A 72,089-nucleotide genomic window follows, 5' to 3' on the forward strand; every position below is an offset into this window, starting at 1 on the left:
ACGAATCTTCGGCAATAGCTTGCGAGACCGAGAAAACTGCGGAGTTGTTGGGTTTCGTAGTAATTTCAAAAAATTTCCTACGCACACGCAAGATCATGTGATGCATAGCAACGAGGGGAGAGTATTGTCTACGTATCCAACACAGACCGACTGCGGAAGCGATGACACGACGTAGAGGAAGTAGTCGTACGTCTTCTCGATCCAACCGATCAAGCACCGAAACTACGGCACCTCCGAGTTCGAGCACACGTTCAGCTCGATGACGATCCCCGGACTCCGATCCAGCAAAGTGTCGGGGAAGAGTTTCGTTAGCACGACGGCGTGGTGACGATCTTGATGAACTACAGCAGCAGGGCTTCACCTAAACTCCGCTACAGTATTATCGAGGAATATGGTGGCAGGGGGCACCGCACACGGCTAAGGAATAGATCACGTGGATCAACTTGTGTCAACTTGTGTGTTTAGAGGTGCCCCTGCCTCCGTATATAAAGGAGCCAAGGGGGGAGGGGGCGCCGGCCAAGAGGGAGAGGCGCAGGAGGAGTCCTACTCCTACCGGGAGTAGGACTCCCCCCCCCCCCAATCCTATTCCAACTAGGATTCCCAAGGGGGAAAGAGGGAGAAGGGTGGCCGGCCACCTCTCCTAGTCCTAATAGGACTAGGGGAAGGGGGGAGGCGTGCAGCCCCCTTGGGCTGCCCCTTTCTCCTTTCCACTAAGGCCCATGATGGCCCATATGGCTCCCGGGGGGTTCCGGTAACCTCCCGGTAACCCGGTAAAATCCCGATTTCACCCGGAACACTTCCGATGTCCAAACATAGGCTTCCAATATATCAATCTTTATGTCTCGACCATTTCGAGACTCCTCGTCATGTCCGTGATCACATCGGGGACTCCGAACAACCTTCGGTACATCAAAATGCATAAACTCATAATATAACTGTCATCGTAACCTTAAGCGTGCGGACCCTACGGGTTCGAGAACAATGTAGACATGATCGAGACACATCTCCGGTCAATAACCAATAGCGGGACCTGGATGCCCATATTGGCTCCTACATATTCTACGAAGATCTTTATCGGTCAGACCGCATAACGACATACATTGTTCCCTTTGTCATCGGTATGTTACTTGCCCGAGATTTGATCGTCGGTATCCAATACCTAGTTCAATCTCGTTACCGGCAAGTCTCTTTACTCGTTCCGTAATACATCATCTCACAACTAACATATTAGTTGCAGTGCTTGCAAGGCTTATGTGATGTGCATTACCGAGAGGGCCCAGAGATACCTCTCCGACAATCGGAGTGACAAATCCTAATCTCGAAATACGCCAACCCAACATCTACCTTTGGAGACACCTGTAATGCTCCTTTATAATCACCCAGTTACGTTGTGACGTTTGGTAGCACCCAAAGTGTTCCTCCGGCAAACGGGAGTTGCATAATCTCATAGTCATAGGAACATGTATAAGTCATGAAGAAAGCAATAGCAACATACTAAACGATCAGGTGCTAAGCTAATGGAATGGGTCATGTCAATCAGATCATTCAACTAATGATGTGACCTCGTTAATCAAATAACAACTCATTGTTCATGGTCAGGAAACATAACCATCTTTGATTAACGAGCTAGTCAAGTAGAGGCATACTAGTGACACTCTGTTTGTCTATGTATTCACACATGTATTATGTTTCCGGTTAATACAATTCTAGCATGAATAATAAACATTTATCATGATATAAGGAAATAAATAATAACTTTATTATTGCCTCTAGGGCATATTTCCTTCAGTCTCCCACTTGCACTAGAGTCAATAATCTAGTTCACATCGCCATGTGATTTAACAGCAATAGTTCACATCACCATGTGATTAACACCCATAGTTCACATCGCTATGTGACCAACACCCAAAGGGTTTACTAGATTTAGTAATCTAGTTCACATCGCTATGTGATTAACACCCAAGGAGTACTAAGGTGTGATCATGTTTTGCTTGTGAGAGAATCTTAGTCAACGGGTCTGCCACATTCAGATCCTCATGTATTTTGCAAATTTCTATGTCAACAATGCTCTGCATGGAGCTACTCTAGCTAATTGCTCCCACTTTCAATATGTATCTAGATCGAGACTTAGAGTCATCTAGATTAGTGTCAAACTTGCATCGGCGTAACCCTTTACGACGAACCTTTTTCCATAATCGAGAAACATATCCTTATTCCACTAAGGACAATTTTGACCGCTCTCCAGTGATCTACTCCTAGATCACTATTGTACTCCCTTGCCAAACTCAGTGGTATGGCATACAATAGATCTGGTATACAGCATGGCATACTTTATAGAACCTATGACTGAGGCATAGGGAATGACTTTCATTCTCTTTCTATTTTCTGCCGTGGTCGGGCTTTGAGTCTTACTCAACTTCACACCTTGTAACACAGGCAAGCACTCCTTCTTTGACTGTTCCATTTTGAACTATTTCAAAATCTTGCCAAGGTATGTACTCATTGAAAATCTTATCAAGCGTCTTGATCTATCTCAATAGATCTTGATGCTCAATATATAAGTAGCTTTTTACTGAGGTCTTTTCTTTTTAAAGAACTCCTTTAAAACACTCCTTTATGCTTTGCAGAATAATTCTACATTATTTCCGATCAACAATATGTCATTCACATATACTTATCAGAAATGTTGTAGTGCTCCCACTCACTTTCTTGTAAATACAGGCTTCACCGCAAGTCTGTATAAAACCATATGCTTTGATCAACTCATCAAAGCGTATATTCCAACTCCGAGATGCTTGCACCAGTCCACAGATGGATCGCTGGAGCTTGCATATTTTGTTAGCACCTTTAGGATTGACAAAACCTTCTGGTTGTATCATATACAACTCTTCTTTAATAAATCCATTAAGGAATGCAGTTTTGTTTATCCATTTGCCGGATTTCATAAAATGCGGCAATTGCTAACATGATTCTGACAGACTTAAGCATAGATACGAGTGAGAAACTCTCATCGTAGTCAACACCTTGAACTTGCCGAAAACCTTTTTGCGACAAGTCGAGCTTTGTAGACAGTAACATTACCATCAGCGTCAGTCTTCTTCTTAAAGATCCATTTATTCTCAATTGCTTGCCGATCATCGGGCAAGTCAACCAAAGTCCATACTTTGTTCTTATACATGGATCCCATCTCAGATTTCATGGCTTCAAGCCACTTTGCGGAATCTGGGCTCACCATCGCTTCTTCATAGTTCGTAGGTTCATCATGATCTAGTAGCATGACTTCCAGAAAAGGATTATCGTACCACTCTGGCGCGGATCTTACTCTGGTTGATCTACGAGGTTCAGTAGTATCTTGTTCTGAAGTTTCATGATCATCATCATTGGCTTCCTCACTAACTGGTGTAGGTGTCACAGAAACAGTTTTCTGTGATGAACTACTTTCCAGTAAGGGAGCAGGTACAGTTACCTCGTCAAGTTCTACTTTCCTCCCACTCACTTCTTTCGAGAGAAACTCCTTCTCTAGAAATGATCCATTCTTAGCAACGAATGTCTTGCCTTCGGATCTGTGATAGAAGGTGTACCCAACAGTTTCCTTTGGGTATCATATGAAGTCATATTTCTCCGATTTGGGTTCGAGCTTATCAGGTTGAAGCTTTTTCACATAAGCATCGCAGCCCCAAACTTTAAGAAACGACAACTTTGGTTTCTTGCCAAACCACAGTTCATAAGGCGTCGTCTCAACGGATTTTGATGGTGCCCTATTTAACGTGAATGCAGCTGTCTATAACCCCAAAACGATAGTGGTAAATCGGTAAGAAACATCATAGGTTGCACCATATCCAATAAAGTACAATTATGACGTTCGGACACACCATTGTGGTGTTCCAGGTGGCATGAGTAGTGAAACTATTTCACATTGTTTTTTAACTGAAGGCCAAACTCGTAACTCAAATACTCTTCTCTATGATCAGATCGTAGAAACTTTATTTTCTTGTTACGATGATTTTTCACTTCACTCTGAAATTCTTTGAACTTTTCAAATGTTTCAGACTTGTGTTTCATTAAGTAGATATACTCATATCTGCTCAAATCATCTGTGAAGATCAGAAAATAATGATACTTGCCACGAGCATCAACACTCATTGGATTGCATACATCGGTATGTATTATTTCCAATAAGTCAGTAGCACGTTCCATTGTTCTGGAGAACGGAGTTTTAGTCATCTTGCCCAAAAGGCACGGTTCGCAAGCATCAAATGATTCATAACCAAGTGATTCCGAAAATCCATCTTTATGGAGTATCTTCATGCGCTTTACACCGATATGACCCAAACGGCAGTGCCACAAATAAGTTGCACTATCATTATTAACTTTGCATCTTTTTGGTTTCAATATTATGAATATGTGTATCACTACGATCGAGATCCAATGAACCATTTTTCATTGGGTGTGTAACCATATTCATGTAAACAGAACAACAGTTTATTCTCTTACTTAAATGAATAACCGTATTGCAATAAACATGATCAAATCATATTCATGCTCAACGCCAACACCAAATAACACTTATTTAGTTTCAACACTAATCCCGAAAGTATAGGGAGTGTGCGATGATGATCATATTAATCTTGGAACTACTTCCAACACTCATCGTCACTTCCCCTTCAACTAGTCTTTGTTTATTCTGCAACTCCCGTTTCGAGTTACTAATCTTAGCAACTGAACTAGTATCAAATACTTAGGGTTTGCTATAAACACTAGTAAAGTACACATCAATAACATGTATATCAAATATACTTATGTTCACTTTGCCATCCTTCTTATCCGCCAATCACTTGGGGTGATTCCGTTTCCGGTGACCAGTCCCTTTGCAGTAGAAGCACTTAGTCTCAGGCTTAGGACCAGACTTGGGCTTCTTTACTTGAGCAGCAACTTGCTTGCCGTTCTTCTTGAAGTTCCCCTTCTTCCCTTTGCCCTTTTCTTGAAACTAGTGGTCTTATCAACCATCAACACTTGATGTTTTTCTTGATTTCTTCCTTCATTGATTTCATCATCACGAAGAGCTTGGGAGTTGTTTCCATTATCCCTTGCATATTATAGTTCATCATGAAGTTCTACTAACTTGGTGATGGTGACTAGAGAATTCTGTCAATCACTATCTTATCTGGAAGATTAACTCCCACTTGATTCAAGCGATTGTAGTACCCAGACAATCTGAGCACATGCTCACTAGTTGAGCGATTCTCCTCCATCTTTTAGCTATAGAACTTGTTGGAGACTTCATATCTCACAACTCGGGTATTTGCTTGAAATATTAACTTCAACTCCTGGAACATCTCATATGGTCCATGACGTTCAAAACGTCTTTGAAGTCCCGATTCTAAGCCGTTAAGCATGGTGCACTTAAACTATCAAGTAGTCATCATATTGAGCTAGCTAAACGTTCATAACGTTTGCATCTGCTCCTGCAATAGGTCTGTCACCTAGCGGTGCATCAAGGACATAATTCTTCTGTGCAGCAATGAGGATAATCCTCAGATCACGGATCCAATCCGCATCATTGCTACTAACATCTTTCAACACAATTTTCTCTAGGAACATATCAAAATAAACACAGGGAAGCAACAACGCGAGCTATTGATCTATAATTTGCAAAATACTACCAGGACTAAGTTCATGATAAATTTAAGTTCAATTAATCATATTACTTAAGAACTCCCACTTAGATAGACATCCCTCTAATCTTCTAAGTGATTACGTGATCCAAATCAACTAAACCATGACCGATCATCACGTGAGATGGAGTAGTTTTCAATGGTGAACATCGTTATGTTGATCATATCTACTATATGATTCACGCTCGACCTTTCGGTCTCCGTGTTCCGAGGCCATATCTGCATATGCTAGGCTCGTCAAGTTTAACCTGAGTATTCTGCGTGTGCAAAACTGGCTTGCACCCGTTGTAGATGGACGTAGAGCTTATCACACCCGATCATCACGTGGTGTCTAGGCACGACGAACTTTGGCAACGGTGCATACTCAGGGAGAACACTTCTTGATAATTTAGTGAGAGATCATCTTATAATGCTACCGTCAATCAAAGCAAGATAAGATGCATAAAAAGATAAACATCACATGCAATCAATATAAGTGATATGATATGGCCATCATCATCTTGTGCTTGTGATCTCCATCTCCGAAGCACCGTCATGATCACCATCGTCACCGGCGCGACACCTTGATCTCCATCGTAGCATCGTTGTCGTCTTGCCAATCTTATGCTTCCACGACTATCACTACCGTTTAGTAATAAAGTAAAGCATTACATCGCGATTGCATTGCATACAATAAAGCGACAACCATATGGCTCCTGCCAGTTGCCGATAACTCGGTTACAAAACATGATCATCTCATACAATAAAATTCAGCATCATGCCTTGACCATATCACATCACAACATGCCCTGCAAAAACAAGTTAGACGTCCTCTACTTTGTTGTTGCATGTTTTACGTGGCTGCTACGGGCTTAAGTAAGAACCAATCTCACCTACGCATCAAAACCATAACGATAGTTTGTCAAATAGACTCCGTTTTAACCTTCGCAAGGACCGGGCGTAGCCATACTTGGTTCAACTAAAGTTGGAGAGACAGTCGCCCGCAAGCCATCTCTGTGCAAAGCACGTCGAGGGAACCGGTCTCGCGTAAGCGTACGCGTAAGGTTGGTCTGGGTCGTCTCGTCCAACAATACCGCCGAACCAAAATATGACATGCTAGTAGGCAGTATGACTTGTATCGTCCACAACTCACTTGTGTTCTACTCGAGCATATAACATCAACATCAATAACCTAGGCTCGGATGCCACTGTTGGGTTTCGTAGTAATTTCAAAAAATTTCCTACGCACACGCAAGATCATGTGATGCATAGCAACGAGGGGAGAGTATTGTCTACGTACCCAACGCAGACCGACTGCGGAAGCGATGACACGACATAGAGGAAGTAGTCGTACGTCTTCTCGATCCAACCGATCAAGCACCGAAACTACGGCACCTCCGAGTTCGAGCACACGTTCAGCTCGATGACGATCCCCGGACTCCGATCCAGCAAAGTGTCGGGGAAGAGTTTCGTCAGCACGACGGCGTGGTGACGATCTTGATGAACTACAGCAGCAGGGCTTCACCTAAACTCCGCTACAGTATTATCGAGGAATATGGTGGCAGGGGGCACCGCACACGGCTAAGGAATAGATCACGTGGATCAACTTGTGTCAACTTGTGTGTTTAGAGGTGCCCCTGCCTCCGTATATAAAGGAGCCAAGGGGGGAGGGGGCGCCGGCCAAGAGGGAGAGGCGTAGGAGGAGTCCTACTCCTACCGGGAGTAGGACTCCCCCCCAATCCTATTCCAACTAGGATTCCCAAGGGGGAAAGAGGGAGAAGGGTGGCCGGCCACCTCTCCTAGTCCTAATAGGACTAGGGGAAGGGGGGAGGCGCGCAGCCCCCTTGGGCTGCCCCTTTCTCCTTTCCACTAAGGCCCATGATGGCCCATATGGCTCCCGGGGGGTTCCGGTAACCTCCCGGTAACCCGGTAAAATCCCGATTTCACCCGGAACACTTCCGATGTCCAAACATAGGCTTCCAATATATCAATCTTTATGTCTCGACCATTTCGAGACTCCTCGTCATGTCCGTGATCACATCCGGGACTCTGAACAACCTTCGGTACATCAAAATGCATAAACTCATAATATAACTGTCATCGTAACCTTAAGCGTGCGGACCCTACGGGTTCGAGAACAATGTAGACATGACCGAGACACGTCTCCGGTCAATAACCAATAGCGGGACCTGGATGCCCATATTGGCTCCTACATATTCTACGAAGATCTTTATCGGTCAGACCGCATAACGACATACATTGTTCCCTTTGTCATCGGTATGTTACTTGCCCGAGATTTGATCGTCGGTATCCAATACCTAGTTCAATCTCGTTACCGGCAAGTCTCTTTACTCGTTCCGTAATACATCATCTCACAACTAACATATTAGTTGCAGTGCTTGCAAGGCTTATGTGATGTGCATTACCGAGAGGGCCCAGAGATACCTCTCCGACAATCGGAGTGACAAATCCTAATCTCGAAATACGCCAACCCAACATCTACCTTTGGAGACACCTGTAATGCTCCTTTATAATCACCCAGTTACGTTGTGACGTTTGGTAGCACCCAAAGTGTTCCTCCGGCAAACGGGAGTTGCATAATCTCATAGTCATAGGAACATGTATAAGTCATGAAGAAAGCAATAGCAACATACTAAACGATCAGGTGCTAAGCTAATGGAATGGGTCATGTCAATCAGATCATTCAACTAATGATGTGACCTCGTTAATCAAATAACAACTCATTGTTCATGGTCAGGAAACATAACCATCTTTGATTAACGAGCTAGTCAAGTAGAGGCATACTAGTGACACTCTGTTTGTCTATGTATTCACACATGTATTATGTTTCCGGTTAATACAATTCTAGCATGAATAATAAACATTTATCATGATATAAGGAAATAAATAATAACTTTATTATTGCCTCTAGGGCATATTTCCTTCAGGAGTTGCTTCATGTTCTTGGGATTCACGGCAATGCCCTTGGCAGAGATGATATGACCAAGATAAAGAACCTCATCGAGCCAAAATTCACACTTGGAGAACTTGGCGTAGAACTGATGTTCCCTGAGCTTATCGAGAACCAAATGCAAGTGCTTGGCTTGATCTTCCTTGTTCTTGGAGAAAACCAGAATGTCGTCGAGATAGACCAAAACGAAGTCATTGGTGTAGGCATTGAAGATGAAGTTCATCATGCGAGAGAACGTCGGAGGAGCGTTGGCAAGGCCAAAAGACATGACAGTGTATTCATAAGAACCAAAGCTTGTTCTGAAAGCTGTCTTGGGAATATCTTGCTCACGGATTCGAATCTGATGATAACCCATGCGGAGATCAAGCTTGGAGAATACTTTGGCACCTTTGAGTTGTTCGAACAGCTCATTGATGTTGGGAAGTGGGTATTTGTTCTTGATGGTCTTCTTGTTCACTGGAGGGTAATCAACACAAAGTCGGTCCGTTCCATCCTTCTTCTTCACAAAAAGAACACCACAACCCCACGAAGAAGAACTAGGCCGGATGAGACCCATTTTCTCTTGAATATCGAGTTGCTTCTTCAGCTCCTTCAACTCTTCAGGTCCGAGCTTGTAAGGACGCTTGCACACAGGTTCCGTGCCAGGCTCAAGATCAATAATGAATTCAACTGGCCGGTGCGGAGGCATTCCTGGAAGCTCTTCTGGAAAGACGTCCTGATATTCGCAAACGACTGGAATTTGTGAGATAGCATCCAGTTCACCCTTCTCATTGAGAGAAAACAGACGGATGGTATCATCACGAGCGGCAAAGACAATTACATCCTCAGACGAATGAGTCAATTGAATCTGCCTGGTAGCACAATCAAGATGTGCCTTGTGCTTAGAAAGCCAATCCATTCCGAGAATAAGATCAATATCTGAGTCACCAAGAGCCGTTGGGGAAGCTAGAAACTTGTAGGCACCCAAAGTGATAGTAACATCCGGAACGATGGAGTTAGCCTGCATGCGCTTACCGGGAGAGACAACTGCTAAAGGACTAGGCAAAACTTGCGAAACCAAATCATGCCTATTTGTAAACGGTCTCGAGATGAAGCAATGCGATGCACCAGTGTCAAAAAGAACTTTTGCAGGAATATCATTAACAGGAAGGTTACCCATGATCACATCTGACGAGTCCTCTGCCTGAGCTGCATTCATCAAGTTGACCTTGGCGGACTTGGGGTTATGCTTGACCACAGCTGTACTTGCCGATCTGACAGGAGGAGGAGGAGGAAGACGCCTCTGGTTGAAACACTTGTTGGCATAGTGACCCTTCTGTTGGCACTTGTCGCACGTGACCTCTGAAAGCGGACGGTGATACGGAGCACTCGATCTTGGAGCTTGAGACGAAGTCTTGTTCTGAAAGCCAGGGTTGGGTGGGTGGGAAGAACCACTGCCACCTTTGCTCTTCTGCTGATACGGCTGACAAAACGGAGGAGGAGGAAGCCAAAACTTCTGCTGCTTGGCCACTTGAGTAGAGGAAGAAGGAGTAACATCTCTGGCTTGCTTCTTGGAAGCATCACACCTCAAATGAGCAGCCTCTTGTTTCAGCACCATGTTGTAGAACTCATTGTATCTCAAGGGCTCGAAGAGAACAAGAGCTAGCTGAATTTCTTCTCTGAGACCACCCCTGAACTGGTATATCATGCTCTTTTCATCAGGTACGTCCTGCTTAGCAAAGCGGGCGAGCTTCTGGAACAACTTGTTGTAGTCATAGACAGACAAAGAGCCTTGCTTCAGATTGCGGAATTCCTCACGCTTGCTTTCAACCACGCTCTGAGGAATATGATGAGCTCGGAAATCTCGACGGAAATCATCCCAAGTGATAACACGTCCACCTCTGGAATCCTTGTACTGCTGGAACCATTCTGCAGCTTGATCTTTGAGTTGGAAGGAAGCGAACTTTACAAAGTCCTCAGGCCTGACGTTACTGCACTCGAAATGCTTGCACAGATCCACAAGCCAATCGTCAGCATCAGTTGCCTCAACACAATTGCTGAAAGTCTTTGGCCCGTTAGCAAGGAACTGGTTGAGTGTAGCAAAGTGATTCTGATTGCTGCCTTGATTCCCTTGGTTGCCTTGATTGCGCTCTTGAAGAATTTGCATGATCAACTGTGTGTTTGCATTGGTTGCGGCCATCACAGCTTGCCATGCCTCTGGAGGAGGTGGAGGTGGTGGCGGATCAGGATTTGGAGTCGTGCACGTTGGAGGAGCCATCCTGAAGAGGTTGACCATCCATTAGCACATTGATAGATAAATATTGAAGCTGAATCCAACGGAATGAGAATTGCAACATATAGTCTTCACATCCGAACAAAATGAACGAATGCATTCCTCTTGAAATGGTCACATATCCATAAATTGAGAAGCCACGTAGAATTAAGGTAGAGAAATAAATCAACAAGGTACGGATCAAGAACGAATAATCGGTAAGAAATCCCAATCTCAAACCAATATCCGTGGAAGAAGAACTAGAGCTACTAGAATTCCCACCTATGAAACTCCCGAACCTTTCCGGTTATGCAATCAGGTGTTGGGGATACAGGGGAAGCATAATATCTCACCCAAACTAGCAAATCCTACATCCAGCTGTATCCATCCTTCAACACATAACCAAGAAACCTTCGGAAACCATCTACCTCAACCTTTGAAAAGCATCCGTTATACAAGTTATGGCGATACTCCCGAACTCCCGCCCCAGTACTGGGTGGCGTCGAGGTTATCTCACCAACGAACTGCATAAAAGAGATTTTCGATGTCGGCGTACTAAACTCAGGTATTTCAGAACTGCAACGATAAAATTATGATGACAACACCTCAGAGATCAACTCCCCGGGACACTTCCACTAAACCCCTGACAGGAGGCACCAAGACAATGTTCTCATCATAAAACCATCGGAACGATTCCAAGATACCCGCGTGATCCTAAAATTTTTTTTAATGAAATTTGAGAAGAGAAGAGTCAAAACTCTACGTCAGGATGCCTTACCAGAGCAATGAGGAGACTGGGAAGTAAAAAGAATTCCTAAACTCTCCGATATATAATTCCTAAATGACTCAAAACATTTTTCTAGACACAACTCGGCCGCTAAAAACGATCAAGCAATGGGGCTCCTAAGGTCGGGGATGGCTCTGATACCAACTTGTAACACCCTCGATGCGACTATAGCTCCCACGTGTCGAGGCACGACTTAGAGACATAATCGCATTAAAGGCATATGTCGCAAGTTAGGCAATCTTCACAACATCCCATGTAATATAAATAATAAAGGGGAGATAACATAGTTGGCTTACACTCGCCACGTCAATCAAGTACACAAATAGCATTACATCATCCAAACACTCATGGCCCGACTACGGCGCCCAAAATAGAAGAGAACCCAACATGCGACAACGGTCCCGTTCACCCCCAACTGGGCACCACTACTGATCATCGGGAAAGGAAACATAGTAACGTTGAGAGTCTTCGTCGAACTCCCACTTGAGCTCATACGCGTCTCCTGGAGCGGAATCATCAGGCCCTGCATCTGGTGTAATAGTAATCTGTGAGCCACAGGGACTCAGCAATCTCGCACCCTCGCGATCAAGACTATTTAAGCTTATAGGTATGACAAGATAAAATATGTGGAGCTGCAGCAAGCGACTAGCAAGTATGGTGGCTAGCTTATACGCAAAAGAGAGCGAGAAGAGGAGGCACAGCGCGAGCGAGAAACTGGAGAACCACCTGCGCAAACATTACTCCAACACCGTGTCCACTTCCCGGACTCCGCCGAGAAGAGGCCATCACGGTAACACACTCAGTTGATTCATTTTAATTAAATTAAGGTTCAAGTTATCTACAACCGGACATTAACAAATTCCCATCTGCCCATAACCGCGGGCACGGCTTTCGAAAGTTCAAATCCCTGCAGGGGAGTCCCAACTTAGCCCATGACAAGCTCTCACGGTCAACGAAGGAATAGACCTCCTCCCAAGATGTTCTGATCAGACTCGGTATCTCGGTAATTCAAGACACTTCGACAGGTTAAAACAAGACCAGCAACACCGCCCGAATGTGCCGACAAATCCCGATAGGAGCTGCACATATCTCTTTCTCAGGGCACACTTAGATTGTCCTAGGTACGGGTAGGCCAGCCCAGAGTTGCCCCTGGTGGCCACCGGTAGCTGACAGGTGGACCAACACTCAGAGGAGCACTGGCCCGGGGGGGTTAAAATAAGATGACCCTTGAGTCTGCAAAACCCAAGGGAAAGAAAAAGGCTAGGTGGCGAATGGTAAAACCAATGTTGGGCATTGCTGGAAAAGCTTTAATCAAGGCGAACTATCAAGGGGTTCCCATTATAACCCAACCGCGTAAGGAACGCAAAATCTGGGAACATAACACCGATATGACGGAAACTAGGGCGGCAAGAGTGGAACAAAACACTAGGCGAGAGGCCGAGCCTTCCACCCTTTATCAAGTATATAGATGCATTAAGATAACAAGATAATATAATGATATCCCAACAAGTAAATAAATGTTCCAACAAGGAACGACCTCCAATCTTCACCTGCAACTAGCAACGCTATAAGAGGGGCTGAGCAAAGCAATAACATAGCCAATCAACGGTTTGCTAGGACATGGTGGGTTAGAGGTTTGACATGGCAATTTGGGAGGCTTGAAAGCAAATGGTAGGCATCGTAGCATTGGCATAGCAAAAGAGCGAGCAAACTAGCATAGTAAAGATAGTAGTGATTTCGAGGGTATGATCATCTTGCCTGCACAGTTGTCACAGTTGACTGGATCCTCGAAAGCAAACTCAACGGGCTCCTCGTTAGCAAACTCATCTCCCGGCTCTACCCAAACAAGACAAAGAAGCAACAAGGATACAATCAACCACGTGCAAACTCAAACAACGCAATGCAAAGATGGTATGCTAAGCGAGATGCGATGCGGAATGCAAAATGCAAGATATGACAGGAAATGCATGAACCTGGCCTCAACTTGGAAATCCAAGTGTGCCACTGGAAATATGAGATGAAATCGCTTGAAAACGATATAAAGAACACCAGAATCGGAGTTACGGTTTGGAAATGGCAAGCGATTCAAAATGACACCGGTCTGCGATTTACAGCAAGTAGCCATCTAAATGCAATGAGATGAACATGCTACAGCACCCAAACATGACAACAAAGTACATGGCAGGGATGCACACAAGATGCTTAACAAAAGTCTAGCACTGAGCTACGGCTAAATCATCCATTAACAGGTTCAAACAAGCATGGCAAAAATGCATATGACAAACAGATCTCAGACTTAGTGAAATTAACACTTGTCTGGAATTTCAGATCAGGTAGCAGTCTTCGGAGTACCAAAACTACATGTTACATGACCTGAACATGGCAAAGTAAATCATGGCATGGAGCTACTCAAAGAGCTTAACAAAAATCCCTTAGTGACCTTGAGCCAAAAGGGATCAGAAAATACAATTGCAAGCATGTGAACATAGCAAAAACATAATCAGTTTTCAGACTTAGTGAAAAACTGACACATGCTGAAATATAACTCAAGTAGGCATGTTTACGAGCTCGATGCACTCACTACGGTGCAAGACATGGCAAGACAAGTATACACCCATCAAGAAGGCACAAAATTCAAGCTAGAAATGGCAAGAACAATAGCATAGCATATACTGATCAACTACAACATCATCGGCAAAATTGCAAACAAGTTGACAATCTGCCCAGATTCACAAAGTAGCAAAAGTAGAGCTCGATTGACTCAAGCTAGGGTGCCCCATAATTGCAAACAAGGACACGGATGGACAGAGTACTACAATATTAACAAAACATCCTTACTGATCATCCTCAAAAGAGGCACGGATCACTAGGAAACAACATGATCATATGGCATCATGAGATAAACAGCTCCAGGACTTAGTGAAATTACTAAGTCCCTGAAAACAGAATTAGCAAGTGCACCACTTTGCAAGCTTGCACAAGTCACCACACACATCACAAAAATACATGGGTTGCACCTCTGGAAAGATGACAAAACCCTGAACAAAACACATGTAGAGCATCAGGGCATATCATGCACACATTAATCATGGCAAAAATGACAAAAACCTAAATGGAGTAGCAGATGTGACAATTATCTCAAGTAGCCCTCTTCTAACAGCATTTCGGGCATCAAGATGAACTCAAATGAAAATGATGCAATGGAATGAAATGATGTACTCTCTGAGATGAACATTTTGATATGCTATATGCATGAATCGGGCTACGGATGCAAAGTTACGGGGCTACGAACATGTGCATATGGACTGAGAATTTCAGGACTTAGTAGAAAAAATCACCTCGAGATCTAGGGTTTACTGTTCACGCACACGAACCGAGAACTCCGGCGAGGGTTGACTTGCTCCGGCGAGGTCGCAAAACCGGCGGGGAGGCGAGGGAGAGCCGGACCCGGCCGGATCCGGGCCGGATCTGGCGGCGGACGGCGACGGCGGCCACCGGGGACGCAGGGCGGCGAGCTCGCGGCTTCCCGCGGGCGGCGGCGGCGAGGTAAGCGGCGGGGCGGCGACGGCGGCTTGGCGGCGGCGGCGCACTGGAGTGGGCGGCGGGGCTGGCGCGCGGCGAGGCTGGAGGAGACGGGCGGCGGCGCGGGGAACGGGCCCTCGGGGGCCGGCCTTGGGCTTCCCAGGCCCGGCAGTGGGAGGCGGCGGCGAGTGCCACGTGGCAGAACGCCATTGGTGCAGGGGCGGTGGCGCGGAGTGTCCGCCCCGGGCGGACAATGTCCGGCGGCGCGCGAGGTTTTTTTAGGGTTTCGGGGGTAGAGGAAGATCCGGATTCGGAGGGGTCTTTTTATAGCCATAGAGGGAGCTAGGAGAGTCCAAATGAGGTGCAGTTTTCGGCCACGCAATCGTGATCGAACGCTCTAGATGATGGAGCAGAGCTAGGTGGGTTTTGGGCCAAATTGGAGGGGTGTTGGGCTGCAACACACACGAGGCCTTTTCGGTCCCTCGGTTAACCGTTGGAGTATCAAACGAAGTCCAAATGGTACGAAACTTGACAGGCGGTCTACTGGTAGTAAACCAAGGCCGCTTGGCAAGTCTCGGTCCAATCCGGAAATGTTTAATCCCCACACACGAAAGAAAGCTAGAAATGACCACCGGAGGAGAACGAAGCGCCGGAATGCAAAACGAACAACGAGGAAAATGCTCGAATGCATGAGACGAACACATATGCAAATGCAATGCACATGATGACATGATATGAGATGCACGACAATGACAACAACACACGGAGACAAGGACCCGAACCTGAGAAAATAAATATAACTTAACGCCGAAACGGCAAGAGTGGAGTACAAATTGGGAAAGTTACATCCGGGGTGTTACAATAATATTATCGAGGACTATGGTGGAAGGGGGCACCGCACACGGCTAAGAATATGATCACGTGGATCAACTTGTGTGTCTAGGGGTGCCCTCTTCCTCCGTATATAAAGGATCAAAGGGGGGTGGCCGGCCAGGATAGGGCGCGCCAGGAGGAGTCCTACTCCCTCCGGGAGTAGGATTCCCCCCTTTCCTAGTTGGAATAGGATTCGGGAGGGAGGAAAGAGGAGAGAGAAGGAAGGGGGGCGCCGGCCCCCTCTCCTTGTCCTATTCGGACTAAGGGGAAGGGGCGCGCGGCCCAGCCCTGGCCACCTCTCCTCTCTTCCACTAAGGCCCACTAAGGCCCATATACCTCCCGGGGGGTTCCCGTAACCTCCCGGTAATCCGGTAAAATCCCGATTTCACCCGGAACACTTCCGATATCCAAATATAGGCTTCCAATATATCAATCTTTATGTCTCGACCATTCCGAGACTCCTCGTCATGTCCGTGATCACATCCGGGACTCCAAACAAACTTCGGTACATCAAAATGCATAAACTCATAATATAACTGTCATCAAAACCTTAAGCGTGCGGACCCTACGGGTTCGAGAACAATGTAGACATGACCGAGACACGTCTCCGTTCAATAACCAATAGCGGAACCTGGATGCTCATATTGGCTCCTAGATATTCTACGAAGATCTTTTATCGGTCAGACCGCATAACAACATACGTTGTTCCCTTTGTCATCGGTATGTTACTTGCCCGAGATTCGATCGTCGGTATCTCAATACCTAGTTCAATCTCGTTACCGGCAAGTCTCTTTATTCGTTCCGTAATACATCATCTCACAACTAACTGATTAGTTGCAATGCTTGCAAGGCTTATGTGATGTGCATTACCGAGAGGGCCCAGAGATACCTCTCCGACAATCGGAGTGACAAATCCTAATCTCGAAATACGCCAACCCAACATCTACCTTTGGAGACACCTGTAGAGCTCCTTTATAATCACCCAGTTACGTTGTGACGTTTGGTAGCACACAAAGTGTTCCTCCGGCAAACGGGAGTTGCATAATCTCAGTCATAGGAACATGTATAAGTCATGAAGAAAGCAATAGCAACATACTAAACGATCGGGTGCGAAGCTAATGCAATGGGTCATGTCAATCAGATCATTCACCTAATGATGTGATCATGTTAATCAAATAACAACTCTTTGTCCATGGTTAGGAAACATAACCATCTTTGGTTAACGAGCTAGTCTAGTAGAGGCATACTAGTGACACTCTGTTTGTCTATGTATTCACACATGTATTATGTTTCCGGTTAATACAATTCTAGCATGAATAATAAACATTTATCATGATATAAGGAAATAAATAATAACTTTATTATTGCCTCTAGGGCATATTTCCTTCAGCCGCGCCTTTTCGATATACTCTTGAAGCTTCTCGATGGGTGTGTTCAGCTGCTCGTTGGTCCAAACGCACTTCCCTGTTACAGGGTCCAATTTTCCCCCAACCCCGAAGAACCAAGTCCTGCAATGGTCTGGCCAGCGTCGCGTCTCTGGTTCGATCCCTTTATCAATGAGGTCATTCTCAGCCTTGTCCCACAACAGTCGGGCTTTCAGGTAGCCACCTGACCCTGTGCGATGGTGATTCTTCTTCTTTGCAGCATTTTTCTTATTTGTCGCTGACATCTTCGCTGCTCTCTCAGATTTCTTTTTGGTGAAAAATGCGGGCCACTGATCTTTGATCTTCTCAAATCGGCCGATGAATTCTGGAGTCTTGTCTTGGTCGACAAACAATGATTTCAGCTCATTCTTCCACCTCCTGAATAGCTCAGCCATCTTCTTAAGAGCATAAGCCTTGATCATTGGCTTTTTAACTGGATTCTTTGGATCCTCCTCTGGCGGGAAGGTGAATTTTTCCTGCAGCGCGGTCCACAGTTAAGCTTTCTGCCTATCGCTGACATAAGACACCTGAGAGTCTTTGTCCTTGGGATTCAACCATTGCTCGATGCTGATCGGGATCATGTCCCTAACTAGAACCCCGCACTGAGCATTAAATTTTTGCTTGGTCCGGAGGGGTTCAATCGGTTGGCCAGCGTGATCAATTTTGATGATCGTGTACCTTTCATCCGCGCGCAACTTTCTCTTCGGGCCTCGTCTCGTTACCGAAGTGTTGCTCGATCCGGAGTGCTAGAACAGAAGAAAAAGAAGAGAGTTAATATGTGTACATACCAAAAACAATTAATGCATCAATTAGCTATAGTCAGCACATGCTTAATTAATTAATATATATACCTGGCCGGACTCCGTTTGGTCACGGGAGTCGTCATCACGGTGTCCTTCCCCCTCCATTCGGTCACCGGAGCCGTCATCACAGTGTCACCCGCGGCCGCCAAGCCCGCGCGGCCGTTTATGCCCTCGCCGCTACCTTCCTCTAGGCGCCGGCACTTGCGGGCCTCTTCTTTCTTGGTGGCACTGACACCAGCCATGGTGTCCCGATTGGCCAGCTCTGGTGGCTTCTCCTTAACGCGGCTGTCTTTGGCATGGCCTTGGGACGACGGCAAGCCTACGACAGCAGTAGTAGTAGCAGCAGACCAAGCATGAATTTTGCAATGACCTTTGTGTGCACTATTGTTCTGGAGCTGGTGTACTACCCAAAGCTGTCGTTGCCCGGCTTCTTAATTTGTGGGTTCATCTTGTGGATCGCCAGCAGGGAGCTGACTCCTTCAGGATATGTTGAGCTTGGGAGCACTGACGAGTCGGTGTATGAGGCTGTCATGGGGCCAGTCCGGCATATCCTTAGTGAACGCAAGTCCAGGAAGATTGCTACTTTTCTGTTGATCAATACAGCTTACATGTTTGTTGAGTTTGCCAGTGGTTTCATGAGCAATAGCCTTGGGCTGCTCTCTGACGCTTGCTATATGTTGTTTGATTCTGCTGCTCTGGCAATTGGACTATATGCATCGTACATCGCGAGGCTGCCTGCAAATGGATTGTATAACTATGGAAGGGGCAGGTTCGAGGTGCTATCTGGGTATGTTAATGCAGTGTTCTTGGTACTTGTTGGGGCACTGATTGTGTTGCAGTCGTTCGAGAGGATACTCGAGCCTCGAGAGATATCAACAAGTAGCCTTTTGGCAGTTTCTGTTGGTGGACTTTTCGTAAATATCATTGGATTGGTTTTCTTTCATGAGGAGCACCATCATGCGCATGGCGGTAGCTGCTCTCACTCCCATTCACATTCCCATTCTCGTTCACATGATCATGGTCATGAAGATCACCATCATGATCATGGTCATGAAGATCACCATCACCATCATGACCATGTTCATCAGAGTGCTGATCACGAGAAGACATGTTCTGGTCATCATGGAGACACAAATAAGAGCCATCATCATAATCACCGACATGATAGTAACAATGCAGAGAATCATCATCAACATAACCATAGTTGTAGCCACAAGCATGGTCACAATGGCCATGTGGAACATCACCAGCAGGGTGTAGATCAGGCTCATCAAGATTGTCGCAGCATCAACGGTGAGAAAGGACTTCTAGAGATTCCACTGATAAATGTGCACTCTCATGGTGCAGAATCTCAGTCTTGTAATGGAGAAGTGGAATCGTCAGAAATCGGAAACCATGCCAAGCCAGCAAGCCGGCGTCACATTGACCATAACATGGAAGGTATCTTCTTACATGTCCTAGCTGACACAATGGGAAGCGTCGGTGTTGTGATCTCGACCCTACTAATTAAGTACAAGGGATGGCTAATAGCAGATCCCATTTGCTCTGTATTCATTTCAATAATGATTGTGGCTTCTGTCCTTCCATTGTTGAGAAATTCTGCTGAAATTTTGTTGCAAAGAGTTCAAGGAGCCATGAGAAGGACTTTGAAGCAGCACTGGATGATGTTAAGAAGATTAATGGTGTGATTGGAGTCCATAATGTTCATTTATGGAACTTGACAAACACCGATATTGTAGGCACTTTTCATCTTCATATATCAGCTGAAGCTGACAAGTCTGTTATAAGAGAAAGTGCTTCACGGATATTTCAAGAAGCTGGGGTTCAAGATCTGACTATCCAGATTGAATGTGTCGAAAGATAGCAGTTGTTGGTATAGCGACACTTGTCGGTAGAGTGATAGGATTTTGGCACAGAACAAATATATCTGTAGTGCTCTCCATTCAGGAGCCATCCTTTATGTACTGTTGGAAGGAAATTGCATTGAAATACAGGTTTGCAGCTTAATCATTTTGGTCTGAGCAGCTTAATATTTAGATGCTGTATATTGTCCATGTTGCATATAGACTTCATAAAAGCTTTCCTCCAGCCCTAGGCTACAGTCACATGGTGATAAGCAGTTCAAGCTTAAACAAGCAGATTAATGAAGTAAACAAAGAGCACAATGCCAGCAGAAAAGAAAGGATTACATGACCATATATAACCAGTACAAACTTAAGCAAGCAAATGAATGGAGAAAGCAAATTAAGTAGCAATACAACGAGAAGTGAAGCCTCTAAATCAAAGAGTTACACTGAATAATGCAAGCCCGTGTTGTTGGAGCAGTGCAACAGGAACCTTAGTTCAGCTCAGATATAATTCGGCTGTATCTTCGACATCAAATTGTATCCATTTCATGTGTTCTCTCTTATTCATCACCTGGTATGTGCCTACATAGGTATGTCTTTCTCCGTCATCCCCACTGGCCACCACCACCACTGATTGTAGCAGTGGAAGCAATGAAGGAACATGTGGGATCTAAAATGAAGCATGTCAAGATTAATGAAAAAAAAGCATCAGATGGATGAGTATACGTACTTCAGATCAATCATTTTTGTTTAGCTATCATAGTAAACATCATAATAGTCATCATCATCCTCATCATTGTTGTTTTAATTTGGAGATTGAGATGCCAAAAAGAGCAACAATAGAGTAATTAATGTCAATATATAATTTGGAAGCATGTGCATGTATGTAGGACAGTCGCAGGAGTGTAGAAATATGGAACAGAAAAACAAACACTTAATTCATTCGTTGATGAGTATCATGCGTTATTAGATGATCATATCTAGTTGCGTAATCCTCTGTTTTGCTGTTTACTGGGAGAGCCTATATACACTTCCTATTCTTGCTATGGAATCTGTAAGTTTGGTCCCAACTCTTCTTGCTGCAGGACCTTGTTGCTTGCATCGCCGTGTCTTTTGGCAAGGAGTAAATTATCGTTTGGAGGGGAACAGACTGATGAAAGCATACAGGATAGTATGCAAAAGACATTCCCTTCAGTTCTTGAATCAGAGTGCCGCAGTGAAGAGCAAGATGCTCTTTTGGTTGATGAATTGGTCCGAATAGATTGGGAGGCCACGACCATCAGGTTCCTCTCTTTTGGTCTTGTGATGAATGCTCTATTGGGGTGTTCCCATAGTGATCGATGTGAGTGAATCTTTCAAGTCCTTTTGATCTGCAAAATAGTGCGAATATCGTGGACTGAATATTGTATATGTTAAAGCCATTTGTTAATATATTTTTTCTAAATGTGCTCCACTTTGGTTAATTTCTTGATCATTCTTGTGCCTATAGCTTCAGAGGTTTTTTACCCCCTTTTGCCTTCTTCTACAATTTGGATAACGTTGTGAAATGCCATGATCTAAAACTTGCCATGCGATTTGTCATGCAGGTTCTCGAAGGACATGGAGTTTGACGCTGTTAACACGATGCATATGTGTGCAGACATGCTGAGATGGAGGAAAGAGTTCGGTGTGAGCATGATTCTTGAGGCGATCACGCTGACCTACAGCAATGCTGCAATTGTTGCAATCTTTGCTTAATGTCCAACATTCAACGAGTTCACGTGCACAGGGTTTTGAGTTTGACCGCCCCCTGGCGACACGAGCCTGCCCTCCTCTGCGCCGCCCCTGGTGGCGAACCCCGCCTCTGCTGCTGAGGCTGCCGCTGCATCACTCTCTATCCCTGCTCATCTTTGTGCCTGCCAGTTGGTCGAGGTGGCAGCAGTATGAGATGTTATCGCTGGTCTGTTGCCAATTTACCATGAACCATCTTACTAGCGTAATGTATTTATGCATTTATCCAAGGAATAATGTACCTTCTAGATTTTCTTGTACATTTGTACCATACGTACTTATTTTATTGCTGTGTTGTCAAAATAGATGATCATGTCAAAGCATGAATTCAGTAACTGATATTACAGCTGCAGCCTCATAAGCACAAGTACTGGTGCTCTGTTTTCTAATCTTTGCTTCTTTTTGTGTTTAAATTCCACATGGCTCAGTTTTGTTTCTAACCTTCATGCTTTTTTGCAGTCATATATTTACAGAAATTTTGCACTCATTTGTTATTGCTGATCCGTTGCCAGTTTACCATGTGCCATTATGATCTAGTGTGCCTATATGGCTATATAAGCCTACGTCTGCTAATCAAACTACAAGTGCGATCCTTAGTCGCCTAAGACTTCAGGAGGCTTTGGCTTAGACCAGGTTAGATGATAAGCATAGTAGTGTAAATTCCCTCTTGCAGTGGACATGCTACCAGTTGATTGCATTCTCTTTTCGATGAATATACCACCGTACTGTTACTAATTTCTCGGCTTCCATTTTTTATACAGTGCCACTCAATGGTCATGGTTTTACTCGACAACTTTTATTGTGTTTCAGTACATGCTGTTTTTATCTTTGTTTCACATACTGTGAGCAACAGGCATTCACTGGGTCTACTGGTAGGATATATAAGCAACAAAAATGAACTCAATTACCACTCCAGTTGCCATTGCTCAAGAAAAAGGCAAAAATGAAACACTAAATTGTATTCCCTCCGTACAGAAATATAAGAGTGTTTAGCTAACTATAAAGTAGTGATCTAAACACTCTTATATTTCTTTGGGAAGTACTATTAAAGTTGCCATTGCTGAAGGAGTATTACGTGAGGCAGCAGTGCGAGATGAATCATCCACTAGCTACTACTCCCTCGGTCCCATAACAAGTGCTGCAATTTTATACTAACTTTAGTACAAACGACTTAACAATGAAAACAACACATATAATACTATGTAGAACAGGAGTCATAACATTTCACATACGGGCGCAACATTAAGATTACAACATTACAATTAGAGAACTGAGGATGAGCGCAACATTACAGTTAGAGAACAGAGGACGGCAACATTACAACATTACAGCTAGAGAACCGAGAACGGGCACAACATTTGTCGTACTTGGCAGCGGACTTGTTCTGCCGTGCGGTCATTGCTCAAAGAAGCCACTAGTAGGATGAATCATCCAGTCATCCACTAGTAGGTCACTACAACTCATTACAAAATTCTCAGCAACGACAAGAAGTCTTAACATGAAAACACAGGATAGTAATTATTACATAGAACATGCCAACAGGAGTGGCAACATTAAGCAAAACATTAAGCATACAAGCACAATATCATAAACTGTGTTTTCTCGAGCATACATACAAGTGCATATGAGCGCAACAATGATGCATGATGTTATCTCTAGCATTATATACATAGAAGTGATTGATGCATGCATCCATGCGCTATTTAGGACAAACCATCATCCTCGATGATCAGAAACCCCGTCTCCATCAAGTACTTCATCTCTTCATCATCAGGAAGCCCCTTCTTTAAGAAGATCTTTTCCCCTTCATCGCTACCATCAAGACGATAGCTGCGGTAGATCCAATCTTCTTCCAGATAATCTACCCAGTAAGTCGGCTCACGGCTGCACGCTATGATGCAGTCATTGGTATATGATTCCGAATATGGTTTTTCTTCGCCCCACATCTTCTCAAACTCTAGGCCACGTCCAACGAAACTCCCCTGTGCTGGATGCACAACCCTGCTCCCGGCATACTCACAGTACAGGCAACGGACTTGCTCTGCCACATATGGATGCAGACAAAAATCAAAACGCATCATGCTACTGGATGATGGAAGTGGCAGAAAGCTAGCTACTCGTCTTCCATCAAGGATACTTACTAAACAACGATGTAAACAGAAATAATGCAATGAAGGATTGATGAATGCATGTATTATTTGGGTAAAATTGTAGACCCGGAAGGTCAGCGAGAATATCCTGTTGATCGATGATACCCCACACGTTGTTGTTGCGGGAATTTTTTTACAATATATGTTTCAACGATATATGGTTTTATGGAAAATGAATATTTGGAGTAATAACATGCAAACTAAAACTGAAAATGCATAATATAATGGAAATTCTCATGCATGTTTTGCATGTTGAGCTATGCATGTTGCATGCTGAGTTGGCATGCTTCTTGTTGAGAGAAATAGATTAGTGGGGGCTAGCTATTTTAGATATGAAAGTTTTAAAGCAGTATTCCAACGATGGTCAACTGAAATGGGGATTGCCCTAGGCCAGCTGTTTGCAACTTAAATATACTTATCCAGGAAGAACGGGTGTACTGTCGGAGACATCCACCACTATTGCAAGGGGTGACAGACAGGTAACACATATTGTAAATTTAATAATTGAATAGCAGAGATTTATATATCTGATTGATGAAAAATGCCAAGTCGCAAGGGAAAATGACAGCATACCAGTGCCTGGAGATGGTACTCCAACAGGGCAGCACCAGCCCATCTCCTGAGTCTGAGAGCCATCATTGCGGCATTCAGCAAAGAATAGCGTTGGTGGTGCACCGGCAGATTGGGTAGCGAGGAAGTTGATATGGGAGTAATGATATATGCGAGTGAAAGGACCCGTGTACACAGGGCCATCAACATACTTATTGACACCGCAGATAAGATGCAACTCATACTTGGGTACCTGAACAAGAACAATTAAGACAGAGAATGTTAATCTGAAACACGTACAGATTGTTTTGCAGCGAGAACAAATCCAAATTATGCTAGAAGAAACCAACCCCAGGTTGCCGGCTGTATACGTCAATTAAAGATTTCACCATTCCAACGACTGCAGCATGCTCGTTCCAGAAGTCATTCATGAGTCGATCCATCCTTCCATACGTCAGCTGGTTTACCGCCTCGATATTTGTTTCTGGGTGCTCGGTTTGTTCCAACTCGCTGATGGAATAGAACAGACATTCGGCAAGATGGTCGGCGTCCACGTGGGAGAGCTTGCCGCCATCCTTGAGATAGTGCGAGGCCATCCGCAGCATTGGATTAGACGGTCGGAGAAGCTCTGCCTGGTCATGAGTTTTGGGGTGAAATGCAGCAGCTGCAGCTGCAGCATAAGCTTGTTCGACACTGGAAGATATCATAGCATCATCATTGTTATCATCATCAAGGTGGTTAGGATCAGCGATTCGGAGATCGGCCCCAGACGCCTGCAGTCGTTGCATGGCTTGGTCCGGCGAGAGGTGTCCGGCGCAGCGGGTGCACAGGAAGGAGAGAAGGCCATAGAAGGATCTGACTGCAATTCGAAGAAGGCCTCCTGTGCTGATTGCCTCTAGGTCAACCTTCTTGGTTAGAGGGTAGGCTCGGCTGTACCAGATTGTATTGAGGATGATGTTGGAGACAGGGTCCAGTGGACCGTAGCAGTGGCCGGCCTGGAGCAGGCTGTGGTGGTATTGAGAGTGCAGCTTCTCCTTGGGCAGCAGGGCTAGTGCCTGCAGGTAGTATCCATGGATGGTGGTGAGCAGCATTCGCCTCATAGTGGACCGCTCAGGAAATCCCATCACCTCCCCCAAGAGGTCAGGACTGAGCTTGAGTAGACGACAAGAGGCAAGATCCCATGATTTTTCGAGGGTGAAAACTGATGGCTGATGTTTCTTGAGCAGAATATCTATGATTTCAGTGGACTGGAAACGATCGAAAGTTACACATGGGCCTGATAGCACGGTGGCGACACTCAAGAAAATGTGAAAGCAGCTTCCAAGCTGACGCAAACTGCTTCGGGCACGGGTGTTGGGTGGCAGCTGCAGCACATCTAAGGGCCAGTTCCACGGCGGCGACAGTGGCGTCGGATTTAAACCTGAAACTCTGCTCCATCCCCCGGTGCTGGATGATGAGGCGGGCGGCAACGAGGGGATCCAACTCGGCTTTGTTGAGGTACCACATAGCCTTGGGCTCGGTGAGGTAGGGGAAGAGGGCGGCCAGGAAGGCTACAAGGCCGTTGAGCGACCGCTGGTGCATATCCCCGATCAAATCTATTTTTCTCCGCTTCGGGAAAGATGCTGCGGGGACGGGTTCATTGTCAAGGTCATCCACGCTCATGGCGCCGGCGATGGAGACGCCGGCGACGATGTTGGAGATGGGATCTAGGAGTCCGAAGCAGAAGCCAGCGTCGAAGACCCCCTGGAGGAGCTTCACCCGCCCGTAGCAGCTCTCAATCTTGGCAAGGAGGGCCCATGTAAGCTCGTCCCTCTCCTCTTTTCTGACAACTCCTTCGTCCCTGAGGGTCCGCGGCCCGTAGATCTGTGGCTCGCTGATGCTGATGCGGCTGGAGCTGCTGGTGGTCCTGGCGATCGTGGCTGGATCCATGGACTGGAACTAGAACTTGATCCGGGCGTCGGCCTGTAGATCCGTGGCTACTGGTCCTCACGCTAGCAGTGGCGGAATTAGGATTATAAAACAGACGGTCCACCTAAAATAAATTGGCAACAACTATGACATGCCAACGTTCTAAAATTAGTTTTTAGGGAACATGACAGAATTCTAATTAATTTACCAATAGCACATAGAAACAGATCAATATGGTCTTACAGACATACCGAGATTCTCAATTTTGCATAAGATAAGCCTACATAATATATACCTTGACAAATTCGAAGAAGACTATGTGGCACTGTTAATTTGTTAGAGTGGCAAACAATCAGATAGATCATTATTATGTCACTGATCAGGTGCTCATGTACTGGATAGCAAAATTATTTGTATGTGTTCACATGACTGTGTGTTCATGTACTATATAGCAAGTCTGATTTGTTTAGTTAAGGCAATAGACTTGACCCTTTCACCTTATTGATGCGACAACAAAGAGCAAACCCTAAATCAGAAATTGAGGATGGGCAGCGCCGCAGTGAACAATTTACCTCTCAAGTACACAGATAGGGCCAAAGGTTGGCCGCCGGGTAGGTTTACTGCCTTGCTGCCAGCCGAGCGCCGGAGTCGGCGGAGAGCAGATTGGGCGGCGGGCGGCTGCTTGTAGGGTGGCGCGGTGGCGCTGAGCGCCGGGCGGGCGGGGCGGGCGGGGGTAGCTCCTGGGCGTCTAGCGACGAAAAGGCAGGCAGCGAGGGGCGGCGGCGTTCGCCGTGGCAGGCGGTGAACCGGCAAGAAAAGGAGCCGAGAGCGGCCGAGGTCGGGGACGAGCAGGGGAATAGAGAGGAAACGCGCAGGCAGGGTTCGCCCCCGCATTAACTTTGGGCCGGCCCATATGCGGGGCGGTGCTCCCCTGTTATTTTTTCGTTTTAATTTAATTTTAGTTTTATTTGTGTTTTCGTTTCTGTTTTGTTTTTCTTGCTTCTTTAAAAAAAAGTTCGGGATTTGAAAAAAAAGTTCTGAATTTAAAAAACATGTTTGTGAATTTGATAAATATTCCTGGATTTTGAAAAATCATGAATTTTAAAAATATTTTGTGAATTTGGAAAAATGTTCGAAATTTCAAAATATGTTCATGAATTTTAAAAAATATTCTAATTTTTTTAAAAGAAGAATGTTAAAAATCCTCCAGAATTTCAAAAGTTGTTCATTACTTCTGCTAAACCGCATGAAGTTTGGGTCAGTTTGGTTCATGACCGAACAATTACAAGTCGAGGGATGGTGCCAATCCTTGTGCACTACTCCATAATGCGAGTTGAGTTGAAAGGACAAACGAGGAAAGAACAAACAACTTTCTTGGTCGGCTTGGGTCTCGCGTGTGCAAAAGTATTTTTGTGGTTGTATTAACTTAAAGTGAATTTCAATTTTTATCCCCAGTTTCATGTTTGTGGTAGTATTTACCCTATTTAGAATTTTTCATATTCTTACTCAATTTAATCAAACTTGTGCCACAAACAATCCCATTTAACTTTTATCATGTTTTTATCTTACTATGCTGATGTGCATGCCATTCCAACGGTTTAATTTCTTTCTGGGTTTTCTTCTAGTTTACTTACACTGAACCGGACCCGGCCCAACTAGTCGTCTCGTTTATGTTGCACTGGGTATGACATGTCATTAGGAGAGAAAGGGGGAGGCATGGTTACAACATATTCAAAGCAAAGTACTTAAGGGGCAATCATTACTTGCTTATTCTCATATGAAGGGATCTCAGTTCTGGAGGTCTCCCAACGGATCAATCAAGAGATCCGTCTGGGTTGTCCTCCACCGGCAATGGGCATTAGAACATTTTGTTCCGACAGTCATTTGGGCAGGTGGAGACCATAGAGTGGGCTAGTTTGCGGGCTGCCCTCCCGCCGGTGCTCGCGGATTATGCAAAGACTGCCTCATGGCATTTGGAACCTTCAGTTGTTTTCTCGGTCAGCTCGGCCTATCATGCCATGTGCCAAAGATCAATTATTGTGTGGGCCGCGCTGCTATGGAAAGCGCCCTTACCCTTGAAGATCAAGATTTTTGTATGACAATTGTTGAGGGAACGCTTCCCATCTGGGACGGAGGTGATCAAGTGAAACGACCCCGGAATGGTTCTGCCCTCTTTGTGGTGTCTCGGAGACGGGGACTCACATCCTCTTCTCCTACACGACGGAGTTTTGTGGTGCTTTGTTCTTGAGGCTCCCGGACCTGAATGGGAGGCCCTAAATATGGCCGTGTTTCTTCAAACCAGTGCCAACCAGCCCAGGAGGAGGAGCCGTCTCTTCTAGCTGGTGTTTGTGGTGTTAGCGTGGAGCTTGTGGACGACGCAAAATAAGATGATGATTGAGCGGGTCTTTCTTTCGACGGGCCTCTGATTCAATCTTCAAATTCCTTGCCTTTTTGCAACACTGGCACTTGTTGTGTAGGTAGCGAGATTTGCGATCGCCTGGGCCATATGATGGTTGCGTTGACTACTAACACACTGGGTATTTTACTTTACTGTATTTAAACCTTCTTAAATTTGTTAGGACAGCTTTTCAAATTGCCATGGAACCTATACATATAAGGGTCCAACTATGTCACATCTTGCTGGCCTTTTTTGTTGTTTGTTCTCTAGCCTTTTTCTTTATTGTTTGTTGTCGGGTTAAATACACACGGGCTGCCTGGCAACGCCAGCGCTAGCTACACGAGCTAGACCCGGCTCCCAGCCCTCCCACACCGGCCTTGACTTGATTGATACAAGTCTGTGTATACGATGAAAAAGCAGCTCGTATCCTTTACCTTTTTTGCAAAGTGTCCTCCGGCTTGTCCCTAGGTTGACGTCTTTCAGGTCAATTTACCCCATCCGCAAACATGAAAAATGTTTATGATTTTCCTAAATCACAATTTTGAAAAAAATAATCTGGCAACTTAAAAAATATCAATCAATTTAAAAAATGTTCATGAATTCAAAAAATTCACAATGTTTGAGAAATTAAAAAGTATTCACAAATTGAACAAAAATATTCATGAATTAAAATGATTTTCATGAATTTGTTAAAAAAATTGATTTCCTAAAAATATTCATGGACAAAAGAAATGTTCACGAATTGAAAAAAAGGTCATGAATTTTGAAAACTACATTGAAACAAAAAAAATGGTCGAACCCAGTTGCGAGTTGATGTTCGACTTGCAATTGGGTTAAAAAATATCGATGCATGTTACGAGTCAAGTGTGGACCTGCAACTGTGGTAAAGAAAAGGATCAATGGCCGAGTTGCATGTCAATGGTGGACTTGAAACTCGGATGGAAAAAATATATTTGAGCCCAGTTGCGAGTTGATGGTTGACTTGCAACTATAGCAAAAAAAGGGTCAAACCCAATGGTGAGTGGATGATTGATCTACAACTGAGACACAAAAAAGTTAGCCCTAGTTGCGAGTCAATGGTGGACTTGCAACTGAGGCAAAAATAAACGAGCCTAGTTGCGAGTCAAAGGGTGGGTTCGCAACTAGGGCAAAAAATGATCAAGTGCCCAGTTGCATGTCAACGGTGAACCTGCAACTGAAAAAAAAAATTGTCTGCCGAGTTGCGAGTCGATATTGGATATGCGACTGGATAAAAAAGGGTCAAACACAATTGCAAGTCGATGGTGGACTTGTAATTGAGCCAAAAAAATGTTGGGTCTAGTTGTGAGTCATGGATGGACATGCAATTGGGTTAAAAAAAGACCGAAGACCCAATTGCATGTCAATGGTGGACTTGCAACTGAGACGGAAAAAGGGTCGAGCGAAGTTGCGAGTCGATAGTTAACTTGCAACTGCAGCAAAATAAGATCAAGGGGCCTAGTTGTGAATTGATGGTTGTCTTGCTACTGGAATAACACAAGGGAAAATCCATTTGCAAATTGATGGTTGACTTGCAACTGGAACAAAAAATTCAACCACTAATTGCGAGTTGGTGGTAGACTTGCAACCGAGTTGTGTATTTAAAATTTACTTACCATAAAAATGTTTATCAATAGAAAATATGATCAAGTGTCCACTTGAATGTCAAAAAAATGATGGACTTGTGTTGGAAAAAATGGTCGGGCCTAGTTGCGAGTCGATGATTGACTTGCAACTGCAGAAAAAAAAGATCAATGGGACAAGTTGGGAACCGATGATTGTCTTGCAACTAGAATAAAAGCAAGGGTGGACAAGTTACGAGTCTATGGTTGACTTACAACTGAAAAAAAACAAGTCAACCCCTAGTTGCGAGTTGGTGGTGTACTTGCAACTAAGGTGCGTATTCACAAATAGTTCATCAATAAAAATGTTTATCAAAAAAATTGATCAAGTGCCCACTTGCATGTCAACGGTGGACTTGGAACTTGAAAAGAAAATTGTCGGGCCAGTTGTGAGTCGATAGTGGATTTGTAACTGGATAAAAAAAGACCGAACCCAGTTGCAAGTCGATCGTAGACTTGCAATCAAGTAAAACAAATTACTGGGTCCAGTTGCAAGTCTTGAGTGGACTTGTAATTGAGGCAAAAAAGATCAAGCACTAGTTGTATGTCAATGGTGGACTTGCAACTGGGATGGAAAAAGGTCGAGCCCAATTACGAGTCGATGATTGACTTGCAACTGCAGCTAAAAAAGATGAAAGGGGCAATTGTGAATCAATGGTTGTGTTGCAGGTAGAATAAAACAAGGTCAGGCTAGTTGCGAGTTAATGGTTGACTTGCAACTAGAACAAAAAAGTCAACCCTAGATTATGAGTCGGTGGTGGACTTGCACCTGAGGCGTGTTTTCAAAAATTGTTCATCAATAAAAATGTTTATCAAACAAATAAATGACAAAAATATAAATTAATCATGCATTTTTAAAAAATTTAAATTTAATTAACTTTTGAAAAAAATCAAACAACAAAAAATGTTTAATTAACTAAAAAAGATGATGTCCTTATGCAAAAAAGAATACAAAAAAATCTAGTTACACTCTCTCCTCTAGAATGAACCTGCAACAAAATGTACAAGAAGAAAAGGTCCGACAAAAAAAAATGGACGCACAACATGAATGGGCCTATATGTGAACAAACAAATAAGATGACACGGGAATACACCGGCCGACGACACAAGATCAAGAGGTTGCGCGAAAAATTACTACAATAAAATCCAACGGACATCACCTTAGATAAGCCATTGATAAACCTGATCAAGATGAGATTTAGCAAATCCTATTTAAAAAATCATAAATTTCGAACGAACAAATGAAAAAAAAGGAACAAGGAACAAGGAAAAGGAAAAGGAAACAGAAAGAAGAGAATGAGACGAATAGTTCTCCATCGAATGCACATACTGTTCACGTTTTTTTTTGGAACACCGTTCTTCACGTTCTCCCTGTAGCTTATATACATGAAAAAAACAACACAAAACTGAAACAAGGTTGGAAACAGTGACGCGATGGTTAAAGGAGTGGGAGAACGCACAGAAAAACGGGCCAAAAGAAGAGCCCGGACGCAGGGATAGTGGGCCGACAAAACACCTGACACAGTTCTAAAAAAATGGACAACGTGTGCAGGACACATAACGGGCTGAGGAAAAACGCAACGACGTCGCGGACATGGCCAGGAACCGGAATCAACAGCTCGCACGAATAAACAAGCAACAGTAGATCGGACGGTAAGGGACTTAGATGTGACATAGTATTTCACATCTAGATGTGAAATAGCAAAACTGTACATATAAAAGCGTTTAAGAAACATCACCTGACCCACAAAGCTGACGGCTACGATTAAGATAACCCTGATTCGACGCATAACTGCCCTCACCTGTCTGCAGTCGCCCTGAGCGCATTTGTCAGCGCTAGCAGCAGTGTCCACAACTGCTATGATTCCCAAATAATTATGGAATGATCCAGACCGATAATGATACTCTTGAGTAGTAGTACATGTGTTATTAGCTAAAAAAGAGAGCAGCCTGAATCGTGCTACGAGCGACGTCATGATGGATCAGTTGATCACCAGGGCAATCATGGCAGAACAGAGCCGATGCGCTCTGCCGCGAGCAGCACCCCGCTGCCATCTTCAGAACCATCCCCTGAACATCCCTGACACGACAGGCCAAATCCAAAATCGATAATTGAGACGGAGCCAGAAAGCGTCATGCCACATTGCCACTGGCCTCTGCCCACTGTTCAACATGGCCGCTGGTGCGATCCTCTGACGCCGCGGTACCTCGTCGGTGGTGGGGCGCCGCCGCGGTGGTGCCGATCGAACGACGGACCGGGCGTCGCGGGTGGAGCCACCGGCGAGAAAGTACGTGCGTCCTGCTCGACTTTCAGGTCGCGCTTCACGTGCTGGCTCGTCTCATGGATCCCTATCCCCGCCGCGGCCCGTGTCCTCTTCCCCCTGTCCGCGCGTGCACGCATCATGTCGCCATGACGATCGATCCATGGATCCATCGGTCCTCTCGTTGTCCGTCTCGCTTTTGCGCCCAGAGCCCGTGAGCTTTCCCGGCCGATCGGCATCACGCGTCCGGGTCCGGCCCTTCCAGACCTACCTGCTACGGGCAGCAGCTAGATGTGGAGTGGCTTTTGCGGTGGCGTGGAAGCTGCGGTGAGAGCAGACCAGCTCGTCCGTCCGCTCATGGCACCATGATTGGCACTGATTGATCCTCTGATTCCTAATGCGCCGGGGAAGGGGACAGCGTCGTCGTCTACGTACGTACACGCTTTTCTCCCGAAAGCCGGAAAGCGGTCGAGCTACAGTATTTTCGTCGTCTTTTTTGCGAGAGGTTAGTTAATCCACCGCTGAGTTTTGTATGACTTGAACTTTTCTGGGAAGCTTCGGAATCGGAGGATTTTTGCTCAAGCAAGGTAGAGGGTTTTGTGGTAGTACTCCATCCGTTCGAAAAAATTTGTCCCTCAAATGAATGTATCTGCATCCATTTGAGAAATGAGATTGGGACAAGTTTTTTTAGACGGAGGGGGTATATGACTTGACAGTGCAGGGATTCAGGAGTGCGTGACACCGACGCCGCCCGCATTTGGAGCGGCAAAACTAAACTAGTCTGGAAGAGCTCGGGATGCTTTTGCTCCGGGAAAGATCAATCGATCGGGGATGCATACGAATATAGTACGATACGATACGACGCGGTTACACCTACCGCCGGGCGCCGGCCATGCAAAAGTTGCAGTGGCGCAGACAAGAAGCATGCGTCCGTCCGCCGTGGCCGCTCGCTTCCAGAAGAAACCCGAGGCAGGTGCGTGAGGTCAACGTACGGACCCGGCCCCAAAGAAGGAAATCACTACTGGTTGAGTAAAACAATGGAGGAAAACCAATAAGCATAGCCCCTACCACCTGCTCAGAAAACATGGCTCACCTTACGTTGTACTACGTGCCCTCAGCCAGAAATACAGAGTCGTTTGTTCGGTACGGGCATGGCGAGTAAACAAAGAGGCCGGCCGCCTCTGTTCAGTGGTCACGCGGTCCTTTCCGGTCAGTTGATCAGTCAACGACCACACTTACGGAGTACTCCTACAAAATACGCAGTGAGATCGTCACCATCCACAAAATATACGTATAACCAGCCATCTAACCCCCACACGAACCACTACTCCACGCTCTACCGTGACGGTGTCAACGTCGTATCACAAACCACTCGATCTCCACGCAAATATTACGAAAAGTTGGTACGGATTAATACGAGCACAGCCGGCCACTCGACGTACGACAGGTGTCTCGGCATGTACTGTACGTACAGCAGCGTACGGTTCTCGATCCGTATCGCGCGCGTATGACGCAACGGGGCGGCTCTATCGCCCGTGACCAGCAAAAGGCGAGGCGATCGCCGCACCTGACACTATGCCCGAGCAGGGGAGCGGATCGGGCTCGGTCGAGTCGGCATTCATTTCGCGGCTCGTGGAAGTGGTTGGAGCCGCCGAAAAGACCCGACACGCCCGGGGGCCGCCCCGCCAGCGCTGTCCGTCCATCGCCCAATACATGCTCAAACTGTAGCGCCAGCCCTGTAATGCCAGCACCGTGTTTCCATTCTTTTTTCCCTTGCTGCTGCTGCTGCTTCTTCTTCTTCTTCTTCTTCTTTTTATAGCAAACGTATTTGTTCCATACGGGCGGTGCATCAGAGCATCTATAACCCGATATGGCAAATTCGGCACCTCAAACTTCCATGAACGCCACCGAGCACGTCCGTCTCATATTTAATGCTATGCATCCGATATTTCATCCCCTAGATCCATACAAACCGTGCAAAGGATTTTCTACATAGTACATACACAATACTAGCCTGAACTAAGCTTTTGTCACCGAAGATGTCCACGACATCCGTGCCGGGCGTCGAGTAGATGGGTGTGTAGGAGGGCTTCGGCTCCTCTTTTTCCTCATCCATAAACGCGAGCATCTCGTCGACTCTACCGCATGCTCCGCCATCGCTTTTTGCGGAAGACGACACTTGGCCTTCGTCGCCTATTTCGACGGGAGGGAATCGAGGATCGCCTGCAGATCCGCATCTTCACTGCACCCACGTCCTCCTCCTGCCCCGCGTCCTTCCCATTCGTCTTCCCCACCTCCTCCTCCTCCTCCTACTCCTCCTCCTCCTCCCCCTCCTCCTTCTCCGGATCCACCTCGTCCGGAGGTAGCCCAGCGGTGATATGGGTTTCGCGCCTTGCCCAGATCTGCTCAAACAGCTACAGTCAGCACTCCGGCATTAGATACGAGTAGCTCCTTACCCGAAGGCGTGGGGGCATGACTACTACTAGTGACGAATGCGCGAGTGGGAAGTGGCGGTGGCGGCGACGGACAACATGGGAAAATGTGAATGGGTAGGGTTTCGGTGCCGGTGGCCGGCTTAAATAGCCGTCCCAGGGCACTATGCGGCCCACTGGAGTGGCATCACGCGTTGACAAAGGAGACCAGCATCAGATTGCCGGGTTTCGGAGTGTTTCGTGTGGAACTTGACCGTCAGTCCGGACGTTTGAGGCTTATTTAAGATGGCTGGGGTCGGGTTTTTTGACCGGTCATTAACTGGGTCGTCCGCCCGGCTGTATGAGAGAGGTTTGGGGTGCCGGGTTGTAGATGCTCCTATACTATTTCAGCTGGTCATCTTAGCCGATCAAAAATCCTTTTCTGTATATATTTTGTGGTTGTGTAATTGGTACTAGTACTCTGCTACGGGATTGTGTGCTCCTCCACTTCAGGCCAACTCCACCGTATGACCTCAAACGGACGTCCCCTTTGTCCGGATTTCATCCGTTTGAGGTAGCAATGGGTAGCAAAACGGACATGCGTGTCCGGCTCATGTTGGAGGCACCCAGTGCAGCTGACTACCCCAAAATATCTGCCTGCATTTTGGCCCACGTCTGCGCCTCATCCGCCCACAAGCTCGCGCTCTCGCTCTCGCTGCGCCGCATCAGTGCTCGCCGGGGTGTAGCAGCAACACCCGAGCTCGCCCGTGCGCCCGTACCTGCCCACCCGACTGCCCGGTCACGCCACGCTCGCCACACAGATGTCGCAGCTGCTCGCCCCGTGCTTCGCCTGCTCGCCAGCGCGGAGGCTGCAGCAGCAACCGCGCCCGCCCGCAGCCCACGCGCTCCGAGCCTTGCCGGGGCGCTCGCCCACGCGCGAAGTTGCGGCACATGCAGCAGCGACGGCGGCTGGCTAGCTAAGCGGGTCTGCCGTTAGGTCGTCTGGTATGTCCGTTTTATCTTGAACGGACGCATCCGGATAAAATGGGGTCGCGCGGTGGAGTTGGCCTCACTCCGGTTTGGCAGAGGAAGAAGATACCCTGGAGAAGATGGCACAGAAAAACGACGACGCTGCAGCGACCAGCGGATCTCGCTTGTGACCACGTCCACGTACGCACTAGTACGCGCGAATAATCCGCGACCACAGTCATCTGACGTGCGTCGAGCTAACCAGCAGTACAAAATCCCCCCCGGTGACGGCAGCGAAGCGAGCCTCCACAGCAGAGGCACGCGGAGCCGTCGCCGTCGCCGTCGCCTCCCCGTGTCGCTAGCCGGCCATGGAGTAAGTAAGTAAGCAGAGCAGGGAGTAGTATATTACGCCAAGCCAAAGCTTGCCTGCCTCCCCGGCCGCGCTCACCAGCACGACACCGGCCGCGCACGCCAACGCAAGCCAAGGCGGCGGGTGGGCGGGAGCGCGCGCTTTTCTTGCACCGACTTGCGGCGTCGGATGCTCGTGGCCGCGCTGAGGCACATGCTGCGCCGCGTCCTCGCCGGCCTCCGCGCGCTGCACCCGCGCCCGCGCAGACGCCGGCAGGGCGGTGCTGGTGGTGGCGCTGGCGCTGCTGCCGGTGCCGGAGCGGCGACGGTGCCCAAGGCGCGCGTGACCGTGCGCCGGCTGGGCAGCAACGGCGGGAGCAGGAAGGCCGGCACCCCGCGCGGCGGTGCTGATGGGTCGGCGCCGGGGGAGGGACGGCAGCCGGTGACCATCCGCGTGGCGACGTTCAACGCGGCGCTGTTCTCCATGGCGCCCGCGGTGGCCGCAGTCCCTGAAGCGGGAGCGGAGCGCGAGGCCGCGCGCCGGAGCGGCGCCGGCACGGGCACGGGGGCGCGGCCGCGGCCCAAGGGGATCCTGAAGGCGCAGGCGAGCCTGCTGTCGCGGGCGCCGAGCAAGGCGCGCGTGTCCATCAACCTGCAGGACAACGAGATCTCCCTGGACCGGAGCGGGCGGCTGGTCGGCAGCCCGAGGGCCCGGAAGCCGCATCAGGTGATCGCGGGCGGGCTGGACGCGAGCCGGCGGCGGAGCGTGGAGGAGGTGCTGCGGGAGACGGGCGCCGACATCATCGGGCTGCAGAACGTGCGCGCCGAGGAGGAGCGCGGGATGCGGCCGCTGTCGGAGCTGGCGGGCGCGCTGGGCATGCGGTACGTGTTCGCCGAGAGCTGGGCGCCCGAGTACGGCAACGCCGTGCTCTCCCGCTGGCCCATCAAGCGCTGGAAGGCGCTCCGCGTCGCCGACCAGTCCGACTTCAGGTCAGTCAGTCCGTCAGTCGCCCTCCTACGGCGTCGCTCATTTCTGTTCCTGCATCGGATTCGGGGCTGCGGGTCACGTCGTGGTCCGAACGAATGTTCCATCCTCTTCCACTGTAAACGAACGAACGAACCCACAGCCGGCCCGCAGTCAAACGTCGCCAGTGCGCCGCATTAGTGCCCCGTCCTTGCGCCCGACCAGGGCTCGTGTGCCGCTGGCCATGCCAGGCCGGCGACTGTTGCCGGACAGCGGCGCCCGCTCGTCGGCGCCACCGGCGTGCTAGCCTAGCCCGTGTCCTTTTCGACCCAAGCAGCAGCATCTACTACTACCACTAGCTAGCTGCTCGTTTTCGCATGAACGTATGGTAGTTGTGCATTGCATGCGTTGCGTCCCCGGCCGGACCCCGCCCGGTCCGCCGTGCATTATTGCCGGTCGAAAGAAGCCTAAACAATCTCCATGGAAATTCCTGAGTTTCAGACATAACCTTAAAGCTTCTTCTCTTTTTTCTGCTCATTTTAGTATTGTTATTTCTCTCGTGGAAGCTTCTTGTTGCTTAGCCAGGCAGTGTCCCGGCTGACCCGTGTTCCGAGCCAAAAGCGGTACGTAGTAGGCACCGGGCTTCACCTGCCACTAGCGCTTGTCAACCCGAAACCCACGCCCGACAGGCAGCTAGATGCTTAGGGAGTAAGTATGACACATCTTGATCCACAACTTAGCTAAACTGCCTCTTTGTTTAGGGTTATTAGTTTAGTACCAAGCCATGGATTAGGTGAAACAGCTCCCTTGGCGCCTGGCACCACACACGCACACACACTCTTTCTCTCTCTCTGCATTCAGCGTCCACAATCCAAGGGCAAACGGCCGGCTCCCGAGGGTCCATGCTTTTCTCTCTTCTCTTTGGTAGCTTTCCCCGTGACTGATCAACCGGAGTCCATGGTTAGAACGACGGTTAGGGTGCCGCGGCGTCGCCGTCGGCGAACAGTCCGGAGTAGCTGGGCAGGCCCTTTCCGGGCGACGGCGGCTTCAATTCGGATCCACGGACGGACAGCCACCCACGGCCATGCAAGGAGGCCACGACAAGTTATTGCACTGCGTTTTTGTTTTTGTTTTTGTTTTTGTGTCCGTGTGATATCGCGATCACGAAATCTCTAATTATATAATAATAATGGATCGAGAGCCGAACGTGCATAATTCCCCGGCCTCTGTTGCTGTCCGAGCTTGATGGAGCCCCTGTCACCGTTTTTTAATGCTGAATGGTTGTCGGGAAGGAGAAGTGGTGAAAAATTGAAGAGGTGTGATGGCGCGTGCAGGAACGTGCTGAGGGCCACGATCGAGGTGCCGCGGGCCGGGGAGGTGAACTTCCACTGCACGCACCTGGACCACCTCGACGAGAGCTGGCGGATGAAGCAGGTGGACGCCATGCTCCGCTCCGTCGACGGCCCCCACATCCTCGCCGGCGGCCTCAACGCGCTCGACGGCACCGACTACTCCGCCGACAGATGGGCCGACATCGTCAAGGTCTTCAGTCTTCTCCGAATGGTTTCGAAACCTTGGACATTACGAGGCAATTCTAATGATCTTTGGTGTTGCATTTTGCAGTACTACGAGGAGATCGGCAAGCCGACGCCCAAGGTGGAGGTGATGAAGTACCTCAAGGGGAAGCAATACGTGGACGCCAAGGATTTCGCCGGAGAGTGCGAGGCCGTGGTGGTCGTGGCCAAAGGCCAGGGTAAGACTGACTGACATGCCACGTTTTTATAAGGCACTGTTAACAATGTCTGCTGTGTTACTCTGGTACTGAAATTACACTGAACTGAATCTCCAGACGTGCAAGGGACGTGCAAGTACGGCACGAGGGTGGACTACATTCTGGCGTCGCCGAACTCCCCCTACAAGTTCGTGCCGGGTTCCTACACGGTCGTCTCCTCCAAGGGGACGTCGGACCACCACATCGTGAGGGTCGACGTCGCGATAGTGCCGGACACCAGGGACGCGGACGAGCAGGCCGCCGGGGGCCGGAAGCAGAGGGTGGTGAAGATGAGCAAGAAGGGGCCCAGAAAAGGGATATGGGCGGCTAAATGATGATGATACTCTGTGTTATTTGCTGGAGTCCTTCTCTAGTACGTACATTCTTTTTCTTTTTTACCTGTTTTGCCATTGTTGGTAGAGGCGATGTTGGTTGCTTTCAATTCAATTGTGTATACGGCTGGGATGGCTAGTGGTTGAAGTGGGGCTGAAGAATGTGATGTATAAGTAACCAGGAGGTGGAAGGAAGCAATGTATTTTTGGGATGGCTTCCATGCCGCTGTTGCCTGCTGCCTTGCCTTGGCCCTGTTTTCACATTCGGGGTGGCTTCGGGTGGGCAGTCCCTGTTGCCTGAATTACAATTTACAAACCAGAAGTGGATGCAGCACAAAGAGCTGGCAAACTGTGCCGATCGTCTACCGAAATGTACACCAGCCTGAAGAATCTAGAGCAAAAAAATTAAATAAAAACTCCAACTTCAGTACTACAGTCTTTGCTTCACCATTGTTTTGAGGGAACAGTACACGACGAAGCCAACTTTTTACTCTCCGTCCCAAAATATAAAAATGTTTTTAACAGTACATCAGTGTAAAAAAAACGTTTTTATATTATGAAACGGAGGGAGTATCATCGAAGCAGGTGGCACAGCACCTGCTTTGTTTCATAACAAGAGCCGTCTCCATCCTCACCGGTGAGCCATAGCTCCTATACGTTATCCGGATAGGGCCAGTGGACTCATTCTGTTCTTCTGATAAGATAAACAAAACGAGAGAAAAACACAGCAGATGTGCTCTACTGCTGGCTGCGAGGTGTTATGGCTGACGCCGACGGCTCGCAGCTACTGGATCGATACGGCCCACCGTACCGTACCGGCTGATGTACACGGTGCTATGCTACACCCAGCAGAGCAGTACGTACGTACCATGCATGCATGGACGGACAGCAAGGTCCCGACCGTATGTATAATCATGGGTCGATGTATCCCAACCACCGTGAGAACTGTCCAACTGTGGATCACGAACGTGCATGGCCGGGCGCGCGCGTATGTGGCCCTCGCGCCTGAGGGGTGCTGATCACCTGTATTGCCATGCGGACGAGCTGAGGCCTGAGGGTGATGGATGCTGGCTAGTAATTAGATGCAACCGTTGGTCCCGGATGCTGACATGATCCCAGCAACTTAAGTACTCACTCCGTTCCGAATTACTTGTCTTGGATTTATCTAGATACGAATCTTCAGCCTCGAGGGAATATGTTTGACCCCCTCCAACGCATGCCCACCCATGATTTGGGTTCAAGCTCTGTCACAGCCTCGAGGGAAGTAATACAACCCAAATTTATTGATTCGACAAAGGAAAATCGAAGAATATTTACAAGGTTTAGTAATTGAGTTATTGATTCAACCAGACATGAGACAAGTACTTGCTTGCAAGAATTATTAGTAGCAATGACAATATGGTGAATGGAGTGGTTTACGTAACAAAGTAGTTTCACATCAACAAAATACCCGACATTTGCCCAGTGGCGGATCCAAGACCCAGGTCGGGGGGGGGGGGGGGGGGGGGGGGGCTGAGCAATATGATAATTGAGTATCTCATTAATCTTACGTGACTACACTTGCAAACATAAAGCAGTACATAGACATCAACGTTATCAAGATGGTGACTAGGCACAACATTTAAAAGTGGAAGAATTACATACCCATTCTACGCCTCTTTAACTACTACAAAATGCATGTTGCACCAATAATGATTGCTAGGTTCTTACTGAGTTGGTGCTTGAGAGATTGTGAATTGACTCAACATAAAATAAAACACATGCCTTTCACAAATGGAACCAGGGAGTGTAATGCGCTTAATTTTATGAAAATGGCACACTTGCGATGCCGGAGTTTCGTAAGTTATTTTGAGTGTTTAATGAGTCGGGAGAATAGTTTCAGGACCCTCTTTGTAATGGTCTCAGAACATCAAACTTATTATTTTTAGCCTTTCGGCTTTGTAGCTTTGAAGTTTTGTTTGGAGCTCTCATTTTTTGGTTTATTTAAATTGCATAACAGCCATTACAGAGAGGGTAGAAACCCGTACTTCCCAAACCTTAAAAACTTTGGCAACAAAAATGGGCGGTGTTGACAATTTACTTTGAATGATTTTTCAGCTATGTATAGGAAGGTATGGTGGACTCTCTGAAATAATTGGGTTTAGGTAAATGGATGCACAAGAAACATTCCCGCTTAGTACAGGCGTAGACTAGCAATAAGGATTAGGAGCGACCAATCAGGAAGCCTAGACATCATAATTATGCATTCTGAACAATTAAAGCCAGGTGCAGTCTAAGCATAATGTAAATTCTTTTAAATTGATACACGGTGGAGGCTAAATTATGGAATAATTTTGCATGTATGAACATGTGCCAGGTCAATAACCGAGACTTCAAAGGGAAATATTCAATTAGCAAGATTTGTCAAAGCTTAACTCGGTCCAATTGCTATATATTTGCATGATTCTCTAGTTAGAAAAGATTTTAGCATGAGAAAGCACAAATCGTCTGCACCTCAAAATATGCATGCATATCAATATATGATAGTATAAGTAAACCACCTTGGTAAATCACACATGAGTGTTAAGTAAGATCAAGGTTCAAAATACTTCCTCCGTTCCATAATATAAGGTGAATCAACGCACTGCTTTGACTCTTCTTCCGCTGCAAGGACTGCACACCTAGTGGTAAACCTATGATCTGTACCCTAAGCATGTTCCTGGTTGTTCTACTCAGTAGGAAATAAAATGTGTGTTAGCGTTGCATGCGTAAATCAATAGTCGGGACAGAGCTTAGACACGACATAGCACTAATCGCCACCAAGGCAAGCCACCTAGACCTAGCCCTACACCTACTACTAGACCTACATGACACTATTGCGACCTGGCAACCTTTCGCATGCTCACTCACGATGGCTTCGCCGCCGGAGGAGAAGGGAAAAGGCGTCGGGCAGAAAATGGCGACTCTCAAGGAGATGGTTCCGAGATACAAAGGGAAGGTGAGAAATGAGTGGTCCCTCGTTGATGTCTTAAGTGGCGACCTTTTAGCCTAATCTCATGTCTTAAGTAGTGACCTTATAGGTTTTTGTTTTCCTTACATTTTTCTTTCTCTAGCCGTCTTGCGTCATCGACGAGATGGTGGCAGCAATGACACACTGAAATAAGGTCTCTTTGGTCTCTCGGTATCTTGACGAGGGTAGATGTCAGATTTGTTAGTTTTCTTCGGATTTAAACATTTAGTGTGTCAAATCAAGGGGAAGAGTTGTCTGGCTCTTGGTGCTATGATTTCAGCATCTTCTTTCGATTTGTTATGCGGCATGGTTCGATTTCTCCAACCTTCTATGATAGTACTGCAAGATAGCAAGCATGAACTGCATGGGGTGATGCCCTAACCGTTTTTTCGGTGGTTTTTAGATCTTATTTTCTAACGATGAATGACTTTTTCCATTTCTTTAAATTGCAATATATCGAAGAAGTAGAAGAGTTCTTTTCATCACTAACATGAATTATCATCTGAATTCACTTGTATTCATTTTATCCATTTTGAAAGGAAATGACATGTAATTTCATATTAAAATAAGCCCATTCTAGCAATGGGATTCTTTCTTCATTTTTCGGTCTTCAAAGCTTAATATGTCAAGGAAGTTTGCGGGCTTTTCCTTATGGTCGGCTCATTGCAATTTTCAAGCTTCGGCGTACGACGTACAATCAAAAGAAAAATATTATCAATATGATTTTTTGATGTATTTTTTTGCTTATCGTTTTGTGTCCTGTTGTCTTTCCTGGTTACTGTTTTCCTATAATAAAATTTATCATACTGAAGAAGCCCTTCGGTTGTCTTTTTGAAAAAAGGAATATTTATACCAAGAAAAGGGTACAGAATTGAACTTACTTTTGTACTGTGTTAAAAAAATCGAACTTACTTTTTTACATTTGGGCCTTGTCCGCGACCCGCGACGAACCAAAAGCACCACATGCGAACGGCACATGTACGCACAGAAAACTCGACTAAAAAAAAATATGTACGCCCGCGAAACGCAAACACATAGCACACGGCGGGAGAGCGCATACATCGAGATCACCGGCCGGACTAGCTACTGCGACGCCAGCGAGCTCGCGGCAGGCTTCGCCGGAGGGTACCCGATCGAGTGGCGCTTGGAGGGGAAGACGACGAAGACGCCGCTCGCGAGGGCGCCGACCACGACGGGGAGCGCCATGACCACCTGCTTCTGCTGCTCCCTGAGCGCCGGGTAGAAGCACGCCACCGTGTTGGCGTCGGCCAGCAGCGCCACGGCCGCGAACACGACCACCGAGAAGAAGGCGTGCGCGAAGTCCGCCGGGCGCAGCCTGTACTTGAAGAAGTCCCTCGCCCCGGCGTCGTCGTCGTCGCCGCCGCCGAACGGCAGGAGGCCCCTGGGCGTCACGAGGCCGTACCTGACCTTGCCGTCGGCGCCGACGAAGCTGTCAGTGAAGGCCGAGAAGGCGCACGAGAAGGCGCAGAGCACGAGGAGCGCCGCGGTGACCACCCTGTTGGCCACGCTGCACGCGCCGGCGTTGGTCACGATCGGGTTGAGCACCTCGTACACGATCACCGTCGACGTCGGCAGCAGTTTGAGCACGTCGCCGATGCTCCCGAACGTCGAGTCGGCCATGACGCCCACTTTGGTCGCTGTGCTCTCGGCTGCTGCTGCTTTCTTGCTCGACTCGGCTTCTTTGATGCCTTCTTCCATCAGCTGATTTAAGCTATCCCCTGCCCTCCTTCCTTCTCTAATTTACCTATTTTATAGGCCATCTGGGCCTAAAGAAATCCATGGGAGCTTGGAAACTAATCCGGTTGCTTACTCCGGTAGAAATAGTGGTAGCTTGTCTTGGTTGTAAATTGCAATGTGATAGTAACCAAATTGACGTACATGTTGCCCACATTTGCAGGATGATATTAAATTCCTCCAGCCGCGAAGTCCATATGTACGAAATTTTTCTAAGAACCTGACAGCGATGCGTCGCGAAGGGATAGTTTCATGAAGAGTTTTCATGATTGATTAGGTCGGATTGCTTGTTCATGACACCAATCTATAAACCTGCACACATTTTTATATCGCGTGTTGTGAGCTCACTCGTTGCAGATTAATTGTCTCGGGAGTTTCTTGCAGGCAGGGACGAAAGAAATGGTCATCTTAGCCTATCGTCTCGTACTGGTGAGAGACTACAATGCGATCGTGACGCTGCCCCTAGATTGGACGTCCACGTAGGATGCAAGTGTATTCTACTCAGTGGATACGTACTAGCCTACTGGTTGAAATTAAGCCTTCTCAGTTATGAAAGCTGCACTTTCCTTAGAAAATCTGCAGACGTTGACCTCCATGGTCGAGACCAAGAGATTGCTACATGTATGTTGCTTGAGTTTTTGCTGACAGGGGTGGCGAGTGAAGATCCTGGAAAGGATATGTGACCAGCAAGCAAGGTTTGGCAATGTTCAAAGGAACTTCAGAGACTTATGACCCATGTATCAGATAAGTAGAGTGACAATGAGATTTCAGAGGCCATGACGCGTCTAATGAGGACGGGAGCATCGCCCCCCAGTGACAATGATCTCTTCGGTGGCCGGCTTTCGATGAATGAAGGGAGACTTGCCGCTATGAGGTTGCTGGTAAACTGTGGCAGTAGGTCACTGGCTAGTGAGTGGCGGAAGGATGGGCATCAAGCTTTGAAGCCGTACATCGAACAAACCTCATTCGTCTACCCAGTGACGTCCAATCAAATTTGCGAGCATTTTAATGAAATGGTGAACATTCTTCAAATTTGTGAATATTTTTTTATAAATTCTTGAAATGTTTCAAAATTCTGAATATTTTTTTCTGAAACTTGTGAACGTTTTTTGAAGCGGCGAACATTTTTTTGAATAACGAATAAATATTGAAATTGGGGAACAATTTTTGAAATTCCTGAACATATTTTAATTTTGACGACTTTTTTCAAATGCATGACATATTCGAATTCATGAACTTTTGTTTGAATCAATGGACTTTTTTGTAATTCACAAAAACAATAATTTGGTGAATATTTTTTAATAGTAATTCATTAACATTTTTCTAGATCGCGACAAAATGAAAATCACGAACATTTTATGAATACATGAACATTTTTTCCCAAATCATGAACATTTTTTTACTTCCAGAACATTTCTTTTAAAACTTGGAACATTTTTTAAATATGTAAACATTTCTTACAAATCAATACAAAAATAAAATCCATGAACATTTTAGGATTTCTTGAATTTTTTTTTAAAATTGGAACTTTTTTTAAATCTCAAATTGTTTAAAGAATAAGAGAAAACAAAAAAGGAAAAGAAAAAGGTGGGAAAACATAATGAAAAATAAAAGGCGCCCTGCACATGGGCCAGCCTAAAAAGGGCGCGAGGGGGGAATGGGGCTGAGCTGGCTCGTTCGGCCCAAATATTAGTCATCAAGGACAAAAATTGAAAAATATTAATCATCTATTTCAAGAGTTACCCCTAAAAAATCTATTTCAAAAGTTACAAGTTGATGGAGGTTTTTCAAGAGATGGAGGAAGAGGCTCTGCTGCAGTGGTGTGTCAAGGTCATTCAGGGCATTACTTAGGCTCCTCGACAGTGGTGTTCGTTCATATTATAGATCAAGCGACACTAGAATCGCTTGCATGTCGTGAAGCTGTGGCTCTAGCGCTTGATTTATCTTTGAATCAAGTTGTCATCGCTTGTGACTGCAAACCAGTGGTAGTAGATATCAAAGGCAAGGCGGAGAGAAGAAACGGCGCAATAATCAAGGAGATTAATGAAAGATCAAAGGAGTTCACGACCCGTGATTTTATCTTCGATGGTCGAATTTTGAATTTTGATGCTCATATAACTTAGCTAAATTTTCTTCTTCTTTAGTAGTTGGTCGCCATTTGTGGTTGGGAGCTCCCCACTACCCCTCTATAATCCCTATGAACTGTACTCCTAGCTAATATAGTGGGGTTTGCTGCTAAAAATATCTATTTCAAAAATGTTAAATATGTACAAAAAAAATGATATATACAAAAATGTAGGAACACATTTTAAATATTTTTAAAAATGTGAACAGAAAAATAAAAATTAGAAAATGTTGATCGTGTATAATAAATGTTAACCATACATTTCATAAATGTTAAGCATGTATTAAAACATATTCTTGATATATGCGGAAAATGTACAATGTGTATAAAAAAGTAATTTGAAACATAATTTTTCTACATTAATCATGAATTTCAAATATTCATTAAAAAGTATTCCCAATGTATACATAAAATGTACAAAATTGTAGACATGTGCTGAAGATTTTTTTTTTCCTGGGTGAAAATCAAAGAAACGGAAGAAACACATCAGAAACAAAAAAAGAACCCGAGGAAAATGGGCAAAAAACAAAACACCCGAGGAAAATGGGCCGGTCCAACACCTACGCAAGAAAGAACACCCTTCACACAGGAGAAGCTACGCATTCGCCAACGCCTAGCGCATCAAATAGGAGGTCCTCAAACAGGAGCTACCATTTTTTCTATGTTCTAGTTTTTGTTTGTTCTTTTGTTTTTGGTTACCTGCTTTGTTGTTTTCCTTTTGTATTCTTTTCCTTTTTCATCTTTTAAACATTTTAAAGTATACACTATACATATTCTTTTAATACACATCGAGCATTTTCTAATAAATGGTGAACATTTTTAACATATGAAGAGCATTTTTTTAATACCTGGTGAACATCTCTTAAAGCACAAACTAAACATTGTTTACAATGTACTCCCTCCGTCCCGGATTACTTGTCGCAAAAATGGATAAGAATTGATGTATCTAGAACTAGAAATACATCTAGATACTTCCATTTATGTGACAAATAATCCGGGAAGGAGAGGGTATATCTTTGTATTTTAAAAACGTAAAAAAGGGCAACAACAGGTTTTCGGTGAAAAGCTATCTGGAAACAAAAATAAATAAAAGGGGAAAACCGTCCACACCATGCTTCGCCATAATGGGCCTGACAATACACTACCGGGTGTCAAATAGGAAAGGAAGTCTTGTCTGCTTGGTGATAATGGGGAGCAAATATCTAGCGGGTACCCCTTCGGGGGCTCCCACAGATGCCTCTTTTGGGGCTATGGAAGGGCCCCAAGTGGTGCGCCAGTCACCGCGAAGTGTTATTGCTAGACGCACCATTGGGATTTTAGTTTTATTGTTGGCATGCATTTTTATTTATTTGGCTTTCTGGTTTTTCTTGGTCTCCCTACGTTGGAAAAGCACATCTGTCCTTCTTGAAAAAGGGAAAAGTATAGTTGTGCTTAGTTGTAAAAAGGTAAAATCATAGCATGTTTTTCCACGAAAAGCACAGTCAGTGTTGCTCTGAAACGAAAAAAAGCAGAAAATATGCTAAAAAAGCACGACATGTGCTTCCATAGGTGTGTGATACGTCTCCAACGTATCTATTCTTTCTCACATTTTTCCTCTTGTTTTGAACTCTAATTTGCATGATTTGAACGAAACTAACCCCAGACTGACACTGTTTTGAACAGAACTACCATGGTGTTGTTTTCTGTGCAGAAATAAAAGTTCTCAGAATGGAACAAAACTTTTTGAGGAATTTTTATACAATATATAAGAATTTCTGGAGCCAAGACCTACAGGTGAGGGGGCCCTGGGTGGGCACAACCCACCAGGGCGCGCCCCCCTCTCCTGTCGCGCCCAGGTGGGTAGTACCCACCTGGTGGCCCCGTTGATGACCCTCCTGATACTATAAAATCACATATTTTCATAAAAAATCAAGGAGAAAGAATTATCGCGATCCACGAGATGGAGCCGCCGCCAAGCCATGTTCTTCCTCGGGAGGGCAGATCTGGAGTCCGTTTGGGGCTCCAGAGAGGGGGGTCTTCGATCTTCGTCATCACCAACCTATTTTCATCGCCAATTCCATGATGCTCCCCTCTGGGAGTGAGTAATTCCTTCGTAGGCTCGTTGGTCGGTGAGGAGTTGGATGAGATTCATCATGTAATCGAGTTAGTTTTGTTAGGGTCTGATCCCTAGTATCCACTATGTTCTTAGATTGATGTTGCTATGACTTTGCCATGCTTAATGCTTGTCACTTTGGGCCCGGGTGCCATGATTCCAGATCTGAACCATTTATGAAATCAGCACTATATCCATGTTTTAGATCCGATCTTGCAAGTTATAGTCACCTACTACGGTTATGATCCGGCAACCCCAGAGTGACAACAACCGGGCCCACTCCCGGTGATGACCGTAGTTTGAGGAGTTCATGTATTCACTATGTGTTAATGCTTTGTTCCAGTTCTCTATTAAAAGGAGGCCTTAATATCCCTTAGTTTCCAATATGGACCCCGCTGCCACGGGAGGGTAGGACAAAAGATGTCATGCAAGTTCTTTTAATAAAGCACGTATGACTATTTACGGAATACATGCCTACATTATATCGATGAACTGGAGCTAGTGCCATATCGCCCTAGGTTATAACTGTCTCATGATGAATATCATCCAACAAGTCACCGATCCAATGCCTAAGAATTTGTCCTTATTGATTTTGCTAAGTTACTACTGCTATCATCACTGTTACACTTGCTACAAAATATTGCTATCACTATTACTGTTACCGTTGCTACTGTCACTACTATCAAACTATCAAACTACTTTCCTACTGATTACACGCTGCAGATAATTAATCTCCGGGTGTGGTTGAATTGACAACTCAGCTACTAATACCTTCAAATATTCTTTGGCCCCCCTCATGTCGAATCTATAAATTTGGGTTGAATACTCTACCCTCGAAAACTATCGCGATCCCCTATACTTGTGGGTTATCAAGACCTTTTTCTGGCGCCGTTGCCGGGGAGCATAGATATATTTGTTGAGTCACTTGGTATTATTATCATATTATCACTATGAAGAATCTGAAGGATCCAAAGACTGGGATTTATCCCTCTAAGACGAGGGGAGGTAAGGAACTGCCATTCAGTTCTGCTTTAGATTCACCTTCTGTTATGAGTAAACTTGCAACACCACCACATGCTATCAATTCTGATATGTCGCAAGTTATTGATGATGCTACTTCTACTATGAATGATGCTTATGATGATGACCTTGCTTGATAATGATGATGTGCCACTTGGTGATTTTCTCAATGAACAAATTGCTAGAGTAATACAACATGATGTTGTTGAATCTGATGATGAGCTTGAAACTGAAACTCCTGAAACACCTGCTAGAACTAGCCTTCCTAGATATGAATTGCCTAAGATATGGGAAGGTTATGTTATGAGTGAAGAAGCAACTAGAGGCATTCTTGCTTGTAATGATAGAGATGATCTAGACAAATTACTACGCAAGTATAAAGAAAAATCTTTGAATGCTAGAATGAAATGTGATCCTAAGTTTGCTACTTCACCTATCTGTATTGCTGATAAGGATTATGAATTCTCTGTTGACCCAGAGTTAATTACTTTGGTTGAATCTGATCCTTTCCATGGTTATGAAACTGAAACTGTTGTGGCACATCTTACTAAGTTGACTGATATAGCCACCCTTTTTACTCATGATGAGAAAACTCGTTATTACTTTATTCTCAATTATTTCCTTTCTCATTAAAGGGTGATGCTAAAGCTTGGTACAATACTCTTGCTCATGGTTGTGTGCGTAGTCCCCAGGATATGGTTTATTACTTCTCTGAAAAATATTTTCCTGCTCATATGAAACAAGCTGCCTTACAGGAAATATTTAACTTTGTGCAAACTAAAGAAGAGAGTCTCCCACAAGCTTGGGGGAGGCTTTGTCAGTTGCTTAATGCTTTGCCTAATCATCCTCTTAAGAAAAATGAAATACTTGATATCTTCTATAATGGACTAACTGATGCTTCTAGGGACTTCCTAGATAGTTGTGCTGGTTGTGTTTTCAGGGAACGAACTATTGCTCAAGCTGAAGAATTTTTGAATAACATATTGAAAAATTATGATGATTGGACTATTCCTGAACCACCGCCTAAACCCACTCCGAAGAACAGGGGTATATTATATCTTAGTCCCGAAGATATGCAAGAGGCAAAGAAATCTATGATGGAAAAGGGTATTAAAGCTAAGGATGTTAAAAAATTACCTCCTATTGAAGAAATACATGGGCTTAATACACCACCAATGCCTAAGGTGGTAGAGGTAAATTCTCTTATGAAGTTTAATGAAAATGATAATCCTCTCAATATTCATCCTAGTCAATGCCTTTATCAGTTTGAAAACTACATTATAAAACAGGATCACTTCAATGCAAATGTTACGAAACAATTGAAATACGATTCTGATATGATTGCCCGCTTGAGTGACTTGTTATTTATAATATCAAATGATGTTAGAGGTGTTGGAAAACATGCTTCTATGGTTCAAACCGAACTAGAACAAGTTTCTAAATCTCAAAGAGAATTACTTGATGAAATGAATCATAATATGCATGACTTTGCTGTTAGAGTTGCAACTAGAGGAGGTAAAATGACTCAGGAACCACTTTATCCTGAGGGACACCCTAAAAGAATTGAACAAGATTCACAAAGAGCTAACACTAGTGCACCTAGTCCTTCTAGAAAGAAAAAGAAAAGGAAAAATGATAGGACTTTGCACACTTCTAGCGAACCTGAAATAGAAAAACCTCCTGATAATGAAAATGAAGCTTCTATCTCAGATGCTGAAACACAACCTGGTAATGAACACTCACCTAATGATAATGAAAAAGATAATGATGATGTTCATGAAGACTCTCAACCAATCAATGAAAAAGAACAGATAATGATGTTGAGATAGAACCACCTGTTGATCTTGATAACCCACAACCTAAAAATAAAAGATATGAAAAAAGAGACTTTGTGGCTAGGAAACACGGTAAAAAAAGAGAACCGTGGGTTCAAAAACCTATGCCTTTTCCACCCAAGTCAACTAAAAAGAATGATGATGAAGAATTTGAACGCTTTGCTGAAATGCTGAGGCCAGTCTTTTTACGTACTCGCTTGACCGATATCTTGAAAATGCCTCCTTATGCAAAGTATATGAAAGACATCAGACAAATAAGAGAAAAATACCGGAAGCTGAAATCTCCACTATGCTGGCTAATTATACTTTTAAAGATAGAGTACCTAAAAAACTTGGAGATTAGGGAATACCAACTATACCTTGCTCTATCAAAAAGAATTATGTGAAAAATGCTTTGTGTGATTTAGGGGCTGGTGTTAGTGTTATGCCTTTCTCTTTATATAAAAGACTTGACTTGAATAAACTCATACCTACTGAAATATCTTTGCAAATGGCTGACAAATCAACTACCATACCTATCGGTATTTGTGAGGATGTGCCTGTTGTTGTTGTTGTTGTTGCTAATGTTACTATTTTGACTGACTTTGTTATACTTGAGATGCCCGAGGACGACAACATGTCAATTATCCTTGGTAGACCCTTCTAGAATACTGCAGGGGCTATTATTGATTGCAATAAAAGCAAGATCACTTTTCATATTAATAGTAATGAGCATATGGTGTACTTTCCGAAGAAACAATTCCAAGTGAATGGTATTAATGTTATTGAAAAATCTCAGACAATCACTATTGGAAGTTTTCAAATACCTCTACCTACTGTCAAAAAGAAATATGAAATGCTTATTGTTGGGGAAATGCATATCCCCATTGAGGTAACTTAGTGATTTACGAAAGTTCTTCGGTTTCATACTAATCAAAAGTGGTTGTTAATAAGACTTGATCAACCTTATTAATGAATCATTTTTGAACGGTATGAAGTTGATGAATTTAGTAAGCACTACTTTCTGTCCCTACCTTTTATTCTCTGTTTTTATTAGTTAAATAAAATAAAATGTCATGTTTTGTCTATTTTCCGAATTCCCCATGCAATAAAAAAATGACCCAAAAATAAAAGTTCTCAGAATGCCCTGAAAATTTTATATGATTTTTTCATAAATATTCAAGAATTTTTGGTGCAAAAGTAACCAGAGGGGGTTGCACCAGGTGGGCACAACCCACCTGGGCACACCAGCACCCCCTGGCGCACCCTGGGGGGTTGTGGTCCCCACATGGGCCCCCTCACTTATCTCTTCGTCCCACATTGTCACCTACCTCCAGAAAAAAATCACTCTCCCTCTCTCTCCCGTGTTCTTGCTCATTTTGCTGCCAATTTCGATCTCTTTGCTTGAAGCTCCATTTTCGAAACTGTTTCGGGAGATTGTTGCTTGAAAATTGTACGCGGACATGATGAACCTATTTGGAAGGAGTTCTTCGAGGAGACGATCCTCGGGGGCATCCTCTAGTGACAGTTCTACCCGACGGTCTTACGTTGAACCAAGTGAAAGTTCCACGCGAGATGCTGCCACCAAAACATGCTTATGGCCTTGCGATGAGTATATGATGCAGGTGGGCATTAAGGAGGACTTTGAGCAATATGTTCACAATGCCGGTCTCGGTCCCTACCTCTCAGATAAGTGTGAACAACACCATCTTCTCACTGAATCATTTGTCAAAGAATTTAAATATTTTCCACGTGAGTCTAGGTGTCATTTATGCTTTATGATAACCCATACACTATTTCACTAGAGAATTTTGCTTACCATTGCAAACTTCCATTTTGGGGTTCGCTTGATGAGCCAGCAAAGGCTAAGTATGAGACCTTCTTGACTAGCCTTTGTTACAGTGAAAATAGAGGAGTGAGACAAGGAAGAATAAAAAGTGTTCACTTGCCCGCAATCCAGTATCTTGCATTATTTAACAGGAAATCCATAGTAGGCAAGCGAGACTGTAGCATACTTTGTTCGCCAGATTTGAGCCTCATTTACACCGCTCTCACCAGTGAAAGGAATTATAACCTTGGAGCGATTGTTGCACATAGACTTCAGCATAACGCTAAAAGTGGCTGGTTCTATGGTGGAATTTATGCCACATGTTTAGCACGAGGACTGGGTGTTTCACCTTTGCCCTTTGACCCTATCCTACCCACTCGATATTTAGATTTTGATGTCTTGAAGGAGCATAAGATTCTCAAGGGAAGGGCTGATAACTTCACTTATAATTTGTTGTTTAACCAATCACATGTTGTGGACACATATTAGCCCGCGCCTGCTCTCTTTGATTATCATAGCAAGGAAAGATATTTTGTTCTTGAGAACGAGGCCCGAGCTCACAACGCAGCAGTGTTGGCAGCACGACGTGCTGAGGCCTCCGCACCGAGAGCCTCCGTGAGCTACCACGCCGACTACTACCCTCCAGGCTACTGATTCACGACCAACTTAGGCCAAAAGCCTAAGCTTAGGGGAGTACGTGTTCTCACCGACGTTATATTCATGTTCACTTATCATTTCATTTGTCGGTGTTCACACTTTTTCATTGTATCATCCATGCTTAGATTTATTTTTCTTGCTTTCTTCTTGTGTGTTTGAAAAACTTTAGAAAAACCAAAAAAAAATAGTTGTAGTAATTTACTTTCTATGCATGCTTAGTAGTAGTACTAAAAAGAAAATCAAAAAAGATTTCCTTGTTCTTCTTTTGCTTGTTGGGAGCTTTCCCGTGTAAATAGTTTTTCTCGTTTTTGTTTGCTTGTTGAAGAAAAACCTGTTGGGCAACGTAGTAATTTCAAAATTTTCCTACGCACACGCAAGATCATGGTGATGCATAGCAACGAGAGGGGAGAGTGTTGTCTACGTACCCTCGTAGACCGAAACGGAAGCGTTGACACAAGTAGAGGAAGTAGTCGTACGTCTTCCCGATCTGACCGATCCAAGCACCGTTACTCCGGCACCTCCGAGTTCTTGGCACACGTTCAGCTCGATGATGATCCCCGGGCTCCGATCCAGCAAAGCTTCGGGGATGAGTTCCGTCAGCACGACGGCGTGGTGACGATCTTGATGTTCAACCGTCGCAGGGCTTCGCCTAAGCACCGCTACAATATGACCGAGGTGTAATATCATGGAGGGGGGCACCGCACACGGCTAAGGAACGATCACGAAGATCAACTTGTGTGTCCTAGGGTGCCCCCTTGCCCCCGTATATAAAGGAGCCAAGGGGAGGGGCGGCCGGCCAAGGAGGGGCGCGCCAAGGGGGAGTCCTACTCCCACCGAGAGTAGGACTCCCTTCTTTCCAAGTTGGAGAAGGAGAAGGGGGGAAAGAGGAGGAAGAGGGAAAGGAAAGGGGGGGCGCCGCCCCCTTCCCTTGTCCTATTCGGACTAGGAAGGGGAGGGGCGCGCGGCCACCTCTTGCCTCCTTTCCTCTTCTCCCTTAAGGCCCATGTAGGCCCAATAACCCCCCGGGGAGTTCCGGTAACCTCCCGGTACTCCGGTAAAATCCCGATTTCACCCGGAACGATTCCGATATCCAAATATAGGCTTCCAATATATCGATCTTTATGTCTCGACCATTTCGAGACTCCTCGTCATGTCCATGATCACATCCGGGACTCCGAACAAACTTCGGTACATCAAAATGCATAAACTCATAATGAAACTATCATTGTAACGTTAAGCGTGCGGACCCTACGGTTCGAGAACAATGTAGACATGACCGAGACACGTCTCCGATCAATAACCAATAGCGGGACCTGGATGCCCATATTGGCTCCTACATATTCTACGAAGATCTTTATCGGTCAGACCACATAACAACATACGTTGTTCCCTTTGTCATCGGTATGTTACTTGCCCGAGATTCGATCGTCGGTATCTCAATACCTAGTTCAATCTCGTTATCGGCAAGTCTCTTTACTCGTTCCGTAATACATCATCTCACAACTAACTCATTAGTTGCAATGCTTGCAAGGCTTATGTGATGTGCATTACCGAGAGGGCCCAGAGATACCTCTCCGACAATCAGAGTGACAAATCCTAATCTCGAAATATGCCAACCCAACATGTACCTTTGGAGACACCTGTAGAGCTCCTTTATAATCACCCAGTTACGTTGTGACGTTTGGTAGCACACAAAGTGTTCCTCCGGTAAACGGGAGTTGCATAATCTCATAGTCATAGGAACATGTATAAGTCATGAAGAAAGCAATAGCAATATACTAAACGATCGGATGCTAAGCTAATGGAATGGGTCATGTCAATCAGATCATTTACCTAATGATGTGATCCCGTTAATCAAATAACAACTCTTTGTCCATGGTTAGGAAACATAACCATCTTTGATTAACGAGCTAGTCAAGTAGAGGCATACTAGTGACACTCTGTTTGTCTATGTATTCACACATGTATTATGTTTCCGGTTAATACAATTCTAGCATGAATAATAAACATTTATCATGATATAAGGAAATAAATAATAACTTTATTATTGCCTCTAGGGTATATTTCCTTCAGTCTCCCACTTGCACTAGAGTCAATAATCTAGATTACACAGTAATGATTCTAACACCCGTGGAGCTTTGGTGCTGATCATGTTTTGCTCGTGGAAGAGGCTTAGTCAACGGGTCTGCTACATTCAGATCCGTATGTATCTTGCAAATCTCTATGTCTCCCACCTGGACTAGATCCCGGATGGAATTGAAGCGTCTCTTGATGTGCTTGGTTCTCTTGTGAAATCTGGATTCCTTTGCCAAGGCAATTGCACCAGTATTGTCACAAAAGATTTTCATTGGACCCGATGCACTAGGTATGACACCTAGATCGGATATGAACTCCTGAATCCAGACTCCTTCATTTGCTGCTTCCGAAGCAGCTATGTATTCCGCTTCACACGTAGATCCCGCCATGATGCTTTGTTTAGAATTGCACCAACTGACAGCTCCACCGTTTAATGTAAACACGTATCCGGTTTGCGATTTAGAATCGTCCGGATCAGTGTCAAAGCTCACATCAACGTAACCATTTATGATTAGCTCTTTGTCACCTCCATAAACGAGAAACATATCCTTAGTCCTTTTCAGGTATTTCAGGATGTTCTTGACCACTGTCCAGTGATCCACTCCTGGATTACTTTGGTACCTCCCTGCTAGACTTATAGCAAGGCACACAACAGGTCTGGTACACAGCATTGCATACATGATAGAGCCTATGGCTGAAGCATAGGGAACATCTTTCATTTTCTCTCTATCTTCTGCAGTGGTCGGGCATTGAGTCTGACTCAACTTCACACCTTGTAACACAGGCAAGAACCCTTTCTTTGCTTGATCCATTTTGAACTTCTTCAAAATTTTGTCAAGGTATGTGCTTTGTGAAAGTCCAATTAAGCGTCTTGATCTATCTCTATAGATCTTAATGCCTAATATGTAAGCAGCTTCACCGAGGTCTTTCATTGAAAAACTCTTATTCAAGTATTCCTTTATGCTATCCAGAAATTCTATATCATTTCCAATTAGTAATATGTCATCCACATATAATATCAGAAATGCTACAGAGCTCCCACTCACTTTCTTGTAAATACAGGCTTCTCCAAAAGTCTGTATAAAACCAAATGCTTTGATCACACTATCAAAGTGTTTATTCCAACTCCAAGAGGCTTGCACCAGTCCATAAATGGATCGCTGGAGCTTGCACACTTTGTTAGCTCCCTTTGGATCAACAAAACCTTCTGGTTGCATCATATACAACTCTTGTTCCAGAAATCCATTCAGGAATGCAGTTCTGACATCCATCTGCCAAATTTCATAATCATAAAATGCGGCAATTGCTAACATGATTCGGACAGACTTAAGCATCGCTACGGGTGAGAAGGTCTCATCGTAGTCAATCCCTTGAACTTGCCGAAAACCTTTTGCGACAAGTCGAGCTTTGTAGACAGTAATATCACCGTCAGCGTCAGTCTTCTTCTTGAAGATCCATTTATTCCCAATTGCTTGCCGATCATTGGGCAAGTCAACCAAAGTCCATACTTTGTTCTCATACATGGATCCCATCTCAGATTTCATGGCTTCAAGCCATTTTGCGGAATCTGGGCTCACCATCACTTCTTCATAGTTCGTAGGTTCATCATGATCTAATAGCATGACTTCCAGAACAGGATTGCCGTACCACTCTGGCGCGGATCTCACTCTGGTTGATCTACGAGGTTCAGTAGTATCTTGTTCTGAAGTTTCATGATCATTATCATTAGCTTCCTCACTAATTGGTGTAGGTGTCACAGAAACAATTTTCTGTGATGTATTACTTTCCAATAAGGGAGTAGGTACAGTTACCTCGTCAAGTGCTACTTTCCTCCCACTCACTTCTTTCGAGAGAAACTCCTTCTCTAGAAAGTTTCCGAATTTAGCAACAAAAGTCTTGCCTTCGAATCTATGATAGAAGGTGTATCCAATAGTTTCCTTTGGATATCCTATGAAGACACATTTTTCCGATTTGGGTTCGAGCTTATCAGGTTGAAGCTTTTTCACATAAGCATCGCAACCCCAAACTTTCAGAAACAACAACTTTGGTTTCTTGCCAAACCATAGTTCATAAGGCGTCGTCTCAACGGATTTTGATGGTGCCCTATTTAACATGAATGCGGTCGTCTCTAGAGCATATCCCCAAAACGATAGCGGTAAATCAGTAAGAGACATCATAGATCGCACCATATCTAGTAAAGTACGATTATCACGTTCGGACACACCATTACATTGTGGTGTTCCGGGTGGCGTGAGTTGCGAAACTATTCCACATTGTTTCAAATGTACACCAAACTCGTAACTCAAATATTCTCCTCCATGATCAGATCGTAGGAATTTTATTTTCTTGTTACGATGATTTTCAACTTCACTCTAAAATTCTTTGAACTTTTCAAACGTCTCAGACTTGTGTTTCATTAAGTAGATATACCCATATCTGCTTAAGTCATCTGTGAAGGTGAGAAAATAACGATATCCGCCACGAGCCTCAACATTCATCGGACCACATACATCAGTGTGTATGATTTCCAACAAATTTGTTGCTCTCTCCACAGTACCGGAGAACGGTGTTTTTGTCATCTTACCCATAAGGCACGGTTCGCAAGTACCAAGTGATTCATAATCAAGTGGTTCCAAAAGCCCATCAGTATGGAGTTTCTTCATGCGCTTTATACCGATATGACCTAAACGGCAGTGCCACAAATAAGTTGCACTATCATTATCAACTCTGCATCTTTTGGTTTCAACACTATGAATGTGTGTGTCACTACTATCGAGATTTAATAAGAATAGACCACTCTTTAAGGGTGCATGACCATAAAAGATATTACTCATGTAAATAGAACAACCATTATTCTCTAATTTAAATGAATAACCGTCTCGCATCAAACAAGATCCAGATATAATGTTCATGCTTAACGCTGGCACCAAATAACAATTATTTAGGTCTAATATTAATCTCGAAGGTAGATGTAGAGGTAGCGTGCCGACTGCGATCACATCGACTTTGGAACCATTTCCCACGCGCATCGTCACCTCGTCCTTAGCCAATCTTCGCTTAATCCGTAGTCCCTGTTTCGAGTTGTAAATATTAGCAATAGAACCAGTATCAAGTACCCAGGTGCTACTGCGAGCATTAGTAAGGTACACATTAATAACATGTATATCACATATACCTTTGTTCACCTTGCCATCCTTCTTATCTGCCAAATACTTGAGGCAGTTCCGCTTCCAGTGACCAGTCTGCTTGCAGTAGAAGCACTCAGTTTCAGGCTTAGGTCCAGGTTTGGGTTTCTTCTCTTGAGCAGCAACTTGCTTGCTGTTCTTTTTGAAGTTCCCCTTCTTCTTCCCTTTGCCCTTTTTCTTGAAACTAGTGGTCTTGTTGATCATCAACACTTGATGCTCCTTCTTGATTTCTATCTCCGCAGCTTTCAGCATTGCGAAGAGCTCGGGAATAGTCTTATTCATCCCTTGTATATTATAGTTCATCACGAAGCTCTTGTAGCTTGGTGGCAGTGATTGGAGAATTCTGTCAATGACGCAATCATCTGGAAGATTAACTCCCAATTGAATCAAGTGATTACTATACCCAGACATTTTGAGTATATGCTCACTGACAAAACTATTCTCCTCCATCTTGCAGCTATATAATTTATTGGAGACTTCATATCTCTCAATTCGGGCATTTGCTTGAAATATTAACTTCAACTCCTGGAACATCTCATATGCTCCATGACGTTCAAAACGTCGTTGAAGTCCCGATTCTAAGCCGTAAAGCATGGCACACTGAACTATCGAGTAGTCATCAGCTTTGCTCTGCCAGACGTTCATAACATCTGGTGTTGCTCCAGCAGCAGGCCTGGCACCCAACGGTGCTTCCAGGACGTAATTCTTCTGTGCAGCAATGAGGATAATCCTCAAGTTACGGACCCAGTCCGTGTAATTGCTACCATCATCTTTCAACTTAGCTTTTCTCAAGGAACACATTAAAATTCAACGGAACAACAGCACGGGCCATCTATCTACAATCAAACATAAATAAGCAAGATACTATCAGGTACTAAGTTCATGATAAATTTAGGTTCCATTAATCATATTACTTAAAGAACTCCCACTTAGATAGACATCCCTCTAATCCTCTAAGTGATTACGTGATCCAAATCAACTAAACCATGTCCGATCATCACTTGAGATGGAGTAGTTTCATTGGTGAACATCGCTATGTTGATCATATCTACTATATGATTCACGCTCGACCTTTCGGTCTCCGTGTTCCGAGGCCATATCTGTATATGCTTGGCTCGTCAAGTATAACCTGAGTATTCCACGTGTGCAACTGTTTTGCACCCGTTGTATTTGAACATAGAGCCTATCACACCCGATCATCACGTGGGGTCTCAGCACGAAGATCTTTCGCAATGGTGCATACTCAGGGAGAACACTTCTTGATAATTTAGTGAGAGATCATCTTATAATGCTACCGTCAATCAAAGAAAGATAAGATGCATAAAAGATAAACATCACATGCAATCAATATAAGTGATATGATATGGCCATCATCATCTTGTGCTTGTGATCTCTATCTTTGAAGCACCGTCGTGATCACCATCGTCACCGGCGCGACACCTTGATCTCCATCGTAGCATCATTGTCGTCTCGCCAACCTTATGCTTCCACGACTATCGCTACTGCTTAGTGATAAAGTAAAGCATTACAGCGCGATTGCATTGCATACAATAAAGCGACAACCATATGGCTCCTGCCAGTTGCCGATAATTCGGTTACAAAACATGATCATCTCATACAATAAAATTTAGCATCATGACTTGACCATATCACATCACAACATGCCCTGCAAAAATAAGTTAGACATCCTCTACTTTGTTGTTGCAAGTTTTACATGGCTGCTACGGGCTTAAGCAAGAACCAATCTTACCTACGCATCAAAACCACAACGATAGTTTGTCAAGTTGGTGCTGTTTTAACCTTCGCAAGGACCGGGCGTAGCCACACTCGGTTTGACTAGAGTTGGAGAAACTGTCACCCGCTAGCCACCTTTGTGCAAAGCACATCGGGAGAACCGGTCTCGCGTAAGTGTAAGCGTAATGTTGGTCCGGGCCGCTTCATCCAACAATACTGCCGAACCAAAGTATGACATGCTGGTAAGCAGTATGACTTATATCGCCCACAACTCACTTGTGTTCTACTCGTGCATATAACATCAACATATAAAACCTAGGCTCTGATACCACTGTTGGGCAACTAGTAATTTCAAAATTTTCCTACGCACACGCAAGATCATGGTGATGCATAGCAACGAGAGGGGAGAGTGTTGTCTACGTACCCTCGTAGACCGAAACGGAAGCGTTGACACAACATAGAGGAAGTAGTCGTACGTCTTCCCGATCTGACCGATCCAAGCACCGTTACTCCGGCACCTTCGAGTTCTTGGCACATGTTTAGCTCGATGACGATCCACGGGCTCCGATCCAGCAAAGCTTCGGGGATGAGTTCCGTCAGCACGACGGCGTGGTGACGATCTTGATGTTCAACCATCGCAGGGCTTCGCCTAAGCACCGCTACAATATGACCGAGGTGTAATATCGTGGAGGGGGGCACCGCACACGGCTAAGGAACGATCACGAAGATCAACTTGTGTGTCCTAGGGTGCCCCCTTGCCCCCGTATATAAAGGATCCAAGGGGAGGGGAGGCCGGCCAAGGAGGGGCGCGCCAAGGGGGAGTCCTACTCCCACCGGGAGTAGGACTCCCTTCTTTCCTAGTTGGAGAAGGAGCAGGGGGGAAAGAGGAGGAAGAGGGAAAGGAAAGGGGGGGCGCCGCCCCCCTTCCCTTGTCCTATTCATACTAGGAAGGGGAGGCGCGTGCGGCCACCTCTTGCCTCCTTTCCTCTTCTCCCTTAAGGCCCATGTAGGCCCAATAACCCCCCGGGGGGTTCCGGTAACCTCCCGGTACTCCGGTAAAATCCCGATTTCACCCGGAACGATTCCGATATCCAAATATAGGCTTCCAATATATCGATCTTTATGTCTCGACCATTTCGAGACTCCTCGTCATGTCCATGATCACATCCGGGACTCCGAACAAACTTCGGTACATCAAAATGCATAAACTCGTAATGAAACTGTCATCGTAACGTTAAGCGTGCGGACCCTACGGTTCGAGAACAATGTAGACATGACTGAGACACGTCTCCGGTCAATAACCAATAGCGGGACCTGGATGCCCATATTGGCTCCTACATATTCCACGAAGATCTTTATCGGTCAGATCGCATAACAACATACGTTGTTCCCTTTGTCATCGGTATGTTACTTGCCCGAGATTCGATCGTCGGTATCTCAATACCTAGTTCAATCTCGTTATCGGCAAGTCTCTTTACTCGTTCCGTAATACATCATCTCACAACTAACTCATTAGTTGCAATGCTTGCAAGGCTTATGTGATGTGCATTACCGAGAGGGCCTAGAGATACCTCTCCGACAATCGGAGTGACAAATCCTAATCTCGAAATACGCCAACCCAACATGTACCTTTGGAGACACCTGTAGAGCTCCTTTATAATCACCCAGTTACGTTGTGACGTTTGGTAGCACACAAAGTGTTCCTCCGGTAAACGGGAGTTGCATAATCTCATAGTCATAGGAACATGTATAAGTCATGAAGAAAGCAATAGCAATATACTAAACGATCGGATGCTAAGCTAATGGAATGGGTCATGTCAATCAGATCATTCACCTAATGATGTGATCCCGTTAATCAAATAACAACTCTTTGTCCATGGTTAGGAAACATAACCATCTTTGATTAACGAGCTAGTCAAGTAGAGGCATACTAGTGACACTCTGTTTGTCTATGTATTCACACATGTATTATGTTTCCGGTTAATACAATTCTAGCATGAATAATAAACTTTTATCATGATATAAGGAAATAAATAATAACTTTATTATTGCCTCTAGGGCATATTTCCTTCAAAACCAAAAACTCCAAAAATATTTCAGTGTGTTTCTCTGAATTTCTTTTCTTTTTATCCGAGTCTTTCCGAGGAGAAGACCACGATGAAAATGTTGAGTGGCTCTCATATGAATAGCTGTTGAACTAATAAGAGCCCATTTTACCTTGTCTTCTCCTGTTGAATAAAATGTTTTGCAGATTCCAGCTTAGTCCATGGCACTCTTACACTATTATTATTTTCATATCATTCGGTCATGCAAGTGAAAGGCAATAATGATGATATTCGATGAGCTGGTCGTGGCAACGAGAAACTGGTATGAACTCGACTTGTCTTGTCTGTGTAAATATGTTTAACCTAGTGCCCATGATTCAGCCCGTTATGATTAAACATGTTTGCAATGACAATTAGAGATTATAGTTTCTCATGCCATGCATAAGTACCTGGGAGTTAATAATGATTTACATTGGATATCAACATAGCGCTAAAATGATTGTGATGTAGTATGATGATATGGTATCCTCCTCTGAATGTTCGAGTGGCTTGACTTGGTACATGTTCATTCATGTAGTTGAATCAAAACCAACATAGCCTCTACAATGTTTATGTTCATGGTGTTCATATCCTACTCATGCTAGTGTCCAATGTTACTTATGCATAACGCCTGGTCATGATCGTTGTTGCTCTCTAGCTAGCCACTTCCCAATCTTAAAATTGCTAGCCTTCGCCTGTACTACGTGGGTATTCTGCTTGTACATAAAAAACCTGGAACCCAAAGCTATTCCAGATGAGTCCACCATACCTACCTATATACGGTATTACCCTGCCGTCCTAAGTAAATTTGCATGTGCCACCTCTAAAAACTTCTAAAAATTATCTGTTTTGTGTGCCTGGATCATTCATGGAACGACAGGAGGTGGTCGATATCTTTCGTGCTAAGCATGTTACCCTCAGGTAGAGTGTTTATTCACTCGCCATCGCACGAGGAAATGGGCGGAAATAGGGATGCCCAGTACCAAACTGCAAAATACAAAAAGAGTTCATCTCTTACATAATCAAACAAAAACTCCTAATGGAGCCAAAACCTTTAGTTTCCGCTTGGGGACCGCCACTAGCGTGCTTAGCATGGAAGATGTTGATAACTGATGGTCGTGAAGTGAATGAGAAGGGTGCATGTCTCAAAATTTCATTTATCTCTGTTTTAAAAATTGAGCTCTGGCACCTTTGCAAATCATTGCTTCCCTCTGCGAAGGGACTTTCCATTTACTTTTATGTTGTGTCATCGCCTTCTATAAACAAGCGCCAGAAACTGAGTAGAGCACAGCGATCATGATTGATGCATTGTGTACAACTAATGTTGGGTGCATCATGATTGGATCTTTTCTACCATGAATTACAATGTTTAGTCGCTGCTTGAACTTCGGAGGTGCTCTGCATTTATGTTTTGCGGTCTCAAAAAGGACTAGCGAGATACCATTATTTTCATATTATATCATGGTTGTTTTGACAACGTGTTGCTGTTTGAGATATCTTATTATTGCTTGCTAGCTGATTATGTCATTGATATGAATCATTATAATCTTTAAGAGTTATCGTCGACATGGTTAGTTATAATGCTGGCTGAAAACCTAGGTGTTGTTTAAGCTTATTTATGCAAACAAGAGCAAAAGAGTTCGTAAAAGTTTTTCTTTCTCACTTTTAGTTTATCAACTGAATTGCTTGAGGACAAGCAAAGGTTTAATCTCGGGGGAGTTGATACATCTCCAACGTATGTACTTTTTCTCACGCTTTTCCTCTTGTTTTGGACTCTAATTTGCATGATTTGAATGAAACTAACTCCGGACTGACGTTGTTTTCAGCAGAACTACCATGGTGTTGTTTTTTGTGTAGAAATAAAAGTTCTCGGAATGGAACTAAACTTCTTGAGGAATTTGTATACAATATATAAGAATTTCTGGAGCCAAGACCTACCAGAGAGGGGCCCCTGGGTGGGCACAACCCACCAGTGCGCCCCCCTCTCCTGGCGCGCCCAGGTGGGTTGTACCCACCTGGTGGCCCCGCTGATGATCCCCCTGATACTACAAAATCACATATTTCCAGAAAAAATCAAGGAGAAAGAATTATCACGATCCACGAGACGGAGTCGCTGCCAAGCCATGTTCTTCCTCGGGAGGGCAGATCTGGAGTCCGTTTGGGGCTCCGAAGAGGGGGATCTTTGATCTTCGTCATCACCAACCTATCTCCATAGTCAATTCCATGATGCTCCCCACCAGGAGTGAGTAATTCCTTCGTAGGCTCACTAGTCGGTGAGGAGTTGGATGAGATTCATCATGTAATCGAGTTAGTTTTGTTAGGGCCTGATCCCTAGTATCCATTATGTTCTTACATTGATGTTGCTATGACTTTGTCATGCTTAATGCTTGTCACTTTGGGCCCGGGTGCCATGATTTCAGATCTGAACCGTTTATGAATTCATCATTATATCCATGTTTTAGATTTGATCTTGCAAGTTATAGTCACCTACTACGGTTATGATCCGGTAACCCCGGAGTGATAACAACCGGGCCCACTCCCGGTGATGACCGTAGTTTGAGGAGTTCATGTATTCACTATGTGTTAATGCTTTGTTCCAGTTCTCTATTAAAAGAAGGCCTTAATATCCCTTAGTTTCCAATATGGACCCCGTTGCCATGGGAGGGTAGGACAAAAGATGTCTGCAAGTTATTTTAATGAAGCACGTATGACTATTTACGGAATACATGCCTACATTATATCGATGGACTGGAGCTAGTGTCGTATCGCCCTAGGTTATAACTGGCTCATGATGAATATCATCCAACAAGTCACCGATCCAATACCTACGAATTTATCCTTATTGATTTTGCTAAGTTACGACTGCTATCATCACTGTTACACTTGCTACAAAATATTGCTATCACTGTTACTGTTACCGTTGCTACTGCCACTACTATCAAAACTATCAAACTACTTTGCTACTGATTACTCGCTGCAGATAATTAATCTCCAGGTGTGGTTGAATTGACAACTCAGCTGCTAATACCTTCAAATATTCTTTGGCTCCCCTTGTGTCGAATCTATAAATTTGGGTTGAACACTCTACTCTTGGAAACTGTCGCAATCCCCTATACTTGTGGGTTATCAGTGTGCTTCCTAAAACACGTCTTGTGCTCCCGCGAGAAGCAAAAGTGTGCTTCCCAGAAGGAAAAAGCAGAACTATGCTTTTCAAAAAAGTGAAAGAAAAAAAGCATAGCTGTGCTTCTGGGGTATTTTTCTATTTTCTCCCGATTTCGCTTTTTCATTTGTGTTTCCTCGGTTTATCCATGAAAAAAGTCGACGAAACCTATTAACATGGGATCTACTTACAAAGATCTCAACACAAGGAATCCAATGCTAAAAATGGATCGTGGTTTCAATGCACGGTTCAAGAATTAAATGTTTTAAATAAATGATTCTACGAAGAAAAAAAGAAACCCCCATTCGACAAATGACACACATGCAGTGTGGCACTTGTCATCACCAAAGAAGGTGGAGAGTGACCTTTGCAATGTGCCCCCCTTAATTAGTGATCTTTTGTGGGTGTAATTAGTGATTTTGATGGTAATAATAGTGCAGGCAAAGACATCCAACATGGTTTACGAAGAAAACTCGCACACAACCTGCGAGCCCGGGCTATTGCGTACACACTTTGTGAAAGGATCAATATGATTGACTAGAGGGGGTGAATAGGCAACTAACAATTTTTAGCTTTTCTTTACCAAATTAAACTTAGCATAAAAATAGGTTGTCTAGATATGCAACTAGGTGAGCAACCTATATGATGCAACAACAACAAGCACACAAGCAAGAAAGGGATACAACACAATATAAGCTTGCACAAGTAAAGGTAAGAGATAGCCAAGAGTGGATCCGGTGGAGAAGAGGATCTATTACCGAAGTTCCTTCCCTTTGAGAGGAAGTACGTCTCCGTTGGAGCGATGTGGAGGCACAATGCTCCCCAAGAAGCTAGTAGGGCCACCGTATTCTCCTCACGCCCTCACACAATGCGAGATGTCGTGATTCCACTATTCGTGCCCTTGAAGGCGGCGACTGAACCTTTACAAACAAGGTTGGGGCTATCTCCACAACTTAATTGGAGGCTCCCAACGACACCACGAAGCTTCACCACAATGGAATATGGCTCCATGGTGACCTCAACCGTCTAGGGTGCTCAAACACCCAAGAGTAACAAGATCCGCAAGGGATTAGTGGGGGGAATCAAATTTCTCTTGGTGTAAGTGTAGATCAGGGCCTTCTCAACCATGGAGCTTGGGGAGGGAAGAGGTGGTCTTCTTGGGAAGAAGACCCCCTTTATATAGTGGGGGAAACATCCAACCGTTACCCCCTCACTCAGCCCACGCGGTGCGGTACTACTGCACACGACCGCGGTACTACCGTTGGACGGTTTGGTACTACCGCTTGCACGGTAGTGACCAGACGAGGCCATGTTGCACATGACAGCAAGTGGTAGAACCACCGGAGTGGTACTACTACGTCCCCCTGCGGTACTACCACAAGGCAGTGCTCTACCGGCGCTGGAAAAAGCACGAAATTAATAAATTACTTCCGTAACTACTTCCGCTAAGCTTAGGGTTGTGCAAAAATCTGGCACGGTACTATCGCTCCCAGGGAGCGGTACTACCACGTAGGGGTGGAAGTAAAAAAGTACTTCCGCGCCTACTTCCGCATGCGCCAGCGCCAGGGCTGGAGGCAGCGGTACTACCGCTCGCCAGGAGTACTACCGCAAGGTGCAGTACCACCGCTCGCCTGAGCGATACTACTGCACGCCCCTGTGGTACTACTGCTCCTTTGAGCAGTACTACCGCACGCCACAGAAGACTTAGCATTTGGCAGCCTTCATATCGCAAGACATGGATAACTGGAAGGTGCTCTATCGAAGCAAAGGAAAGGCGGTGCAAAGGAACAGATGTGTATGTGTTGATTCCACCCTAACCTTTCCTAAGTGGGCCCCCTCTTAATAGTATGGCTTTCCTATGACTCAAATCCACCGAAAAGAAACATAGAGAACCGATGTCTTTGATAGGCTCTAAGGGGCACCGAATCGTCTTGTGCCTAGACATGAGATATCTAAAATGTTCAAAGAACATGATTAGTCCGCAAATGCACTGCCATCAATCACCAAAACCACTCAGGGAGAAATATGCCCTTACAATCTCCCCCTTTTTGGTGGATTGATGACAATACGAGATTTGCACATAGAGATATAAAATGAGCAAGCAAACCCAAGATCTATAAAATATATACAGGCTCCCCCTAGATGTGTGCATTCTATAGATACGCTTTAGACTGCACAACACACACAGTAGTATCAACACTCCCCTTATATTTTATAGATACGGCAATCCTTGCAGCAAAGTAAGTGACACTAAGCACGGAAGCAAGGTATAGTAACTAAGCATGATGTAAAGGGCACAAGACAAAATAAGCTACTAATCATACTAGACAATAAAGGATAGGATTGAGGCATATGTCTTACACCATATGATAGAATAAGTCTCCTAGTCTCACACGCACAAAACACAAACCAAAGCAACGAAAGTTCAACGAAACGACACGAAAGCAAGGAGACAAAGACTCGCAAATCCTACACTATCTCCCTCTTTGGCATCGAGACACCAAAAAGGCAGAGAGGACACCTAAGACACGGGTGGTAGCTCCCACTGAAGTGATCACCCAACAAGCTCCTCATCTGTCTCAGCAGTAGGAATGGACTCCTCATCTGACTCAGCCCACTGATAGCCTTGCTTCGTCATCCAAGCAGCCTCAGGAGTTATGTTCTTCTCCGACCCGCTCGAGACGTGCTCGCCAAGCTTCTCAAAATTCGCTTATCACGCCGGTGACTCTCCTTCTGAGCAACGTGAGCCTGGTACTGCTCCTTGGCCTGCATGCAGAACAGAGCCTTCATCTTGGCCTTGAGATTCTTAGCCCAAGATGGCTCGGCTGAGGGAGGTGCATACCCCTCAAAACTGTCCTCCGCCTCCTCCTCCTCAATCTCATCATCATCGACATCCATGCGGGCAGCCTCTGCCTTAGCCCGGGTAGTGGTGTTAGCCCACTTGTTCTTTTGGCGCAGCTTAATGGGTTCATGGCGAATCCAGTTGGGAGCATGAAACTCTTCACCCGGAAAGAGTTTCTCCCAAGTCTTCGAAATCAGGAGGTACAGATAAGGGCCGTAGATAGGAAACTTGCAATGGAACACAGCAGACTGAAGCTCACCCCACATGATGTGAGAGACATCAAGTGGTCTAGGTTGTTGAAGACACACTTCCTCACAAGTAAGCATCATGTCCACAAGATAGGAATGCACCTTGTCCTTGTCACCCATGCGAGGAAAGATAGTGTCGCGGAAGATCCAATGCATGATGTCGAGAAACGGGTTTAGCACATAAGACTTCTTGCCATTGGGTAAAGTCTTCTCAACATGGTAGGGTTGAAGCTTGTTCTTGGACGCAGACTCTGGGTTGGTGTGCGGGCGGATACCAACGGGCACATCTAGCCCCTCATCATGAACGTGCAATATATCCATGAACTCCTTCCACTCAGCAGTCATCCTCTTTCCATTAGTCATCCAAGTCAGGGTCCACTTCTCATCTGTCTGGAAGTGGACAGAGGCAAAGAACCGAGCCACAATCTCCAGGCCATAGTCAAGGTGGAACGTGATGATCCCCTCAATATCAAACTGCTCCACCAAGTCCAGAGGCTCTCCAAAATATGCCTGATTCTTCCTCAAATGGACCATGTCAATCCATTGAACTGGTACATAGATGTTCTGCTTGGCCTTGATCACATCTAGGAAGATGAGGTTTTGTTGCTTGGTCCAAAACAAGTCATTGCCCCTGAAGAGTTCCCTAGGCTTGACGTAGGGGTTGAGCTTCCTTCGAATCAGGAACTCTGCTTGAGGCATTTCTTCCATGCTGACAACTGGCTCCTTGATCTTGGTAGTTGTGGTCTTGACGTGGCGTTGTGGGGCATTGGACCCCTCAGGAGCTTCTTGGTTGCGAAGGCGCTTTGAGCTCGTATCATTGCTGGGATTCGAGCGCCTAGCACCGGAACCGGATCCACCACCTATGACACACAACGCAAACACACGAGAGAAGCGAGAAGTATTATTGCAAAGACCAAGGGCAAAAGAAATAAAGAAATAGAAATGAGATTAGGTGTGACAAAACGAAGCAATTTTAGGCCAAACGGTAGTACTGTAACAGGATGCGGAAGTAAAAATTTACTTCTGCTCTGACCGCGGTAGTACAACGCCGGAGTGGCGCGGTAGTGCACTTAGAGCGGAAGTAATTTTTTACATCCGCGCCTCGGGTGGTAGTACCGCTCCAGGGGAATGGTAGTACCGCACAGGGCGGATTCGGCAAAAACAAATATGAGAACATCCGTGAAGATGAATAGGTACTACCGTTGATCAAAACTACCAAGTTGTATTACACCAAATAGCATATCAACTACACAAACACTCTCCAACAATCTCCTCTTGCAAAGATTTAGCCAAAAATCACAAGACCTACTCATGCATCTCCCAAAACCTAGAAGCAACAAAAAGAAGCAAAGAGAGAGGGGCAAGGGGAGATACCGGGGTCCATGGCGAGAGGGCGAGGTGGGGATCGATCCCACTGGTTGAAAAGAGAGGAGAGTGGCCAGAGACGGAGATCCGGCGAGGTCCTCCGGCGCCGTTCTTGAGCAGGAGAGAGAGAGAGAGACGAGGTGAGGGGAAGAGATGAATGGGTATGGGGAGTTGGAACTCCCCCCGCCCTCTCTTAACCCCCACATGGTCTCGACAGCGCGGTAGTACCGCGGATCATCATGGTAGTACCGCCCGGGCAGTAGTACCGCACACTGGGCGGTAGTACTGCTCTTCCAGCGGCAGTAAAACATTATTGCCATGATGGAAGCGGTAATACCATGCCGTGGTCGCAGTTGTGCAGGCACAACAGCCACCCATCTCCAGCAGTAGTACTGTGGCACCCCATGGTAGTACCGCATGCCCAAGAAAGTGCAAGTTTTGACACAAGAGAAACAAAAGGCCTTTGCAACACAAACTTCAAGCAAAAGGATGCACAAAAAGAGCACACAAAGAAACAACTAAACCACGGCACAAGGTCCAAAGACAAACACGGAGAAAGAGAGGACCAAACAACGAACCAAAACCTCTCAAGAAAAGAGGGCGGTGGCCAGAGCCACCTATGTTTGAGTCAATTAGTATGGCACCACGAAGAATTATCCTTGGGCCCATGACCAAAACTTGTCTTTGAAGCACAAGTACCATCAACAATGACTAATGTGAAAGAGTTGATCAATATATGCATAATGGGGGAGGGAGAGTTCATTGAGAGAACAACACTCCCACTATGTCCAGGCCTACACCTAAACAAGACATCAAGATGAGTATGGTGGGGTGTGCAAAGGTTCAAGCCACATTGCTCAAATCAATGATATTTATCTCATGCCTTAACTCACGGAATCTTGCTTCATCCAAAGGCTTCGAAAAACATCTGCAAGGTTATCATTAGTGTTGACATAGCTGAGCTCAATCTCCCCTCGCCTAATGTGATCCCGAATGAAGTGATACCGAATCTCAATATGCTTCGTCTTGAAGTGTTGCACCGGGTTGAGAGAAATCTTGATGGCACCTTCATTGTCACACCAAAGAGGCACTTTGTCACAAATGACACTGTAATCCTTTAAAGTTTGCCTCATCCATAGAAGTTGAGCACAACAACTACCGGCGACCACATACTCGGCTTCGGTGGAGGAGAGAGACACACAACTTTGCTTCTTAGAAGACCAACTCACCAAAGAGCAACCAAGAAATTGGCACCCTCCGGAAGTTGACTTCCTATCCACTTTGTCTCCCGCCCAATCCGAGTCCGAAAATCCCACGAGGATGAAGTTTGCTCCTCGAGGGTACCATAAGCCAAAGTTTGGGGTATGAGCCAAATATCAAAAGATTCGCTTGACCGCCACATAGTGGCTTTCCTTAGGTGAGGCTTGAAACCGTACACAAATTCCCACACTCAACATGATATCCGGTCTAGATGCACAAAGGTAATGCAAGGAGCCGATCATAGAGCGATAT

The 72,089-nt window shown here is 45.2% G+C and overlaps 2 protein-coding genes and 2 pseudogenes across 2 annotated transcripts; 2 read left to right on the forward strand and 2 right to left on the reverse strand.

Annotated features, from left to right (window-relative positions):
* Positions 1-18,512: 18,512 nt before the first annotated feature.
* Positions 18,513-20,149, forward strand: LOC123184881 (metal tolerance protein 8-like; annotated as a pseudogene).
* A 3,224-nt stretch (positions 20,150-23,373) lies between these two features.
* LOC123187738 (uncharacterized) lies at positions 23,374-27,348 on the reverse strand (annotated as a pseudogene).
* Positions 27,349-36,503: 9,155 nt separating this feature from the next.
* Positions 36,504-39,798, forward strand: LOC123187739 (uncharacterized). The gene is made up of 4 exons (XM_044599663.1): positions 36,504-37,526; positions 38,835-39,042; positions 39,124-39,253; positions 39,350-39,798. Exons 1-4 carry the CDS (start codon positions 36,727-36,729, stop codon positions 39,604-39,606), a joined length of 1,395 nt encoding a protein of 464 aa, XP_044455598.1. The 5' UTR covers positions 36,504-36,726; the 3' UTR covers positions 39,607-39,798.
* Positions 39,799-43,456: 3,658 nt separating this feature from the next.
* Positions 43,457-44,431, reverse strand: LOC123184882 (protein DMP2). Its single transcript, XM_044596926.1, has one exon. The coding sequence runs from the start codon at positions 44,309-44,311 to the stop codon at positions 43,676-43,678; it is 636 nt and encodes a 211-aa protein (XP_044452861.1). The 5' UTR covers positions 44,312-44,431; the 3' UTR covers positions 43,457-43,675.
* Positions 44,432-72,089: the final 27,658 nt, after the last annotated feature.

Source organism: Triticum aestivum, chromosome 2A, assembly GCF_018294505.1.
Source record: "Triticum aestivum cultivar Chinese Spring chromosome 2A, IWGSC CS RefSeq v2.1, whole genome shotgun sequence".
NCBI classification, from domain to species: Eukaryota; Viridiplantae; Streptophyta; class Magnoliopsida; order Poales; family Poaceae; genus Triticum; species Triticum aestivum.

Coding starts and splice junctions, on each gene's coding strand:
- LOC123187739 (XM_044599663.1), top strand. CDS start 36,727: ATGCTCGTGGCCGCGCTGAGGCACATGCTGCGCCGCGTCCTCGCCGGC. Junction 39,043..39,123: donor GATGGGCCGACATCGTCAAG/GTCTTCAGTCTT, acceptor TGCATTTTGCAG/TACTACGAGGAGATCGGCAA. Junction 39,254..39,349: donor GGTCGTGGCCAAAGGCCAGG/GTAAGACTGACT, acceptor CTGAATCTCCAG/ACGTGCAAGGGACGTGCAAG.
- LOC123184882 (XM_044596926.1), bottom strand. CDS start 44,311: ATGGAAGAAGGCATCAAAGAAGCCGAGTCGAGCAAGAAAGCAGCAGCA.